This window comes from Vulpes lagopus, chromosome 24 (genome assembly GCF_018345385.1).
Source record: "Vulpes lagopus strain Blue_001 chromosome 24, ASM1834538v1, whole genome shotgun sequence".
NCBI lineage: Eukaryota > Metazoa > Chordata > Mammalia > Carnivora > Canidae > Vulpes > Vulpes lagopus.
This window is the reverse complement of record NC_054847.1, coordinates 10,859,028-10,929,545: the sequence shown is the minus strand read 5'-3', so window position 1 is coordinate 10,929,545 and position 70,518 is coordinate 10,859,028. Positions and strand designations below refer to the sequence as shown.

The following is a 70,518-nucleotide window of genomic DNA, read 5'->3' as shown; positions in this document are numbered from 1 at the left end:
GACGCTTTGCAAACATGATCTCATTCAATTCTTGCAATAGTTGCAAAAAATAAATAACAGCCACCCTGGCAGTGCCACCCCGTTCACTGGGCTCCTTCCAGCCACATATACCTTTGGAGGCCTCTCTGTCTATTGACTTACTGCCTGCCCTGTCCCCTTCCCCCAGGCAGCCCAACCCTTCTGTGTTCTGCTCCTACAGTCCCCGCCCACCTCATATGTCCCTCGGTGACAAGATCAGCAATAAAGGAGCCCCTCAAAAGAAACAACTAGAAAAGCAGCCATGGTGAGAGGCTTCTGTCCATCAGGGCACCTCCAGGCCCAGTGGGATATAGGCAACCATTGATAATTTTATGAACACAAAGACAACGTAGAAAGAAAAGGTTCTGATATCAATGTCAAAAGATATAAAAGGTTGTATCTACCCAATGTTTACAACTGTCAACATGATGTGAACAAATGGATAGGAGTTGGGAGGCACTAAAGAAAAGCAAAAAATTGCTGTTTGGAGGGGTGGAGTGGTAGAGCTACACTAGGAATGGTTGTTTTCTTTAAGTTTTATTCTTGCTTAAATGCTAGGCTTTAAAGGTAACTATTAGGAGGGAGAGAGAAAAGGAGAAAGGAGGGAGGGAGGGAAGAAGAGAGGATGCAGAAGAGTAAATCCCCTGCCAATTTTTCCTGGAATCTGACTGCTGTCCACTGAGTAGGAATGCCAGAGCAGCCCTTGCCACCACTGGGCAGAGAGGTCCCTGGTAGCCAAAGAGAGAGGCAGAGCCAAAGGCATAAGAAAGAGACAGGTGTCCAACCATGTCACCTGTCCCAGCAACCATGGTGGCATCACTCTCAACCTGACCCTCAGAGGGGCACAACCTTCCACTATCACCCCAAAATCAGCATCCCAGCTCTCCCCTCTCCTGAACACATGCTGCCCCCAGCTCAGCCCACACCCTACCCTTCCATCCCTACTCCCTGTTCCTTTTCTCCTTCAAGAACCAACTCAAAACTCTGTTCTAAAAAAAAAAAAAAAAAAAAACAGACTAGCCTGGCTCAGTCAGTTAAGCGTCTGCCTTCAGCTCAGATCATGATCTCATGGTTCTGAGATCAAGCCCCACATCGGGTTTTCTGTTCAGTGGCAAGTCTGCTTCTCCTTCTCCCTCTCCCTCTGTGATCTCTCTCAAATAAATAAGATCTTTAAAATAAAATTAATTTTAAATTAAAAAAAACAACAACAACAACAACAAAAACAGCTCTCCTCTTCCTGGAAGCATTTCTGGATTACCTTTCACTCTATGACTCTTCAGAAACTTGCTAAAGTCGATCTTCTTCATACTGTGGGATATTTCATCAGATCACAACAAATCTTTAATATTTGGAAAGAGCATGGGCTTTAAATCCCAGCTCTGCCACTGTCTAGCTGTGTAATCTTGAGCAAGTTGCTTAACCTCTCTGAGCATCACTGTCCGAAATTATCAAATAGAAGTACTGCTACACCCTATAGGGCTAGTCTAAAAAGTCAGGGAGATAATATACATGCAAATATCCTAGAGAGGGTTGGGCAAATACGAAGCAATTAATTGTAGTTCTTATTATAATGTGTGGCATAAAATTCTATGAAAGCAATCATGCAATTGTACTCTGAATTGCATCACCTCGACAAGAACTAGAAGTGAAACTCACTAAAGAAGAAAATTGTCCCTTTTAAGTCTTACGTCCCTCCCTAATCCCATCTCTACTCTCATCAGAGCATGCAACCCATAGTTAGCAAAGGGTCAGGCAGCTGGACTCATAGACTGTTGAGGTTCAGTCTCAAGACTCTGCCCACAAGGGCTGGGCTGCATGTTCACCCAGCAGTTGGGGCCAGAAGGAACCGGGAAATGGTGGGCTTTAGGTGAAAGACGGCTGGAGACTGTTCCCTGAGGTTCAGTGCCTTGGGATTGCCAAGCCCCACATGCCCATGCTACCCTCCTGCACCAGGAGCCTGCAGCCAGCAGAACTGGAGACCATATTATTTCCTGGAAGGGTTTGGAAGCCAGTCCTACCCACCCACCCCAGGCTCCCAACGGTCTCCCCATGATTGTCCCTGCTATGGTCTACATTTTAAAAGCTCTTGCCAACCAGCTAACCTAAAATAATATTAATAATGATGACTACCATTTATTAAGGGCCAACAACATGCCAGGCATAAGTGTCATTGATTTTTAAATATTTATTGAATAACAACACATTTATTTTCCCATTTTTATTTATCAAAGACACATGTAAGTGCCAGGCAGAGGTCCTGGTCAGCATGAAACAGCATCTGTGAGCACAAGGAACTGCCCTACCTCCAGCCCAAAGCAAGGAAATGTCAAGTGTGGTTGGTCAGGGCAGCCTTAGCAAATGGAGTACAGAATTTTTCCGGCAATTGCCTAAAAACACTGGGACTTACTAGAGGTCCCTCCTCCTCAGGATACTCCTGTCAAACACCTCAAGTAGGGAACTGCTGAGCTAATCCAATCATTTTATGTTGCAAATGCTAGGCTCACATCTAGAGATGACAAGAGACCTACTTACGATCATACAGCTGGTGGCAGAAGCTGGTATCCTGACCCCAGCACCATGATCTGTGTTGGAAAGCACAGCCTGGCCTCCCAGGGGTAGTGGTCAAGACTGCCAGGGAAGTTACTCCAGGCTCCACCCCTCCTGTGGGAGTCCTTAAAGCCCAAGCCCTCCTCAGCCTCTCTACACATGTGCTCAGGGCCCTCCACTCCTGGAGCTGACTCCGGACTCCTCCTGCCACGTACACTGAGCATTAGGGTCCATCATGCACTGGCTGGATTAGACTGCCCAAAAATGCAATTCAAAATAAAACAGCCTAGGGCAGCCTGGGTGGCTCAGGGATTTAGCGTCTGCCTTCAGCCCAGGGTGTGATCCTGGAGTCCCGGAATCGAGTCCCACATCAGGCTCCCTGCATGGATCCTGCTTCTCCCTCTGCCTGTGTCTCTGCCTCTCTCTGTCTCTGTCTCTGTCTCTGTCTCTCATGAGTAAGTACATAAAATCTTAAAAAAATAATAATAATAAATAAAACAGCCTAGCCAGGAAAATAGCCATAAGGAAATATCAACTATCAAATTCCCTCCAATTGTTTTAGGAACTCTTGCTTTACCAATACCACATGCTCAGATCTACCAAGGTAGATGCCATCCTAATTAGCCCTCTTCCAGTATCCTTGTTTCTAGTAGAAACCTTTAAAATACATACATAGTACATACAAAATATAGACACACATATGTAAGAAATGAATGGAAACAAAGAAACATACTTGCTAAAGATTAGGTCTTTCTCACCAACAATGTATTCTCAGAACATACTTCATGGCTAATGAGTTTTTATACATCATTGTTATCTGCACATCTATATTACCAGAGAAAAGTCTTAAGGATGCAAATGGAGTTTGCTAAAGACATACCTTACCAGGTTGTCCTACACCAAACATTTTACCATGTCTTTAAAACCAGGCCTCAGATTTGCATCTGAGGAACCTGCCTACCCTGCCTGAAATTCAAACAAATATTAACTAGTTCTCCAGCGCCCAGTGGAGTAAGGTCTAGGCTGGCTTGGTGGGGTGGGGTGGGATAGGGCGGAGTGGAGTATGACAGGTCTACTGGCTACATTGTTTTGAGAAGGGAATTGTCACCAACCCAAAACTTTCATATCCAAGATGTATTTTGTCCCCTTCCAAGAGACACTTGGGGACTTGTAAGTTTATTCCAATTACACCTGCCATGCTTAAAACCTCTAAGAATTCTTCTGGAAATGTGTCAGAGCATGTGGCCTACTCTTTTGAAAATCCCCAGTGGTAGAGAAGTTTCTTGCTTCAATGAAGATCTGAGTTTGGGAAAGAGTCGAAAGTCCTTTTGAGCCAAGTCTGATGAATAAGGTGAGTGATCAGGCTGGGAAAAGCCTTTTTGAGCAAGAGTGAGGTCTGGATATAAAATCACAAAGCCAAGCCTTTTTATTTGTCTGTGACAGGTCATGTGTGTGAATATGTGATTTGTAAACTAACTCATAAAGGTAATTCTGAAAAGACACTTTTCAAAGATTATGAGTAGTTACAGTATTGTGGGAAGAAGGGCATATCCAGTTCAAAGTCTTGCTTCAAAGAGGTCAACTGGTATTTAGAAATACACACAAACGTGTATAAACCCAGAGGTGAGATCATCACCTTGGAACCCACTTGGTAAAAGAAAGCAGAGACCCCACCAGAGCCTGGAGTGGAATCTACTCAGAGGCCAGGCCTTGGGCTGCACACGTTTCCATGTCACCTCAGGTGGCAAGGCTGGGAGGGGACCGAGTGCCCCCCCTGCCCAGCCTGCTGGCTTGTGGGCTCTGTTCTGAATGACACAGCTAATTGAGGTGACTACTACCGCAGCTCTAGGCTGGAACTGCCCGAGCGAGCTAGCCTTCCTGTGTCACAGCTTCCAGATGAATCCATATTTCAGGGGTTAACAGCTCATCTGTAAATAAAATAAAATGTCCTCTGGGCTGCAGCCAGGTAGCCCGGCCCTGCCTTTGGCCTGAATGTGATTAGCACGTTGGGGTGGAGGCAGGGAGAGGGTGAGGGGGTCAGCGGGAGGAGGGAGGCAATAGGATATTTTTTAAGACCTCTGAGGAGTGACTTTGGTGATTGATTTCCAAGAGGGGTTACACCACACACATACACACATACACTACCTCCCTAACCCCCAACTTTTTAAATTAAGGACGAAACCTAACATAATAAATTAACTACTTACTGCTTGAGGCCCCAGAGGAGAAATACTATGGCAAGGGCACCAGGCAGGCCTTGGACTTGAAAGGGAAGGGGTGGGGGAAGAGGGGAGCCGTCAAGGTTCTGCCCCAGTTTGGTCAGATCTCAAAGGTGACACAGAGAAAGACACAGCAAGCTAGCAGAGACCTTGCCTACAGACACAGACAGGCTGGAAGGGAGGCAGGTGAGACCACGGGCGCATCTACTTGAAAACAGCCCACACAAAGCTGTTCCTTTGACTAAACTCGGCTATTGTTTTAAGCAACCAACTCTTTGTATCCACTTCCCTGTCGCTTAATTTTCTGATTTTGTGTGTAAAGCCGGTGTGTCTTCTTCAAGGAAGACAGGAAGCCCTAACGAAGCCGCACAAACCGCATCAGATCTAACCTCAGAAAGAAGCCTTCCGGCTCTTGAGAAATGAGCTCAGTAAAAGGCAAACCTGTAGTTATTACAGTAACCATACAAATAGGCAATAGTCTCCACCACTTTCCTGTGAACCTAAAACTCTTCAAAGGTAAAAAGTTGCTCAAAAAAAAGCGACATCCGTCAGGTGTAACATATGCTCATGCCGCAAAGAACCAGCAATCGTACTGGCTTATGTTTTGTTTTAATTTCCCCAAATGCCCTCGGTATGTGAGCAGGTGATATTTTTATGTCTATCTTATATGTCTATCTATTTAGCCTCTTTAATAAGCTTGGAATGATGATGCATATGGGTTACATTAAGGGCTTGAAAAGTTTTCTCACATCCAGCAACACAAGAAATTGTCCCACTGTATCTAACTTGTCTGCTTCTCTGCTCCCTTGTGTGCATTCCAGCCACTTTTCCTTTCTTCGCCCCAATTTCAGCATGTGGTGAAGGCATTAGCCAGGGTCACAACACATTATTTGCCGGTTCCAGTTAGGTGAGGAGGAACAGTTGGCTGTACTTTTAAAAGTGCAGCGGGCTTTGGAAATTATGGTCTGTCATCTTTCCTTCTTTCTTTCTTTCTTTCTTTCTTTCTTTCTTTCTTTCTTTCTTTCTTTCTTTCTTTCTTTCTCTTTCTTTCTTCACAAACAGTCCAGCTGTCAGAAGCCTATCATTTCTTAGCCTGGCATAGTACTCTTAAAAGCCAACATCTTTAACAATTGTTTCCTTACACATTGGCCACAAAAAAAATAAAAAAAAAAAAGCACACACAGACATATAAACTCAACACTGATAATTCTGCAATCATCTTCAAAATATCTCTAACAAATTATTCCTCCATTGGGAGTGGCAAAGGAAAAGTTACATAGAGCAGGGGGCTCTTCTAAAATCAAAATCCGCACAGGAGTTTTCTGCATCCATGAAAAGGTCTCTAAGATGGGCACAGAAAATGAACTTCCAATAATGGTCTCCACAGCATTAATGTGTATCTTCTGTTGGGAGAAAAATCTGTAACCTCATCAAGGAATAGAATTCAAATAAATTTTCATTGTCCCACTGCACAAAGCTAAGCTTAGGCGAATCCTAATTTGTTATTCATTCTTCTTGTTTAATTCATAATTTGATGCTAAACATGGTGACACAGCAGTGTCCCACAAATTCGATTGCGTCCATCCTCAGATACATTTCCTGTAACCACAAAGGTTTGTGTTTTATACTAAAAATGTTTTTAAGCTTACAGATGGGCAGCATAAATGGAGAGTTGAGGATGTTCGTTTTCTAGGCCCAATGAGCCAATGCTAATTTCCCTCTCAACTCACTTTTTACATTTTCTGCTCTTTTTTCCACTTTTATTTTCCATTCGGGCTAACTATGCTTCTCAGTATTTTCCCTAATTTGAAGCTAAGAATTCATCCTGACAAATGCTTTTTGGTTTAAAACTAATGTTTGCCCCAACTGGGTAGGTGCCGTAGATATTTAAGAAGGCTTTTGCAAAATATTCCACAACCTGATTCTTAATTTCCTGCATCATCAGCTACTTTTATGATAATATTTAATCTACTGAAACAAAACCAGCCTTAGGGGGCAAAAAAGCAACAAACAACCACAACAACGAAGAGAAAGCGAGTTTATTTTTAGCCCCCGCTCTCAAGTAGGGTGGCTAGTGAGAACTGAAACAGCTTCACCTAAGGGTGCTGGTTCTCTCTCTCTCTCTCTCTTTTTCCTTTCTCATTTTCTTCCTTCTTTCCATTTATTTTTTCCTCTCTTTTTGTTCTCCCAGTAGCTGAGCCAAGCATGTTAAAGGTTATATTTCGCTGCCTACAACTAATGAGTCTCAAGAAGCAGAAGCCTCCAAGAAAGAAACTATCAACCCTACCAAAAAAAAAAAAAAAAAAAGGAATTTATAGAGTGATGAATTGTGTAAATATAAATAGCCAACCGTGGCCCAGATGTGGAAAACCCTGAAGTGAAAAAGACGTTCAGCGAATGCGTCACCTCGCAAGGTCAAGTTTGGAAAATTTGGCTCAGGTGCCCCAAGGGCCAGGCCACGGTGGTGATAATGTCATTATTCGTTAAGTCAGGAAAATCAGGAAGAGAGTTAATCAAATGCCTCAGAATTCAGTGGGCTCCTTTAACTCGGGTTCTTCTAACTTTTTTAATCCAGAACCCCTTGTTTTAGAGACAACTAGGACAAGAGAAACCTGCGGGCTTCGGGGTCTCTATTTCCTATGCCTGTTAAAACAGATTTCCTGGGAACTCAGTGCTCCAGTGAGAGACAGTTAAGCCTAGCCCAGTGCAGATGAAAACATTCCTGAAAAAACATGCCCTAAAGATGCCACGGAGCCAAGCCAACGGCCCCCTCCCTTAAGGGAACTGCTTCCAACCATAAGGCGAGCCCCCCTCACAAGCCTCCACGTTTGTAAGCGCTGGCCTGGATCGAGCAGCTCAAAGCCATCAGGAGGGGCCCTTCCTGAGTGGGGAGATATTTCTGGAAGTTTTGCCTGTGTCTTTGGTAGAAAAACGGTCCTTTCCAGGAGCACTGTGCTGGTGCCTCCTTGTTCAGCAAAGTAGGAAATGTCACTCGAGCATGAGCCGTGACAACAGCGTGTACATGCCCGCACATACCCTGTCCTCTGCCGAGCAGCTGCTGCAGCTGCAAATCGCAGGGCGAGTTCCAGAGGATGAAAGAAGCCAACAGACCCGTAGCCACAGCGGCCAACCCCAGCCGCAGTCATGGACTGCTGGGAGAGAAAGTTCAGGTTCTGGGAGGGATGTTTCCCTGGAAATGGAGGGGAAGTTTCCTTTAAGCCCCATAATTAGCTTGTTTGGAAGCTCTCTGATTCACCTCCCCATCCTAACTCTTACTATCATGAATTTTGCATCGTTCAATGAACAATAATGCACATAAAATTAAATAAACAATTTAATTAATTTAATTAAAATTAAATATTAAACATATTGTGTATAAGGAACCTGCGCCTTTGATTTAATTGGGCGGGAGTACCCAAAGCAGTTTGGGTAACAGCAGAAAATAATTAAAACCAACAAGTACGTTAGCCTCTGGGTACAAGAAATAGTTGGGAGCCTCCTCTTGAGAAAGGTTTATTTAATTAAAATTAAACTAATCTTTGGAAAACATTTGATAAGCATTTCATAATACAAATCATAATCCAAAAAATGAGTCTCTGCCTGCCTCTCCACAATACAAGAAAATCATGTTAAATAATTTAGCTCCAGCAGTAGCTACTTTTTTTGCACACGCACACACAAACACACACATGCAGTAATTCAATAGACAACATGTTTGCTAGGTTTGAATTCTAGGTAAGATTTGATTATTCCAGAATCTAGATAAACATTAGCAAAGCACACTAAGCATAATATGTCCATCGTGAGAACGGTGGAGACTTCGTGCTTGATTTTAGACTGAGTGTGAATTTTTCAGAGCCAACAAGCCCTAGCGAAAAAGATTTTCGTGAATTTATTTAAAATGGGAATGCAAATGTTTTGACAAGTCAATATCCTGGTCAGCGCTAACAGAGCCCCCAAATACAGAAGGAGCTGGGTCCCCCAGTCATCCTCAGATAGAATTAATCCATGAGGCAGCGAGGTTAGTGCTTCATACCAGGGGAGGAAGACCATTTACCCATTCCCACTGGTTTCCTCAAGTTGGTGTGGCTAGACCTGTTACTCAGTTGCAGAGCGTCAGATAAGATTAGACACAGACCACAAAAGAAAGACAGCAACAAGGCCCATGCACATGGCTTCCCAGGAACTATTCCCAGGCCCTGTCCTGCCAAAACCTGCAGACAGCCGTAGTCTTGACCAAACTAAGGCCCATTTTGACACCACTGGCCTGAGCAGGAGTATCATCAAAATCTGCTTTGTGGTCCAATTCCAAAGTTACTGAACACATGCATTTTGGCTGATAAGTGCTGATAGGCATACGCGGAGCCTACATCATATAAATTCCAATTGTCGAACCCTTAAAAATCCCATGCCCCTAAAGGAGGAAAATCCAAGTTAGACCATCCATTTCCTCAAATACTCTTCACTTCTATTTCAGTATATGTAATAACTTAGTCTTTCAGAGGAGCTAAAATATTTTCTTATATTCTAATAATCCAGAATACATAAAGCAATTATATTCACCTCAATGACCTGCCAGTAGATAATACTGTATTTTGTTCTGTCTTTATAGCAAAAGATTTTCTTTACATATCCTCACAACCAAATCATATTCCTCAATGGTCATATGTATCCTAAAAATCATTGCTATGGACTATACATACCCACAGGTGTCATGCACATAGAAAAATCTGAATCAAAGCTCAGCCTTGCCTATAGCAACGTTATTTTGTAGTGTCTTTTTCGCTCTGTGAAGAAGCTACAACAATGTACGACGTGCTATTTTATAAGCAGTAATTCATAATGGCAACTAATAATTATTCCTGCAATATCAAGCCTTCCTCAAAAAATTCAGCTAAGCTTTTAACCACCTCTCGGTCTGGTTGAACTTTCCTTTGATCAGAAGAACAAAGTACCTTTGGAGACTTCCAGTTGGGCCCAGAGACACAGCGATCCAAAGGGTGGCCTGACTACTGCCAGACTTAAATTTAAAAAACAAAAAACAAACAAACAAAAAAAAACAACCACAAACCTGGAGATTTGGCAAAGCTAAGAAGGATGCAAGCAAGCGATCTTAAAGCAATCTCCAGTTTAAATTAACTCTTTCACGTAATTATTAGAAAAGGGTGTTTAACCCTGTAGAAAACACCCAGCAGAGAGCCTGGTGTGGCCCTGGCTTCCTCCGGCCAGGACCACAGCTGCCGAAGGGCTTCTCCTCTGCCATCCAGGGCTTGTCAATGGTGCCCTTCATTTGCATGTCAATCCTTTTACATGATTAATATGTATTTATTGACCAGGAGGCCTTCCCAACGTAGGACAAAGGAAGACCAGCAGTTCCCTTTTACAGGGCAGCCATAACTTTCCTAGCAGGACAGACAATTGTGCACGGAAATAATTCTCTTCCAGATAGAAAGTTCCCACCATTCAGACACACGGAGAGATAGATAGAAAACAGTACGAATTGAGCGCCACAAACTCAAGGGCACCCCTCTGCTCCTTTCCCCATAAAGTCAACTGTCAGCATTTCCTACTACTTCAACTGGGAGTAAGGACAGGCACTTGGGAACAAATATGACCCCATGGACCCCAGGGTCTAGCCAGCTCCTCCCCCTCTTGAAGACCTAGGGGGCTGAGGCCTGCCCGGAGTTACCTGAGGGGAGAGACCTGCCTTCCTTCCGAAAGTGACTCTAGAAACCGAACGAAGCTGCATCCAACACATCCCATGATTTGACTCCTCATGAATCTTTTATCCAATCAAAAACACGTCACATTGCCCAGATTGACATGTGCAGTTTTATTTATTAAACAGCAAAACTCCATTTAAAAAAAAAGAAAAGAAAAGAAAAAAAAAAAAAGATCAGCCTTATGTCTACTGTTAAAGAGCCCCGGAAATCCTTTCCTCCTGTTATCTCTTCACTCCCTCCCACACGGGAAAATAAATAAACAACAGCCTAAGTGGCCAAACAGTGGCATAAACTTCCATTTTCACTCTGTCATCTGCCTGTCAGCATGGCAGAGATGAGACTCTGACTCTAGGTAAGTTTGGAAAAACTGCAAGGATTGTTATGATCCGTTCGTCTGGCCGCCAAAGATACGACTCTGATCATCCAAGGGGGTCTTTTTCCTCTTGATCCTGAGTGGTTCTGGAACTTACTCTGTTTGATTGTTGGTGCCCCACCTCTGTGTGTAGTAAATTCTTGGCCCCACAGAGGGGCTGAGAGCTGACTGTCTAGGGTTCCCAAAGAAAAGGACACAAGCTGTCTCTTTTATAAGGCCCTTAACTATAGAAATTAAAAAGGGAAAGAAAAGGGACTTTCTTTTAGATGGAACTAGTTCAAGTGCAACCTTGTATAGGTGCCATAACCTCTTGGAGGAAACACACATATCAAGGGCCTAGGATTTGAGTTTTGAACCTGAACAGCAAGAAAACCTTTTGGCTCAAAGGCCAGCTCTGAATTCCTCCCCACTGGTGTTCAACATCCTCCGATGTTATTAAAGGTATTCACTTGGGATAAATTCATTTGATTTCAAAAAGGAGTTCATTCTGGGGTGCCAGTTCCCCCCAATCTGCCCCCTACCTGCACACTATTAAACTCAGGTATTTGGGGGCCTGCTCTTCACCCACAGCCTTGTCCCGGCAGCGAGGAAAAGGGAAGCAGTTTAAAGAAGCAGAGTACTATCTGCTCCGTTTCGCCCAATTTCTATTTCACCTTCTGGGAAGAGAATCCCAGGAAGAGCCCTAGAATTCCAAGAATGTATACTTCAAGGGCTGAGCCTGCAACAGTGAACCCACAGCAAGCTATTAAACATAAAATGGCCCCAGTAGGATGTTTCAAATTTCTTCTGCCCCAGTTTTGCCCATTTGGAAATGTGACACTTACGATGAAGAAGGTCTTTCCTTAGCAAGAACTCTGAGGAACGTTACCCCAAAATAGACCCGGAGCCATTTCAGGGATGCCCCCTCCATCTTGGTCTACTTCATCTGACAACCAGAATGCAGAGGCACCCTGCATTCCAGCCCTAAATGCCCCATTCCACACCCAAAGCCACACTTCCGAAAGCTATTTGACACTGCTCCGTGCAAACACAATTCTCAGAAAAATCCATGCAAAATGCTGGCACATTTGGATTGATAGTACCTACAAACAAACACAAGGATAAGAAGGAAAAAGTGTCCAGGAAAAGCAAACATAACCTCAAAATTCTGTAGATCTGTGGTATAGTCTACTCACCTAAACAGATTTGACATGGGAGAAGTAGGGAAGCAATTTTTTTTCCCTGAAGCTACCTTAGTAGGCTCACCTAAACTTGACTTTGTTTTCTCTTTCACAGGTCATAAGTTCAGCTAAGTTAACCAACCAAAAAACGGTCCCCGAGGTATTGTCTCTGACATTCCTGAAGTTAAGAGATGGGCTCCGATTATGTTTACAATATTCCAAACACCCAGGCACAGCCTTCAGGAACACGTCTGTCTAATCTGAAAATCTGGGAAATCGCACACCAAAACAGACACCTGGAACAGGAGAAGGCCGTCCCGCTGTTGCCCACGTTCCTGCATCACGGGCACTCGGTTTAGGCCAGGCTGAGTGACTGAATACTCGATCAGGACACTTAAGGCTTTCCCTCTGATGTTCCTTGTCACTGGACTCCAGCCTCTGTTCACGAAGGAATATCTTTTGTTTTGTTTTGTTTTTTAAGTTTTCAATTCCCTGACCACCACCTCAGGCATTTTCTGGGGGGAGAAAAAAGCAAAACCACCCCAAAAGCCCTCTGGATTTGAAAAGAGGGTTGAATAGTACTGAACACCTCAACTCTCACTTTGGCCCCCTCCCCATCTAATTTTGCAGGCCATTAATCCAGAATGGGCACTAGAGCAGTTTGGTATTTGCTTTCACATTAAAGTGACTGAGTAATTAATGAAAGTTGGCAACTGTTCATGCAAGCAGCAAGTCCTCTTTTCTCCTTTCCCGACTCAGTGTTGTGTGCTCGCAAATACTTCACATCACACCCGGGCCCCAACCTAGGGGACCCTCGCCTTCCCTCACTGCATGGAACCTCCCCAGGCTCTGTGGGATGATCTTGCTCTCAAAACCCATTTAGACAGCCCCTCTTGGCCACTGAGGACCTCTGTGGTCTAAGAGTCATCATGCATTAAGGGGAGAAAAGGCACCTGCAATAGGCTTGACTCCCGTGCAAGCCATAGACAAGTCACCAGCTGTATATTAAAGAAAACTGCACTTTTTTTCAGCCTAGTCCATTGACACTGGAGGGCAAATCCCACTTTCACACTTCCATAGGCTATCTTCTTTAAACAAAATAAAACAAAAACAAGTCCCTCTAAAACAAAAGCAGCACTTTCACTTTCCTTGCAACCTGTGAGCTTCCTAAGGTGAGAGGAAGAAGGGCTGATGGCCCCTCCTGGCTATCCACACAACCCCCCAAACAATAGCTTTTGTGTCAGAGGTCCCAGTGTGGGATAGCCGGAATGTGGAACCGCCACCGTGTTCGAGTTAATAACACAGTGTCACAAAGGAATTTCAGCCTGAACTCGGGAAATTCTCCTTCCAGGAGCTTCTACTTTTCCCTCTCAAACTTTCCTGCTCTGTCTCAAAAGAATAAGAACCCTCTGTCACTTTCCTCCTGGAGGTCATTTTACTTCCTGCCACCTGCCTCTTGTGAAATGACCAAAGAATCCTCGATTATGGAGGAGACAACCACCAGGTCACTAGGTGAGTTTTGTATGCCTAAGATTGAGAGGTTCTGGATCCATTTCCAAAATGACCCACCCTTTCCGGCTGCCCTTGGGGCTGTGCATAGGTAACAAAGTAAAACCCTGGACTGAGAGCTGTCACTGTGGACACAACCACTTGGCCCAGCATGGAAGTCACAAAGGCTGGTGTAGGGTTGGCACAGGAATGTGCAATGAGGTCAGGAAGTGGCACATGGGTCTCCTGGTTCTCTCCTGCAATGCACCCCAAATCCCACTGTCCAAAGGAAATGGAAGCGAAATCCAGCCAGGCCAGTGGGGATAACCAGTATCTAACGCTCATGCATAAATTCAATTCCTCAGGGATCCTCAGTAACACTTGGGCCACCCCCACCACACACACACACACACACACACACACACACACACACACACACTTTCCTTGGTCCCAAATCCCTCAGTTCTCAAATCAGGGGTTTGTAGCTGGTTCCTTATCCCCTCCAGCAGGAGACTGCTGTCGCAGACCTACCAAAGGAGCTATTCCCTTCCCCAGGTAAGCCCACTGCAGGGGCTTTCCCTGACGCCCGTCTCACAGCCAAGTGAGCTTGTGAACACGGAGACGGCTGAGGATCCGAGACAAGGAGCTCGCTCGCTCGGTTTTTCCCGGGCCGTGTTTGCCATTTGCGGGAATAAATGAAGCATCGGTAATCTCCATAAAAGAGCTTTCACGCTTCATTCTCTGAAACTAAGTTGGGGCTTAGACGGAAAGGAAAAAAGGGACTTTTAATTTAAAGTAATGATCATCAACACTCTGGCTCTAGAGGATCTCTAGGGAAGAAGGGGGTCCACCACCCCACCAGGAAGCTGGAGGGAGGGCCCCACTGTGGAGCCTCCTCGCCAGGCAGGTCTTGAATTGCTTCGATTGGTGGGCCAGATCCAAAAGCAGGCAGCTCTCCTAGGAGGAGGGCAGTGGTACAAACAGCTGTCCCTGGGGTAACTGAGAAGGTGTGGGAGCCTAGGGAGGAAGAGATTGAGACTTGTCCCGGCCTCGGAGAAAGGCAAATGAACAGATTCAATGGAGACCTCTGCCTGGGACCTGGAGACTGGAAACAGCAGTGTCCTCTTCCCTCCACTGCACCCAAGAACGTCAGCCTTTTGCCCTGGTGGTGCCTTCTCTGCCCCCACCTTCCACATCTCTGCTCACTTTCACTTGCTGCCTGCTTCTGTTTGGGGCCAAAGTTTGCAACCGGGATGCACAAAACACAGTGCCTCCTTTCCCCACACCACACCCTCAGGTCCTGCCGGATCAGAAAGCCCCAAAACTTTGATTCCCCAAAGGGAACTTCGTTTACTTTAGCTGAATGAAAGTGGCCTCTGGGAGAGGTATCCTTCACATTCTCTCCTCCCCCAACATGCACCCAGCACCCTGGGGCCTGTCACTTCCCTGCCTTTGCCAAACCAGCACACACTACATATGCACCACCAATGAGCCCGGCCCTGTGAGGGCATTTTAGACAATTGATAAGAAACTGGAGACCTGATGCGGGTGGAACTGGGTCCAGCCCTCCTCTCTCGGGTGTCTACATCCTGATTACCCCTGGCTGCCGCCTGTGCCTAAGGAGGAGACGGCACTGGGCACTCTGTCGGAGCCGAAGGGAGGTGGCCCGCGGTGAAGGCCAGAGCTCAATCTGCAGGGGTGAGCGAGGCTGAGATATTGAGCAAAGGGCCGAAGGACGCGTCCCAGACTAGGCCAAGGCCTCTCTCGAGCCCTCCTTGCCCGACCGCGCCCTCTGGAAGCTCCGCAAGGCCTGGGCGGAGGGAGGCCCGCCCAGGGAAGACGCAGAGCAAGGGCAACTTGGCGCCGCTGGTTTTAAAGAAATTCCAAGTAAACAGTGAACCCGAGCGGGAAACCGCAGCTGTGCATAGGGAAGTGACTTGGCCAAATTATCTCAGAAGAGGAGAGGGAAGGTGGGCAAATGTCTGGGCCCCGAAAGGTGCTAGCTTTACTGAGGGAAGAGGCAGCCAGGAATTCGGCTGCTGCTGCTGCTGCTGCTGCTGCTGCTGCAACTTTTTCTTTGCCCTAAAGAGGATCCCGCCTGGGGGATTTCGGAGGGCGCTCACCTAACTCCGGGAAAATTCAGCTGGCCGCCCTTCTGGGGCCAGGTGAGCCCCGAGTGCGCGCGGAGGAGGCGGACGCCGAGCCCTGTGGCGCCGGGGCCTCGGCGGAGGCCAAGGGCGCGCGGGGCGCTGAGCCGGCAGGTCGGGCCGGCGAGCGGAGCCGGCGAGGGTTCGGACTCCCCGCGGTGCGTGTGAGCCGGCGGCCGGGTCTGACCGTGCAGGGCAAGTTGAAGCAACAAAAGTAAAGTCTGAGCTCCCGGCCTGCAGGTCCACCCCGCCTCCGCCCGGCGCTGACCCAGGCCGGGCCGCTCGGAGCCGCGGGTGCGCAGCCGAGACTGCAAGCCCCTGCGGGTTGCCGCCAGGGGAAGGCGCCGCCCCCACGCCCCTGCCACCAGTGGCCACGACCCGAGAGCCATCGAGTCGAGGAGAGGCAAGGGTGGCAGGAGAACACGGGGGGGGGGCAGCCTGGCCGCCTCAAGGTCAGCGCTGGTACCTCTCCCGGGGGGGGGGGTTGGCAGGAAGGTGGGAAGGCGCCCGCCCCCCTCGGAGCCCGGGGAGCGACCTTGGGAGCTGGGCCGGGCGAGGGGAGGCGGGAGGCGGGGAGGCCGGGGACGCCCGGGCACAGCGGCCGCGGGGGCCGAGGGCTCGCGGCCTGGAGAGGCTGGAAGCGGAAAGCTGGGAGCGGAGGACGTGGAGGGACCCACAGAAAAGGACAGAGAGGAGCGCGAGCCCGGCCTGGACACAAACCGAAACTGCACAGAGCGTCGCCGCCGGGAGAAGCCGGGGTGGGGCGCGGGGGCGCGGGGGCGCGGGGGCGCGGGGCGAGGTCCCGTCGCCTGCCCCGAGATGGGGCGCGGGGATGTGGCTGGAGGGGCCCTGCCCTCGCGGCTCCGACGGGCGGAGAGGGAGCCGGGCCCGGGCCGGGCGAGCACTGCGGGGGGTTCGCGGAGCCTGGAGGGAAGGCGAGCCCCGGAGGCGTGCGGGGCGCCAACACCCTGCTGGACCGAGGGGCTCCGGGGCTCGGGGCTGCCGCCTGGGCCGCGCTCCCCGAAATGCACCTTCGAGGCGCCTTCGGCCCGGGCTCTCCAGGCCGCTCAGCCGGGCTGGAGCCGGGCTGGAGCCGGGCCAAGGGCGGAGACACCTGGCTGGGGCGCGCGGCGTCCCCCACCCGCCTGCGCAGGTGGGAGAAGACGAGGGCGGCGGACACCGCTGACTGTGGCGGGCGGGGGTCCGCTCACCCCAGGAACCCAGTCTGGGACCCAGGTGGAGCGGGGTGCGATGGCAGGAGTTCGGCCCGACTTCGAGGTTGGGGGAGCCGGAGGGAGTGCAGGATGGGGACGTGGGGGCCGAGGACCACTCCTACTTGAGATGCCAAAAGACAGACGCTAGCCCTGAACCCCAGCCCCTGCCTGTCCCTACCAGGTGCCAAAGTCTCCGTAGGGAGGAGACTCGATACTGTGAGGTGCCAAGGCAAAGCAGCCTGGTAGTCTAACCATGCATTACTACAGTGTAAGCTTTAATTTGGTTTGGTGTGACCTTGGCAAGATGACCCTGGACCTCACTTTTCTTATCTGTAAAATGGGGATGATACATTCCAACTCAAAGAGATCTATGAGGTTGAATGAAGTAAATTATGCCGAATAGCGAGCAGTGTGAGCAGGCAATAAATAATGATTATGTTATTGTTAGATTTAAATTTAAATTTCTGCGAGTGTCCTTTTCTGAACTGCCTCCGTCCGGTCCGGTGGACAAGACCTGTTTCATGGAAGTGAAGGGGAGTGGATAGGGAAAGACCTGCTGAGGTGGTTTCTGGGATTTGCTTTGTTTTCTTCAGCATCTACATTACCTTCAGCTTGGAGACATTGATGGTTGCTTCTCCCCAGCCCGTGGAGGCTGCCAAGCAGCAGCAGAGCTTTATCCGTTGTTTCCCATTGTGCTGGCTTTATCAGATGGCAGAACTGGGAGTCTTTCTGCCTGGGTTGGTTGGTCTGTATCAAGACCTTGGCCCCCTCTGGCAGCCATTGTGGCCAAATTTTAAATACTTGTGGGTCCCTCTGTTCCCGAGCCTCCTTCCGTCTTGCCCGCAAGGGTCTCCCTCCCCTCTGAGCTGTAATTGTGTTCGTCTGGCACCTGCATTATAGTCCTCAGCCCTGGGGAGGATGAGCACCCCTGTTGGCGCTTCCAAATGCCCTCCAGTGCACTTGCGTGGTGGCAGGGGGCAGGGAGGAATCTGTTGGTGGCTGTTAGTCCCTAAAAGGATATGAGTTTTATCCTATGCCCCAGCAAAGTTGAAGAGGGGGGTTGCTTGTGCTCACCACCTCCTCTACACAACATTCCTATCCCCTCCTCCCATTCCACCCCCACCCCACCACTTTCCTAACACCAAGAGCCCGGCGAGTGATAGATACCACTTCTCTCTTCAGGGTAAGATGTGAGTGCCTGCACACCCACAGTAAATCCCTGCTTTGCTACAGACTCACCTCCACCCAGAGCCTTCCATTACTGTGGCTTGAAATCTTCCACAGTGTCCCCAAAGCAACCCACCCCCATATATCTGTGGTGAAAATTCCCAGAGTTCCACCTCCAGAGTGACACCTCAGCCTGGAAAGACTGCATTTAGAAGTAAACCCAAGGAGTAAATTGTAATGGTCCAGGACTTACCAAGCTCTCTGAGAAATCTGGCTTTAGGAACTTTGCCCCCTCCTGCCCAAAGCCCTGCTATTCCCCAGGGAGATGCATGTTGGAAGGACAGAGTACACTGTAAGGCTGGAGAGGGTTTGTCTTGTGTCTGAGCTTGGAGTCACCTGGACCCAGCTGCCTTCTGGGAGAGAGAAGGGGCTACCCCACCACTCCACTCCACTGGCTGTCCTGATTCTAGTCTTCCTGACCCCCACCCAATCAACCCACCCACTTTCACCCCAGTTCTCCCTGGTGGCCTCCATGGAAGGGAAGGGCAGATATGTGTTGGACACCAGTATGTGTACTCCTGGATCACGCATAAATGCGTGCCAGAAGCTTCGATGGAGGCAATGTCCCTGTACCTGCTGTGAACACACCTCAATACATCAGCCCATTTACATTTCTTTGTATACGTGCACATATTCTATATATGTGCGTGTGTATACACACAGATGAATGGATGCTTGTGTTCTCTGATGTGCAGAAGCACGTGTGCTGAGTGGCTGGATGTGCAATATCTCTACCCACTCATTGGGGCACTGGGAAGGACACTGGACTCAGGAAAGCTGGGGTGGGGGGGTGGGGGGTGAAGGGGTTGCCTCTCACTTGCTGTGTGCTTTTGAATGAGGAACTTACTCTCTCAGGACCCTCCCCACCCTCCCCCACACTCTCCCAACCCCCCCACCCCTGCCTGTGTGAAATGAAACCTTTTTATTCAAGAATCCCTGAGGACCCCCTCCAACAATGGGACTTCATTAAAAGACTGGCCTAAAGCATTGGGGGGAGGAGTGGGGGTTGGCAGAGTCCCCAGCCCTGGCCCTTTCTACAAGTCGCCACAGGAGAGTAGCCCTCTCACCTGAGTTCAAAGTGGGAGAAGTCTCTGGTGGGAGTGTGGAGGGATGGAGCAATACTCTGCTACCTCCCTCAGAGTGAAAGCTTCCGTTGTGAACTCCCCCCACCCCAGGTGAGGCAAAGCTGCCAGGCCTCCCTGCCCCTTCCCACCCCCTGTCCTGGTCTGTGCAGGGGAGGGCAGCCTCTACTTTCAGAGGAATGGGTTTCCTCCAACACAAAAAGGAAAATCTAGGCTGACTGTTGGAGGAGCTGATGACCACTCTAGGGAACCACAGTGGCCACCTTCATCCAGGATAAGGAGTCTGGCCAGGGCTTCTCTACCCTTCCTGACATTGGCCTCTGGTCTATAGGAGTCAGCCAAGGCTCACCCCTGCCCCTGCAAGTAGGCCTTTTACTGAGGGCATTGGATGGGGGTGTTGGAGAGCTGGGGTAGGGGGAGACTAGGACACAGTGACCTCTCTGGTGAGATCACTTCTGGAAGTCCTGCCATAGGTCACAGGGCTGTGGGAGCCAGGTAGGGGGCAGGCTAGCAGGCCACTCCCTCTCAGTGCCCTGGGGAAGCCCAGCCTAGGGGGCCTGAGAACTGACCACATATGCACACATTCACAGACACCAAACAGTCACTACTGGCACCCATACACCCCAAACACACATTTCCACTTCCCAAGCCTGAACAAATATACTTAATACCACCCTTATACAAATGCCCCCACAAACATGTAAACTTGCAGACATACCGGGTAGCCTCACACACCCCCAATATCCCCTCCTCCATCTGCAGCCTCCCCCTGACCCCATTGAAGGAACAAGAATTTTGAGTAAGAAAACAGAGACCTTTGCCCTCCGAAAGAGGCAGGGATCGATAGTGTTTAGACTCAATAGTGTGTATTTCCTTCTGGGCTGAGGAAGATTTAAGTTTATGGTTCAATCCGATTTCTTTTTTTTTTTTTTTAAGGTAGAAAATGAGGAAGTTGGTATAGCACACTCCACTATTTATTTCGATGCAACCTCAGACTTTTTAATACACAGGCGGCTCACTATGCCAGCCCCATAAATCAGAGAACTCAATGCCTATTTATGATTATTATTACTTTCTTTTTTTAGAGGGGGGAACAAGAAAGACGGCTGACCATAGTCTTCTTCTTCTCTTCTCAGCCCCAATTTCAAAACAGGGAAACTGGGGATGAGAAGGGCAAGAAGGTAGGAAAGTCAGGACCTGGGCCAGATTCCTGAGGTCGAGACGGGGACCGTTGTTAAGAGGAGAGATGACATAGAGAAAGACACAGCCACAGAGGAGGCATGGACCAAATATGTAAGTCTTCTGAGCTCCAGTTTCCTCCACTGAACAAAGAAGAAAATTGTCTCCGTCCACAGTGGTTGGAAGATAAGAGGAGATATGGGCAAGAAATCAAATTACGTAATAATGAAACATCTATAGGCTCTACTGATACAGTCCTGGGGAGGGTAACTGCCTCCTCCCTCCTCCCCAGGGTTGAGAGGAGGAACTCTTGGCTTTGACCTCCAGAATTAACCCTAAGGAACAGTATGATTCCTGGAGTTCACCTTAGCTCCTGTTCACCTTAGCTCCTGCCCCAGCCTCTAGATCTGTTGGTCTTGATGGGCGTAGGTACCCTAAAGGCCACAGTGGAGATGGGCAAAGAAAGGGCAGCCCCACTTCCAGGCACTCAAAGAAAGGATCAGGTTCTCTGTAGAGCAGGAAGCCCCCAAAACCACATCTGGATGTGGCCAGGACCCTTCCAGATGTTCTGAGTAAGCTAGGTGGATGAAGGGAGGAGGACCCTGGGTGCCAAGTCTCAGACCCTCTAACCTGAAGCCCCGGAGAGCTCGAAGATCCCAGGCCCCCTTCCCCACCCAGGAAGGCAAAGGATGTACTTCCAACCACCAGAAAACCATTCACTGGGGCCATCCAAGGGAAGGGCCCTGGCCTCTGCTTCCAGCTCTTCACTCAAGGAGCCCTTAAGCACCCATTTTGTGCAGATGTTAGTCGATAAGCCCTGAGAAGGCATGAAGGGGATGGAAGGAAAAGATTTGCTGCAATAAAGTTGGGAACCCATGGCAATATCAAATACGCTCTCCAACTCCAGACCACTGAACCTCAAGCCCCCAGACCTTTGAGCAGGGAATCCCGAGTCTACTAGCCCTGTCACTTCTCTGGGTATAGGCCTGAATCAGGAGCAAGGTTTTCAAGGAAACGGGAAGAATGATGGGCCAATTCTCACTTCTCACCAAATCAACCCTGCAAAGACAACAGGAAAGAAACCCAAGGCAAGACCACAGACAGAGTTCCCAAGCATGCACAAGCCCCACAAACACCCCTGCAAGCATTCTAGTGTGCAAACAAAAATGAACACATGCACTTCCACGAGTTCACAAACATCTAAGTATGCATCTAATTATAGAGGAGTGGACACCCAGTGAGCTCAATACTCACACATGCAGGGACACACAAAAACCAGGTAACTCCTCAGGTGAAGCTCTATTTGCACGTGAGCACATATGCACACAAGTTTGCAAGGACACCTACATCTGGCCACACATGTATGGGTACATACACACATATTTCAGAAGACAGGAAGAAAGGAGGAAAGGAGAATTTACCATGAAAAAAACAGAAACAAAAACAAATGCTGGACAAAAGGGAGATGCTACCTCGTGAGGAGGCACCTCCCTCTCTGTTCCTCCTCCTTCTAGTCCCTGAAAGTAGGGGGCCCAGTGCCGGCCCTGGAAGGACAGGCCCCAGGGTCAGGGGCAGGAGTGCAGACATTTCCCTCAGGGGAAGTCCATGTGTCCTGAGGGTCCTGGATGCTTGCGTCTGCGCCCCCCTCCGTCAGGAAGCAAGCCTTTGTTGGCTTTCTGAGAGTGACTCCGCTTAGGTTTGGTGTCTGGAGGAGGCAGGCCTGTGCCCAAGTGAGAATGCGGGTCCCCCAAGAGAAAGCGATCCCAGCAGCAGACTGAGCTGCTGCTTCGCATAGCTTCCCAGCATCCGGGGCCTCTTCTCCCTGGGCTCTGAAGGACCATGAGATCCGGGCCAGGACAGGCTCCATGTGCCTGCGGCCTCCACCTGCCGCTTCACCCACGGAATCACTTCTCTGCACTAGGAGCGGCAAGGTCCAGGTGGCGGAGAGGCCAGGCCCGGAGACCAGGTCCGAAGGGCCACCCCCGCAGCCTAGTGGGCAGCTGGGAATTAGGGGGTGGGGGGGGGCAGCCCCTCACCTCTGCCCCGCCTTGGGAGAGGCCTTGGGCTTCTGGAGGGGAACCCCTCAAGCACAACCTGCTTGTGAGGGGAGGAAAGAGAGAAAAGGGAAAGGTGCAAGCCGAAGGAGGAGCCGAGCAGGTTGGAGAGGAGGCCAGAGCCAGGCTGGGCCTGGCCCGCACAGGGAGCAGCCGGACAGCTCGGGCAGTGTTTCCGAAGTCAGGACTGGGCTTTTGCCTTCGGGCTCCTCCAGACGCAATCCGAGGCCGGGCGTGGGCCTCCGGACCTCCCGGGATCCGGGGCGCCCCCACGGCCGCGCGCTTGTCTCGCCCTCGGGATTCGTTGCGGAGGTCTCAAGGCCGGCCCGGGCCAGGGGTCGCGGCCCGCTGCGCGCGCGGGGCCCTCGGGTGCTGGCGCCCACGCCCGCCCCAGCCCGCAAGGAGGGGAGCCGCCAGCGGCTCGTGAGCACAGTGTACACTTTATTTCAGACTACAGGTTTCTGAACATAATAAAATCTTTGGCTTGTAGCGGCGGTTCAGTCTCGCAGTCTGTGGGGTCGTATTTCTCAGCAAGTCTCCGGAAAAACGAAAGGGGGGCAGGACAGACAGACGGACAGAAGGGGCCTGGGAGGTGGGGGCGGGGGAGGGGGAGACGGGGGGAGGCCAAGGGCAGACACGCGAGGGAACACACTCTCACGCACACAAAGAAAAGTCCCAGAGAAACGGGGGCCAGCGATGCGGGGCGGGAGGCACCGGAGGAGCAACGACATTCAGAACAGGCAACGAAAACGAAACTGGGCCGGGGGCAGCGAGGCGGGGGTGGGGGATAAAATAATTATAATAATTATAATAATTATAACAATAATAATAAAGGAGATTAATAAAAAGTCCAGCAAATAGAGATCGCTACACATATTTCTTTTCCTTACCTGAAATTAAATATATACAAGGTCGTAAGCGGTTTGGCTAGATAGAGCTTTAAGGAGTTCGCAGTTTCGCCCCTGACACCGTGAACAGGGAATAGATCTTATTTTCCGATAGCACCTGTCCGAGTCCTTCTCCCCCTTTAAACATGTTTCGTTCCAACGTGACTCTCCGTTCTGAGACGCTCGCCCGCTGGCCCGCGCTCCCGCTTCCCTGCTGCTCCCTCCCTCCTGGTGCGGATTCTCCCTCCCCCGGCGGGGCCGGCCGGGCGGGCGGCGGCGGCGGGGCCGGGAGGGGCGCGGGCGCGGCGGCCGGACCGCGCGGCCCCAGCCGGCGGCGGCTACTCGCTCTCGTCTTTGTCCTGGACCGTGGTGGTGGAGTGGTTGTACAGTCCCTGCGCCATGAGGTGCAGCGCCAGGCCGTTCTTGATGCCCGTGGCCTTCTTGATCTTGGCGCGCTTGTTCTGGAACCAGATCTTGATCTGGGACTCGTTGAGGCTGAGCTCCTGGGCCAGGGTCTGCCGCCGCTGCTCCGTGATGTAGCGGTTGGCCTGGAACTCCGCCTTGAGTCTCTGCAGCTGCTCGGCCGTGAACGCCGTCCGAGGCCGCTTGTCCTCCTTCTCGTTCTTCTTCTTCTTCAGCTTCCTGGTGCGCGGACCTGCAGCGGCGGAGAGGGCCGGGTGGGGGTGGGGGTGGGGACGGAGGGCAGAGGGGAGGGGGAGAGGGCAGAGGAAGCCGTGAGAATTGCAGGGGATCGCGCCCCGCGCTTCCGGGGCGCCAGCGGAGGCCCCGCTGCGCCCCCAGCTCCCTCCCGCCCCTAGCCCCGAGAGCAATCGCGGGGCCGCTGGGGTCGGCCGACTCCCCTTCTGGGGACCAGAGGCCGCGGAGGAAAACCGGCCACGGCTGTCTGTGCACCCCACACCCCAATTCAGAGAGCCGCGGGCCAGACTTAAATCCCACAATCCAAGATGGAGAGACCTTCGGAGCCCCGGCCGGTGCATCCCAGAGTTGGAGGTCAGGGGCCTGCTGTCTTCACAGCCCTGGAATAAAAAGAGGCTCAAGACCGGGCCAGTGAAGACACCGGGGCAGGACTGCCCTGAGGAAATTGCCAGCCTGCAAAGGAATCCTCCAGCTGCCTTCTCGAGATGTGCACCTCCACCCAGTACTTAAAATAAGACCCCATCTGCTTATAGCCATTGACCCCAGAAAACAAGGGGACGGTGAGGGGCTTGCCTAGATCTTTGGCCATATGTTCTCTGTGCCTCTCCTTTCTCTTTGGCCTAAAAGAAGCCCTTTCTAGGGTCCCAGAGAGACACTGAGGGTCTCAGGGAGACACCAAGCACCCCTTTCTCTGAAGGGAGGGGGAAAGGCTTTCACCCAGTTACACATCTTACCCACATGACCCTGGCCCCCAGGGTTCTCTGCTTGCTTTGCCCCTTGGATGGTGCCAGTAAGAAAGAGCCCACTGTCCCCATTCCTCTACCCGGCTGCGCAGGCACGGTCTCTCTTCTCTCTGTCTTTTGAACGCGTAAGCTACAGTTTTCAGGATTGAAAAGTCCTGTATAACAAAAACAGGCCAGATCCGCTTCCCCTGCCCATCTATGACATTTGCAAGGAGACTACATCCCTCCTCCCCACCCCCCATTCAGGAGCAAACTATGGGCAGAGGTCAAGAGACAGAGGGACAACAGGGACAGAAATCTGTGCTTTGCATCACAGATGGATATGGGAAGAGGCCCCAGCAAACCTCCCCAACAAGGTGAAGTCTCTCCCAAAACCTAGTCTGAGAAGAAAGCTGCTATGGAGTCCAGATCTGGAGAGAGGAGGGGGAAGGAGGAGGCAGCTTTTAAAGCCAGAACCTCTGTCCATCAGCCTCAGACCCAAGTCCTCCGGCATTTAGGCATTTACTTGGCGGGCCCTACCCTGGTTATGGGAGCTTCCTGAGCCAAGTTAAGTCCCTGTCGTGCCTTTTAATATCTGAAACTGTCTGGAAAGAAGGGTCTTCACCAGCATCTCCAAACCTAGCAACAGAAGGGCAAGCTGGGCTGCTGGCTCCAGGGGCCGACCAGAGCCTGGGGTTACTAGCTGTCCTGTGACAAAAGAGTCCAGGCCCGGCTGACTGCAGCGACTCAGGTCTGGGTTGAGGTTCATCTCCGTGAACTGCCCATGCAGGAGGAGCCAGTACCCTGCCTCCCCAGGCACCGAAGAGAGAAAGCAGCCAAGAACAAAGGCAAGGCCGGCTCCTAAGCTGGGTGCAGAGAGGACTGAGAGGTGGGGTGGGGAGGAAGGACGGCCTCGGTTTAGATTAGCAATTAGCTGAGCGGGCAAAGATGTGTACATCTCCAGAAAGGCCCCGCTGTGCGTTGTGCGTCCCGGACGTTTGTGAGAGGGTTGTGTATGTGTGTGCAGAGGCGCGGACACTTGTAATAAAATCGTAGCCTCCCGGCCGGCCTGAGCCTCACAGCCTGACAGCTCAATCACTCTATCCATCAGGCGAGTCAATCAAAGCAGCTTTTCGGAGGTTCAGGGAGCCCGACGTGTCAATAACGGGGCTCGAGATGGCGGGGGCTGATAGCGCGCATCGATCCGCGCCCGGCCGGCAGCCGTGGGGAGGCTAGACACCAGCCGGAGTGGAGCGGCGCGTGGCTACGCTGTGCCCGGCCTCCCACCGGACCCGGTGCCCGCAACGGCAGCTGTAGGCCGGACCCCTGCCGTCCTCCTCGATGCGCCCACCGGCCTCCCCCGTGCTGCCGCCCCGGAAGGTGGGCAGGCCCCAGCCTCCTCTCCCGGGGCCTAGGGCTGCCCCCGCGCCCGTCTCGGCCTCGGGGTCTCCAAGTGCGAGGGACAGGCGGAAAAGGGGCCTAAGGCAGTCGAGAAAAACAACCTATAGCTGGAGGAATCTGCTAACTGGCAGAGCCGAGGAAGAAAGGAGTGAAAGAAGTAAGGGGCAGGGCCCGGAGGATGTGCGAGCTGCAGGACGGAGCTGCCGGGGAGGCTGCCAGTCATGCCCCGAGCCCCCGCGATCCGGCGGCGGGAGCCTGACCCGTCTCCTCTCCGCTCCCACTGTCTGCGAGCGGCAGAGGACCAGGAGCGGGGGCTCCCGGCACCATCTTTCCCTGGGTTCTACCCACCCGGGTCAGACTCTCTGGCTTACCCGGCCTGGGGAGGAGGGACAGCGATCAAAGGCTTTTCTCTCTCTTTCTGTGTGTTCTCCAATCTATCTCTCTGCAAATGAACTTTCCTCAGAAAATACCGACATGGTATTTGTGTCTGTATGAACACAAGGTGAGGATTATTTCTCTGATGAGAGCCTTGCTCCACTTCGGCCTCCGCAGGACCTGGCTGGCGGGATTTCGGAGCCCGATCCCTAGGCCCACCTTCCCGCCGGCTCTCAACACCCCTCTCCCTGGAAGGAAAATCAATGACTGGTTGTGGGTTTGTTTGTTTGTTCGTTTTTTTCTTAAGGATAATAAAGGTAAAAACACAAAGAAGGCCCGAGGGGCTCGGAGTTCCAAACAGAAGGATCGAGCGAGACTCGGGCTTCCCGTGCCAGGAGCTGCAGCCTCTCGAGTGGCGGCCACAGAGGCCAGGAGCGCGGGACTGGGGGCACAGCCGACTGCGACCGGGACGGGGCGAGGAGGAGGAGGAGGAGGAGGAGGAGGAGGAGGCCGTGAGAGAGGAGAGCACCCGAGGCCGGGTCTGTTCTCCCCGGCCCCGCGGCGGGGAGCCCTGGGGGCGTCCGCGGGGCGCAGAGACGTGGCGCGGCCGCGGGCTGGGTACTCACCGGAGGACGGGCGGTCCGAGTAGCGCGTGCAGTACACCCAGGCGGGCCACACGAGGGGCTGCTGCGAGTCAGTCTTGACCACGGGCCCGCCGTTGGCGGAGCCCATGAGCAGGATGGCCGGGTTGCCGTGCTCCGGGTACTTGGCGCCCTGCGCACTGGGGCTCCCCACGCCGCCCGCGCTGCCGCCGCCGCTGTCCGAGGGCTTGGCCGCCGCCGCCGCCGCCGCCGCCGCCACGGCCGCCGCCGCCGCCGCCGCCGCCGCCGGGTTCCCGGCTTTGGACGCGCCCGCGCCGCCGCCGGCTGGCGGAGAGCCGTCGGGAGGGCCACAGTTCACGTCCGGGGCGCACAGCAGCGAGGCGGCGCCCGGCGCCCGCGTGCCCAGCGGGTGGACAGGGTCTCTACCTGCGCCGGTCTGGCCCCGCTCGCGCTCGACCCGGCCTCCTCCGGCGCCTCCTCCGGCCGCCGCCGCCACCAAGAGCTGCGGCGGCGGCGGCTCCTTTTTGCAGCCGAAGTCCGGCCTCAGGATGTTGTCGATGAAAAAGTTGGTGGTGCGGTGCAGCTGGGCCGCGGGCTGCGGCTGGTGAGCAGGCGCCGCGAGATGCTGCGGCGGCGGCGGGGGCGGGGGGTGCGGGGGGAGGTGCGGGTGGTGGGCCAGGGGCGGCAGGCAGGGCGCCGCGGGCGGCGAGGGGGGCGCGGGCTGCGGGGACACCGGCACGCTGTCTCCATCGCTGCCGCTGCTGCCGCTGGCGCCGGGGCTCAGGCTCAGGCTCAGGCTGCCCGGGGCCGCCGCCGCCGCCGCCGCGCCGAGGCCCGAGTCGCGCTGACTTTTAGGCTCCGGCTGCTGTTCTTCCATGCTCGGCCGCCCCGCCGCCCCGGCAGCCGCGCCGGCCCCCGCCCCCCCCGCCTCGCTCCCCACCCCACTTTGCCAGCGGCCCGTGGGGGTGCGCGGAGGAAGGAGGCCGGCGGAGCCCCGGCGAAGGCACGGGGCGGGCGCAGGAAAAAAAGCCCAGGCGCCTGGCCTGGACCGCCCGCTCTTATCGAGCAGATAGATCTCGCTGTCTCTCCCTCTCTAATTTGTAGACATCCAGATATGGAGACACTTGGCTATTTCTTTTTTTTTTTTTTCTTTCTGCCACCAGATTCAATGATTTGTTTTAAATGGGGAGTAAGCCACGGCCAAGAAGGAAAAAAAAAAAAAAAAAAAGGAAAAGAAAAGAAAAAAGAAAACAAGAAAAAAAAAAAAGAGGAAAAAAAAAAGCTCCGAGAAATTTTTTTCTTAAAGGGAAAAAATAGTCTTTAAAGTCTAGCCATCTTCCTAGGCAGTAGTGAGGGGTTTTACTTCCCCGAGTGTCACGCTCAGCTGTGCCCAGAGCGCGAGGCTGGCAGCGCCTTTAATCGCCTTTGCTTTTTTTGCAGGGAGAGCGCGTCTCCGCCAGCGCCGGGGCTGCCTTTTTTTTTTTTTTTTTTTTTCCTCTCCTTTTTTTTTTTTTTTTTTTTTTCAAATCTCTGACAGCTCGGATCTTTGCACAAACTCTCTCGCTTAAAAAAAAAATCACCCAGGCACACTTTTTGCCTTCAAACCGGAAGCACGTGAGTCAGGCCGCACGTGTGCGGGGCCAATGGCGAGCCAGGACTCGCGCTGACACCCGGGCCTCGACCCAATGGGCGCGCGCGGGACTTTGCGGATAAATAATCCGGGGGCGGCGGCCGCTGGCGGAGAGGGGGCGCCGCGGCCTGAGCCCCGCGCGTCCGGCCCGCCCTCCCCCACCCGAGCCCGAGCCCGAGCCCCTCCCCCTCTTTCAAGCCAGGACCGAGGAAGGGGCAAAGGAGCCCAGGGAGGGGTGGATTTCGGGGGGGGGGGGGGGTGTAGGCAAATAGAGAAGCAACTCCATAAACAACTTGTTGGAGAAATGCAGGATTATGGGTGCGTGCGCGCCGGGCACAGGGTCAGGAGGCAAGAGCCTCGGCTCTTTTACATCCCTATGCCTGAGAAACTCAGCCTTTTATTTTCTCTCTCTCTTTTTCTTGTTAGGACGGGTAAAATGTGTGTGTGTGTGTGTGTGTGTGTGTGTGTAGGGAAGGGGTGAGACGAAGAGGGTCAGAGATGTGAAATGGACCTAGAGTTGGTTACTTGCAGATAAGCAGTTTATTTTTTCATAAACAGCAAACCCGGAGGCGACTTGCTCCTAGCTAGCACCGTCTGTTTGTCGGTTTTGCAGTGCACGCCGGCCAGCTGCACCAGCTGCATTGCGTGTCCTTTCCGGAGTATCCCTACTCCTGTCCTACCCTATCCTACCCCGTCCGGACCATCGACAACCCCCCCGGGAGCTGTCCTGGCGCCATTAAGCCCAGAGGGCGCGAGAGAGCCGGAGAGCCGGTCGCACCAGGCGCCTGCTCTTTCCCTGGCCGCCTGAGTCGAAGCCATCCGGGCCTCGTAGAGTTGTCCAGGGCGGGCCCCTGGGCCAAGCAAGTTCGAGGGCAGATGCACGCGAGGCACGGCTTTTGGGTTCAGGGCCACCTCCAGTTAGATTTCCCTGCAAAGTGAAATCAAACCGATGAAAGCACTGCACCCCAAGTGTTTGTCCTAGCCAGCTGACGATGTGTACAACGAGTTTAACCCGGTTGCCCAGACGTCTCTGGACTTGCTCCCAACTCCCTGGAGGCCTCTGGCTCTAGCCCTGCCTGTTCTTCCCAAGCTTTGGGGGATCGCGGAGGCTCATGCCAATTCCACACTCACGGAGACTCGTCTCCAGTCCGCTGGGCTCTTTTTCGCTGTTTCCTGGTCGGTCGAGGCACCCTAAAAGTTTTCCCACGCCAAGGATGGAGAGTGGGGGGAGGTGAGGCGCTGGACACCAGCAGGGTTTGTCTGCCGAGCTATTTCAGAGGGCCAGGTGCACACTGTATCCTGCAGCCCGCGGTCCCGGAGAGTGGCCAGAGCGGCTCGGGCAACTTAGGCCTTCTCAGGGATGTTAGCGTGGGGCTCCGGGGGACCTGTTCTCTCTGGCCCCATCCCCGTCTGGGAGCGGAAAAGGGGTCTCTGGGGGGGATATTGTCTTAGAGGACGATACAAAACAATTCCCCCGTGACCAGAAAAGTCACAGAGGGTTGGAAGGAAAATAAAACGAAACCCGCGAAAGGCCGAACCGCCCCAGGACCCGAAGTTTAGAGGCTGGTGGAGAGTGGGAGTTGGTGCTGCTGGCTGCATCCTCGGGTCGGCCGGCCGGGGGGTCCTCCTCTACTGGGGTTCTCAGAGCTCCCGGTTAGACCTTCCCAGCCGCCTGGGGGCTGCCCGAACCACTTTGGGGAGCGCTGCGCTGCCGGCCGGGGTGATCTCCTCGGCCCTCCCAAGCCCGCCCCCCAGCCCCACCTGGGAGTCGGCCGGGTCCTCTTCAGTTCTACACCCAAGGGCTCCCCGAAAATCTCCCGGTGCCCCCACCTTTTCTCCCCGAAATGGGGGGTGGGGTTTTATTTATATTTAAGTTCGCAAAATTGAAATCTTTATCCCGCAAGCGAGCGTGGGTACTTAATTAAATTCTAATTAGGACACTATCAATATCCTATTTAGCCGCGTAGCTTTTGTGCGCCGCGGTCCCTTTCAGCGCCGTAAATAGGGTCTCGACGCCTTATCTCGCCTGCAGGAGACGCCTCGAGAAGGGCTGCGGAAGATAATTTATAGGTTTTAATTACTCTTCATTCCGCCTGATCAGCTTGGCGTTCATCACAGGCCTGTGAATAAAACCCTGGTCAAAAGCTCTGTCACATCGCGCTGGCAAGACGCTTAATCAAAGTGAGCGGCCCCGCGCGCCGCGCGGCCGGGCTCCTCCACGTAATTTCCAGCCAGCTGATAAAGCCAGCTGAATAATGCGGCGGCCCTTTGGAGACACCATTTACAGAAATGACTTTATTGACGGCTTAACGTCGGTAATTCATTTTACCTTTCATGTAGTAGAGCCCGGATTTGTTACAGTAATGGGATGATAAATGCACCCGCGGCCCACGAGCTCCGGCTGGATTAGGCGGCGCTCCGCGCGCTGCCTGGTCCCCCCCACCCACCCACCTCCCCGAGGCCGGCCTGCGCCCCGGATGCGCCGCACCCAGAACCCTCAGCTCTCCACGACCCCCACCCGGCCCCAAGCCCTCCTCTCCTTCCTGAAAATGAACACACTAGGCTAGCGGGGTGGTGTCCCAGCAAGCCAGCCGGGAAGTGAGGTGTGTGAGTGCTGAGAGGGAGCAAATGTTGGCCCGAGATGGGGGTGTGAGGGGGGTCCAGAGGACTCCGAGTGGGCTCGGGACTGGGCGAGTTGTGAGTATGTTGGGTGAAGGGATTGGGTGTGACTGGAGCGGTGTGTGTGCACACGTCTGAATACACTTGTGTGGCTATGCATTTGGGGGTACTCCTTTCTGCCTTTGAGAATTCAAGGATTTTCTTCCAACCTGATAGATATCCAGGTGGGGATGGCCAGGAGATTGACTGTCGGGAAGCAGGTAGGGAAATCTACAAGGAAGAGAATGGAGTCCCTTTCTTCAAAAGCCCTCTGCTTCTGAGCCAAAGGTATGGAAGTTTGGAGGCACCCAGTGCCCATTTCCGTTGCCTTGACGTTCTGAGTGGTGCAGTTTCCCAGGGTAAGAGGCTCCACAGAAGGCCACTGACCTAGCTACATCTTTGCAATAGATGGTCCCTAAGTTCCACTTCCATACCCAGCTCACATTAAAGCAGAGAATAGGGAAAAAGATATTTTGTTTTAAATGCGGAAGGGCAGAACCCCTATGGTTTATTTCCCCCACTTGAGGGATGGAGGGAGGGAGAGAGGGAAGGAGGGGGCCCAAAGAGGCTTTCACTGGTGGTGGTGTGGGGATGGGGGAAGCCGGATAGAGAGAGACCCCAATCCTACTGCCTCTCTCCCAGTCCCAGATTACTTTCTCTATGTTCTGCATTCTCTGCGGCTAACAGGGGCTTCCACTAAGCAAAAAGGCACCTGGCCAAACAGATAGGAAGTATGTTTATGTGTTTGGGGGGGTGCTACAGAAGTCTGAGGGTCATATAGCAGGAAGACTGATGAGTGCTTTTCAAGGTGAAGGCTGAGAAATTATACCTGTTTCTCCTCTTCCCATTCTTGCAAAAAACCACTTAACAATTTGCAGAGTTGCCCGTGGCTGTGGGGGCCAAAGCCTATATCTGTGTCTATTTGCTTGTGTATGTAAGAATCACAAAGAGAGTCTATTAAAAAAAAAAAAACCTTTTGTGTCTGTATTTGTGTGCATGGCAGGAGGCTCGTGTATGTACACTTTAGCGTGTCCACCCAAGTCTGCCCCACCAGCCAGTTGGGCTCGGAGAAATGTTTGCTGAGGGTCTGGGTGCGTGCAGTTCGGAAAAGAGATCTCCCGCCAACCTGCATTTCCGCAGACTTTTGGATTTCGTTTAGGCAGAGACAAATGTCATGGTTCTGCCTGCTTCCACCTCTCTTTTGGGGATGGGTGTGAGGAGAATTGTGAAGGAAAAGCTCTTGCAGCCTGGCCAGGCGTGTGCGCGATGGGCCGAGAGTGCGAGCGTGTTGCATGCACACGGTGGTAATCGCATTTCGAGTGTAGATCAGATGGCGGTGGGGCCTCGTGGCGCGGGACATGAATGAGTTGTCGCAACACAATAGCGTGCAGCCTTCCTACGGGGACTGGGTGACCAGCGGTTTTGTTGGGAGTGAATGCAAGGAGATTTCTGCTACAAGTGCCGCGGTATTATTATGAGCCAGAAGGTCAGACTATACATCGCAGGTCCCCAAAGCCTATAGACCTTGGGAAATGTGGGGCCTCGAGCCACGTCATTGTACCTGACAGTCCTTTCAATAGACTAATTCAATTAGCGCTCTTGGTTTTGGTCTTCATTTGGAAGCGATAATAATGTGGGGGGTGGGTGGGTGCAAGGGGATTCGTTGGGTATTGGTTAGGGATCCTAAGCAATTCTGCCCGAAGCTTGGAGTGGGACTGGGGGAGGCGGGGGAAGGGTAAACGCTGAGATGGGTGGGGGGTGCGTGGGAGGCAAACCATGGAAAATAAAATGCTCTGTTGACTCTAGAAATTGGGGCGGCAGCTTTGTTTGTAGATGGCCCAGAACACTGGGTGGGTGCGCGGGTGGGTGGGGGGAGCCAGGGAGAATTTCTTTTTTTTTTTCTGTGTGCGTGAAATACACTGGTAAATGTCCAGGTTCCTAGAAATTTCAAAGAAAGAGAGAAAGAAAGAGAGAAAGGAAGAAAGAAAGAGAGAAAAAGAGAAAGAGAAAGAGGAAGGAAGGAAGGAAGGAAGGAAGGAAGGAAGGAAGGAAGGAAGGAAGGAAGGAAGAAAAGAAGGAAGGAAGGTGTCTGCTGTTGGAGGTTGTCCTCTTTGGGGATTTCAATATTTGGATTCTTGTCCCCACCATTCTGCCTTTCACAGGGTTTTTTCCCTCTTATCCGAGGGAGCAGTTCACAGCACGCACCTTTTTGTTCTAGAAACGGTTTGGGTTTTTGTCTGAAGATTTTTTTTTCCTCTCAAGCCTGATCAAGCTGAGAAAATTAAGCCCTTTCTTCACTTGACTGTGTGGAAATGGGGGAAACATTTCAGTGATTTCTGTAAACTGCACCTGGTGGTCAGGATTTGGAAAGGGCTCCCGGGGCCCTGGTTTCCTTATTGAGCCCTGCGGACTGCCTGCGGGGCCGGCGCCGGGTGCCGGGGACGCCAGCTCGCAAACACCCGACTGGTTGCTGCTGGCGGGTAGACTAGCTGGGTTAGGGCTGCGCAGGGATGCTGGAAGGTGAGATGCAGGACCCCTCGGCTCCTATTACAAGGAAAGCCTTCCCCATCTCTGTATCCCCAAACCACTCTGGAGCTGTACCACCAAGCGAGCCAGGCCCCTGGAGCCGAGGATTTTAGAACTCATGGCTCCCAAAAGCAAAGCAACCACACACACTCTCTCTCCATATTTTTCTTCATTTTAATCAGACATCCTGCTTTTCTCCTTACACGGAATTCCACCCAAACACCAAAACTGAAACGCTAATGTTTTATCCTTCCCCACAAAAATAAGAAAACCCAGAGTAAATTCAGCGTCTACGCTTGAATTTTCTTCTCTTTTATTTTGCTGTTCGTCCTCTCTCACCCCTCCCCCTCCCTAGGAGGTTCCCTGAGCCCAGGCACCCTCAGGCCGAGGGGGCCCCTGGCCCACCTCAGTCCCCACCTGTCCAAGTGGCGGCTCCCACCTCGATCCTGCTCGGCGCGGGTCGGAGTCCACACCGACTGGCCTCGAGCGTGTGCACGCCGGTGGGTACCAGTGTGGGAGCGAGTGAGGAGGGGCCAGCGCGGCTTCTGGGTTCTGCTGCCCCCTCGGCTCAGTCCGTGCTCCCCGGGATGTCCGGACCCAACTTCAAAGTTGCGGACAAAAAAAAACAAAAAACAAAAACAAAAACTCAAGAAAAGAAGAAAAACCGCAGCATCCAAGTCCTTTGCATAGGAATGCCCCTGCAGCTCCAAACTGCGTTCTTACTGTTTGCCCCAGAGGAAACGGTCCTTCTCCTTCCCCCGACTCCCATAGGGGTGAGAGGTTGTCCCTGGGATCTTCTACCACTGACCCGGGAAAGGAAGCAGAAGTCCGCGCACCCAGCTCTCGCTGCTCTGGCTCCTGGCCCGCGCCTTCCCGCCTCCCTCCCGGCGGGCCCGGAGCGACAGCCAGGCCGCGCCCCCCTTTCGTCCTTGGGGACGCAGCCTGCGGACCCTCACCCCGGAGAGGATGCGGGACTTGCTCCGGGCTCCAGCCGAGGTCGGCGCTGCGGGAGGCTGGCGGGGAGGTAAGGGAGAGAAAAAGTTTAGTCCAGAAGGGAAGCGGACGGGAAGGGCAGTCTCCAGAGCCTGTAGTGGAGAGGCAAAGGGGCGAGACCCTTGTGTCTCCCCCCACGCCCACCCCACCTCCTTCTATCCTAGCCTGGATCGCTTGCGGGTGAGGAGGGAGGGGAGGGGTCACTGCAACGCCGAGGCCTTCCCGGGCCACCTTCCCCATCTGCTAGCTCCTGCAGAAACAGGGGAGAGGGGCGAGTGTGCGCCGCGCGTGCGTACTTGTTCGTGACTCTGTGTGTGAGGCTCCAGGTGAGTGAGTGGGCAAGTGTGTCTGGGTGTGCTCGGAAGGACTGTGTGGATTTTCGGTGTCCCGCTAATCCTCCTGTGCTTGCGCTATGTTCACGTGTGCAAGTGTTGTGTGTGGATGGGCTCTGCACGGTTGTACGTGCCTGTGCGTGTCCATGTGTATAGAGTCTCCTCGTGTGTGTTTTTGTGTGAGCTGGAATGAGAGAGCAACTCCCTTTATGGAGGCTTTGGAAAGTAAGGAGTGTTAAGTCGCAAGCCCCCTCGGGGGCTCTGACCCCAAACCAACTGTTCATCTCTCACCCCTGATAGGAACTATGCAAAGGCGGAGGAGGCAGTTGTTTAAACATAGATTAAAACAGCCACTGTTTTCCTCTTCCTCTGGAAGAAACACCTATGCAGCCCTGAAGTCCTAACCCTGATTGGGGGGAGGGGAGGTGGGCAACTTGTGGCAAAGGCAAGATCAAAGGGACTCAAAGTGCGTAGACACAAAGCCCACTCTGCAGATCACACAACGGAGACAGGGAGAAGGGAAGGGACTAGGTCAGGGTCCCACAGAGGCCGTCACTGGTCCCAGAGCTCACCAAACCCAGCTCGGAGCCATAGGAGTCTGAGTTTTGTCCAGTGGCCTAAGTCCCAGATGAGAGTGCCAGGAGGAGATGAGAGATAGTAATAGTCTCCATTCCCTGGCTGCCCACCCATTCCATTCCCCTCTAAGTGAGGTTTGCTGTCTCCCCAGTATGTGTGTGTGTGCCTGGGGGGAAGAGGGCCTGAGGCAGGGTCTCTTGGGGTTGGGAATGCAGTGGGACACGAGGGGGAGACACAATTCCTCCTTTGGCAGGGTCTAACTCCAGGCTCTTAGGGTTCCTCCCCAACCTCCTCCCCGAGGGGTTAGCAGCTTCCTCTCCAACCCCACTCACCTTCAGAACTTTCCAGGCTTGAATGGTACAGTTAGGGATGGGGGGCGGCTGGCCTCACTTCCTGCGGAGAGTGGGGCTATTGCCTGCACGTCCCTCCCCTCCCGCCCCAAGGACCCCCGCCCCAAAATTGTTATGCAAAGGAGCCAAGTACGTGATCAAAGCAACAAAGCCAAATATTAGAAGAAAAGTCAATAATGGGTGAGCAGATTAAGAAACCTGCTTTCGGATAATTATTGTCGCAATTGAAAAAAAGTGCCGTCTTCCCCTTATTCTTCCCTTATTCTCCCTCCACCCTTCAAATATAAAAGAAAAAATACGTGAAGGGTAGGTGGGCGGGTGGCTGAGAAAGGCGGCAGCCGAGTGCGCGTGAACGAGCGAGCTCACGGATGAGTCGGTTGAGGGATGCTGACGCCCCTAGGGGTGACCCCGAAGGGTCTCGGTGTGTTCTCTGACCCCCGGGCAGAGCCTAGCCCTCTGCACCCAGTGCTCATTGACCCCTTCCACGGAGCGTGAGGCCTCTCTGAGCCCAAGGCTGGAACCAGAGTTTCTAGGGATTGTCTTTTCAAAGCATTAGGCACCTAGCCTGAGCTCCCCCGCTACACCCCTTATTGTCCCCTTTCTCTGGAGAGGGACCCTAGGCCAGCGGCTGGGGCAGGGGCCGAGGGGAGGCGGCGCTGTCGAATTCCCGGCCCGTTTTGCTGTGAGGAACGCGCCACCTGTCGGTGCCTTTGGGGAACTGCAGCTGTGTGGTGCTCAAGACCGAGGTTTATGATCCAAGTCCCCCACCCGAGGGGGAGAATTTTGGCCTCTTTCCCTGTCAGCCAGCGCCTGACCGAGTATAGATTCCGGGAAAGGATCCTTCTTGGGATCCCCTCGCCTCGTGAGAGCCAAAGCCCGAGAGAAAAAACCCACGTGGGGCCCTTTGCTCTGTGATTCAGAAAAGTAGAAAATGCCTGAGACAGCGGGATGGGATGCGCTGCGTTGGGAGTAGGGGACTGGGTTCCTTAGCCCCCTCTCTCTGCAATGTGACCTTGAGCAGGCCCTGGTTCCCGCTGAGCCGGTTTCTTTATTCTAAACTGAGGGTATTAGATTAAACGGATCCCCTCTCCACTCTGACCTTGAATCTAGCATTGAATCTGAGCCATAAATATAGGCACTTTTTTATATCTTCTTTATATATACCATATCTTTTTTTTATTTTTATGGAGTTCGATTTGCCAACATATAGCATAACACCCAGTGCTCATCCCGTCAAGAGGCGCTTGTGTCTTATTTTCTTTCCATTTCTAACTCTTCATAGGTCCCGGACCTTTATATGCCATTTATAGCCTAATCTCTTATACATATTTAATGTATAGCTGCTTTGATTATACTATTGTTTTCTCAGTTGTCCAAGGATTTCATTTGATGAGAGTCAGATTGTTTCTCGGCCCGAATTACCTTGGTAAGTGCCCATTTACTAAAATCTTTTTAAAAAGAAAAAAAACAGGTGAACTTTCCTCACTTTGCAGTGTGAACACGTTGGGGAGGACTCATGTCACAGGGCCAGTGAGAACATAATGGATGCTACTGTGGAAGGCTTAGATGAGAAGACGCAGGCCCTGGATGTGGGTTAGTGTCAAAACAGGACTGAAGAAGTGCCACACCTGGAAAGAACGGTGGGGCTAGGAACACTGCAGGTCTATCCCCACTGCCAGGAGTGGACTGGCCCCCAACCAGAGGCCCCGTCACAGAGAACAGAAAACTCAAGCGTTAAGACCAGTGTAGGATAGCTTAAACCTCAAACCACTTCCCCTTGAACTCTCCACGAAATTAATAAAGCATGGAAACCCAGGCAGAGGGAGCAATATGTCGCTCAGGTTACCGGGAGATCGGGTATAACTTGCGCTTCGAGTTCCAGGTTTGCGCCCTCCAGGAAAGCCCGGTTCCATGGGATGGTGCTGTTCTGCCAGGCCTGGCGCCCAAACGTGGGGCCACCTGGCTGAGTTAGGCTGGTTGGGCAGCCGCAATCAGTCCATACCTGACGGAACAGCAGATGGGGCCCCTAACCTGGGTCTTCAGCTTTCCCCGAGTGGCTGTGCAAGGCCCTATCCCCTTATCCACAGCAGAGCAGAGGCCGCACATCCCTTCCCCTGGGACTAAGAAACTCCCCTGGGGACAATCAGAGCATTTGCCACTTTAAACCCTGGACCCTTTACTTTCCCAATGGAGGGGACATTTCTGTTCTTTCCGTCTGTGAGTCCAGGAATAGTTATGCGATGGCTGGCTCCTGGGGGTGGTGGAGAATTTCAGCCTCTCAACAACCCCCCACAACCCCCCACCCAAATGTGATTCAGGCTTGGGGTTAGTGGTCCTATTTAGAGATAGAAAAATCAAGATGGGGAGGTCTGATCATCTTTCCTGTGAACGGCAGTGTGAATACAAACTGAGGCCTGAAGTCTTAGTTGGTGTCCTGGCCCTGACTCCCGTCCCGGTGGTCTGTGTGGCTCAGGGTTTTTCACCGTCTCTCCGGAAGCACAGTACCACTGGTGGCCTTGGGTTTGCCGATTCTGGTTCTTGGTGCCTTAGGACTCATACAGCCTGTGACAGCACTTTCTTTCCCAGCCCCTCAGCCCTGACCCGTGGAATTCCGAACGTGGCGCCTGCCTTTTGGCCTCTGTATAGCAGTCCTGGGGTCAACTGCCTCCCCACTAAGCCAGGTCGGCCTGGGAAATTGGGAGCTCTAGGCCTGGGCCTAGCACAGTGGGTATCCTAGGACCTGTGGCCAGCCCGGGGCAGACGCTATGGGCTGAGCGGGGTGGGTGTGTGGACACCCTCCTTGCCGGCCAGATCGGGAAAGCAGGGATTCTGTTTCTATCCTGTTGGTCCGCTTGTCGGGACTCTCCCAGGCCGACCACGGAACCCGGACTTCAGGAATCAAGGTCAAGACACGGGGGCGAGTGTGTTGCCAGGAGCTGACCAAGAGGCAGACCAGAGCCAGCGAACCCCGCTCCAGCTTGCGCTGCTCTGACCAGCTTCCAACTTCGGTGGTAGGGCTGACATCGAAAACGAAGGGATTTATTTTAAACGTTTCTTACATTTCACTCTGACTTTGAGGGTTTACAAAGGGGAGATCGGTGGGGAAGAGAGGAAGAGACAAGGGGAGAGGGAGGAAGAGGGAGAAAGGTTAGAGATGGGGAGGGAAGGGGGCAGAGAGCCAGCAAACCAGCGGATCAGCCCTTCCTCCAAAAAGTGAGGGAAGGATGGCGGAGTAGATAACCAGTATTTATCGGGTTTTTGCTCGGAGCAGGCTCTCCCTCTCTCGGGCCGGGTTAGCTCCTTCAATCTTCCCTGCAACCCATCCTCGGTTTCCTCCTTTTAAGCTGGAGAGGGTGATACAGCCCTAAACTAGCCCAAGCCCGTTGAAAATGGAGAACCCACTGTCCCCAGCTCCCGAGGAGCCAGATGGGGACCGGTGGGCTCCGGGATCTCTTGAGGTCGCCCCGCAGGCCCCACGGAGGACGGAGATTAGTTTCCCTCGCACGGACAGACGCGAGGCCTCGGCGCTCCCAAGGCCTCCAGTCGGCCGCGTCCCGCCAGTCGTGCGCCTTTGGCTGCGGGGGTCGGTCCGGGAGCCCCCAGCCCGCCCTGCACGCCCGCCCCCGCCCGGGACCGAGAACGGGAATCCCAAAGCCTCGGCCCGCTGCGGGGAGACCCCGGCTTGCGTCGCACCGAGGGCCCCGCCCGAGAGCCGTGCGGAGGCCGCAGCATCCCCCGGCCCGCACGGTCCGCCTCGTCTCCAGGCGCGCGGTCCCGAGCGCAGGGATCCCGGGAAGCGCCAGCAGCGGCTCGGCCTCGGTGCCTGCCCTGGCGGACGCGGCAGAGATGCTGGTCTGGGCAGGCCCGCAGGCCCCAGCTCCTGGGGTGCCTCCGCCCGCTCCTGCGGTGCCCCCGCTCCTGGGGTGCGGCATCGTCTCCACCCCGCCCCCAGGCTCAGTGGCTGGGCTCAGCGTCTACTAGGGGGTCGCCAAAGCCCAGACTTTTCAGACTTGCCCCCTCCCCTCCCCTCCCCCCACCCCACAGCAGCCGGCGAGGACCCGACTGGGATGTACAAGGAACTCAGGTCCCGCAAAGACAAGCCTGCCTCCGAGCTTCCCCAGACTCGCGCTTCAACTGTCCCAGTGCGGATAAGGACGGTGGGTGGGTCCCGGGGGCGGGTGAGGCAGGTGGCAAAACCTCCAGGACCCAGCGTTTCCCAATCACGCCGGGGCGGTCACCCCTCAAGGTCGCTTCTGTCCCGGTCCTGGCAGTCCATTGGGGGGGTCGCCCACCGAGTCGCCAGAACAAGCACCCGGAGTGGGGATAGGGAGGGAAGGAAGCGAAGCCTGTGGGAGGGAAGGAGGGGACTCTGGACCGGCACTGCCAGGAGACACAGCTCTGCCGCCCGATCTTAACCCCAGGTCGCCCGCAGGCCAAAGGGAAACATAACCCCGTCCCTACCGCCGAACGTGCCTTGGCCCTATGCAAAAGGGGCATCGTTGGTTTCACCCCGGCCACGGAGAAGGACTTTCAGGGAGGCGGAGAGAATGGAGGTGCCTGGCTCGCTTTAGCAAAGCACAGGTGTGTGCGAGGTGGGGCTGGGGTTGCTCCCCCAGGGTGGTGGGAACCTACAGCGTTAGCCCAAGATTTCAGGCGTCCCTCCTCCGTTGCGCCTGGGCTGCATCCCTCCCCTTTCCCTCTTTCCCGAAGCTTTAGCAGGGAGGGAAATGAGAGGCCTTGTACCAAAAAAGGTATTATTGTCTCCGAAGTAGAACCTATGGCTTCTCATGACCCTTCTGGGGCTCTAAGGCCCCAGAGAGAAGCCTCCAGAGCCAGCGGGAGGCAGAGAGGCCTGCACCCACCACTCCTAGTTTTAACAGACGGAATTAGAATTAGGATTTGTCAAACACTAAAGCCATCCTATCAGAGCGGCCTTAGGTTTGGGAATCACCACCCTGGGATTTTTAAACTTACTTTAATGGAGAGGTTTGGAATGAGACTAAGGGTGTCAGCAGTTTTGAATAAAAGTGAACTTGAACTTGACTGACACAGGCCTTTTTTTTTTTTTTTTTTAAGGTGTCTGAACCTTCAATCACAATATACCAAGGAAGAGACTCCACCCCCACCACACTGCTGGAGGTTAATGGGTGCCTTGATAGACAGGACCTGGGGCTTGGGGATGCAGAATTTGCAGGGATTTGGGGAGCAGTGATCTTACCTGGGTCACTGGAGAGAATAAAAGCCAAGTGACTATTCAGCATCCCCTCTTCCCCACCAACCTTTAGCATTTCTCTCTTCCTCCTGTCAGTCTCCCAGCTATCAAGTGTGGACTCGACAGGAATGTTGCAAGGAAAAACTAATTAAACGGCAGTACAATGCTTTGAAAATATTAAGTGTCATGTAAATGCCTAATGCTAATAATAATCTTGATGGTGGTAATTATGTGCCAGGAAGCGCATCCCAGACAGCCCAGCACTGAGCCCAAATGTGCACGTCTGGAGGATCCTATGGACCGCCCATCGTTTCTGCTCCAGCTCAGAATGGCCTGGTGGAAGACGGGAGCTCCAGGTAACGCCCCCATCTCCAGAGAGGCAAAGTGGGGGGGTGGGGTGGGCAAGAGTCCTTAACTTACTGCGCTCTCTGCTACAGAAGCCCCATCAGGCCAGTAGAGTGGGGAATTGGAAATTCTGAGGGAGTGGCCACAATGGGGCGCACCCGACAGGCTCCATGGTACATTCGTGTCCAGGTCTGACCTTTGTGAGCTGGATGCCTTCTTGTTTCCAGAACTTGGTTAAGACATTGCCGCGGAGCCTCTAGGTGGATTGAAAGAGAAGAATGTTCTCTTAAGGACACATATCCCTCGCTTCTCTTTCCCCCAACTCTGAACTCTGGATGGGAGGGGCATTGGGGCTCTTGGATCTTCTCTTCAACATTTTTCTAGTTTGATGAAACACCAGGCCCTCCCAGAATTTACAGTTTCCTTATAAGGCAATTTGCCACCACCCATCCCTCACCCCCATTTTCTCCAAACGGAAGCTTCCAGATACCGCTGCCACTACCGCTGGCCTGGAGCTTTGGGGCACTGAGGTCTGCCAAAACCAGTGGGGACTCTGAGGCAGCAAATTATGGTGAGTCATGATGGAGGCTTTTGGGAATTTCCACCCCAGAAATCACTGGGTCTTGGAGGGGTTTTATACAATCACCTAGATACTTAAATGACACTCCTCACCCTTGAACCTGCCCTAATTTCATTTCTTAGTGACTAGGAGAGTAGTTACAAGTTTAGGCTCCTCTAACTGCCGTTCTTGGGTCTCCCTCAATTTGGTTTGAGGTTTAGCTTTTACTGCAACATGATGACATACCCCTTCCCATTTGGGAAGTGACTGATTTTTGATGGTGATAGTGCCCTGACTATTTATTTAAAGATTTTATTCATTTATTCATGAGAGACACACAGAGAGAGGCAAAAACACAGGCAGAGAGAGAAGCAGGGTCCCTGTAAGGAGCCCGATATGGGACTCGATCCCACATCCCAGGATCATGCCCTGAACTGAAGGCAGACATTGAACCACTGAGCCACCCAGGCATCCCTATAGCTGGCTTTTAAAATTTATTATTCAATAAAATAAATTTATTATTCAAATGAAGCAAATTCTTGTCTACATTTTTTTTTTTGTAGAGAGGAGGGTTAGGGGCAGAGGGAGATGGAGAGAGAGAATCCTGCCCAAGGTGTGAGCCCAACATAGGGCTCGATCTCATGCCCCTGAGATAAAATGACCTGAGCCAAAATCAAGAGTCAGACCCTAACTGACTGAGCCACCCAGGTGCCCCTCTTGTCTACATTGAAAAACAAATGCTTTGTTTTATTTAGGTTAAGGCTTCGGTAACTCAAAAATGCCCTACGTTTAAAAGTGTCATGTAGGGCAGCCCTGGTGGTGCAGCGGTTTAGTGCCGCCTGCAGCCCAGGGTGTGATCCTAGAGACCTGGGATCGAGTCCCACATTGGGCTCCCCGCATGGAGCCTGCTTCTCCCTCTGCCTGTGTCTCTGCCTCTCTCTCTCTATGAATAAATAAATCTTTTAAAAAAAATAAGTGTCATGTAAATGTACCTTTAAAAATAACCCTTTTTACATGTCATATAGAAACAGGTGGTTTCCCAGCTAATTCCTTTTTTAAAAGGCACTCGAATGGTTAACAACTGTGGCAGCTTTAGGGTTTGGGGTTTAGGGCATGTTAGATGCGTTAAACTTTGAGGAGGTTTATGAGGTCAGACACTGACCACACACAAACACAAACACACACACACACACACACACACACACACACACACAGAGTCCAAAGAAATTCTGTAGTTTGCATTTCACACTTCCCTGTCCGAATATAGGCTTTGCTTTTTATTTCATCTTCAGACCCCATGCCCAGCCTCCTCACATATGTTCTAGTTGAGAAATGGTGATGCTTGTGACACACAGGCTCGCAGGCCAGCAGGCTGACCTCAGGCCACCGCCCTGCCTGCCATGCCATCCTGCTTGCTGCTTCCTTGGATAAGGAGAATCTCTACCCGAAACCCCTCACATGCGAAACCCCTCACAGTTGCCAAATGCCAATGTCGTTTTGTTAGGAAACGACAATTCATGCAATTCAAAACTGTGATTGTTCCACTGACACCCCCAACCTCTCAAGCGACCTGGAAGGCAGGCAGGCACTTCCAGGCTGTAGATTGTATAGTCACACATCTGGGACAGTGGGTTAGTGAAGCGTGGTGGCCCTTCCCCAGCCCTGACTTGTTTTCTGGCTTGAGGGGGCACCGCCGCCTCCAGCCTGCTCCCAGTCATCACTGCACAGGAGTGCGAGCTGTGGTCTGAGAACTTTGGGGGAAAAAAGTGGAGTTAGTAGGCACAGCATCACTTTTGTAACTTTTTAACAAGTTTGTTTTGTTGTTGGTATACTTAGCTCCCTCCCGAGATTCCTGATGCATCATGAAGAATCTGCTTCCAAATCAGATAAGTCACCGAGTGAAACACATTTGATGGTGCAGATAAATTTTTACAACAGCTGTGGAGTCAGCCTGGGTGTTTTCATAAAGATACTGTTCACCAGAAAATATTCTCTCCCCCAGGAATTTCATAGCAAACATTTTGTTTCACATTTTGGCACTTTGGTTCTCCTTGGTTGGTGGTAGGGGAGCGTGGGGGTGGAGCTGAGGAGACGGAGGGGGCCTGGTTCTAGATTACAGGGAGGATGCAAGGAGAGGATGGGGTTCTGTAGTGAGACACCCCAGGCTCTGGCAAACCCCTTACCCATGCCACCCGAAGCATGGAAGCTTGGCCCACTCTACTGGGTGCTTTTACCACCACCACACACAGGACTCCCAATCTTTTTTTTTTTTTTTTAAGATTTTGTTTATTTATTCATGAGAGACACAGAGAGGGAGGCAGAGACATAGGCAGAGGGAGAAGCAGGTTCCCTGCAGGGAGCCTGATGTGGGTCATGATCCCAGGACCCTGGGACCTCGCCCTGAGCCGAAGGCAGGGGCTTAACCACTGAGACACCCAGGTGCCCCCAGGACTCCCAATCTTTATTTGACGTCTGTAATTCTATGCTGAGTGCTGTGCTGTCTGTGAGCTGTGGGAACTCACTCATCTTATTTAATAATTTGGGTTAACTTTAAAAACACTCTGGTTCAAGCAGGCTGTTCAGGAAATGGGGCTTCTATTCTGGGGTTACAAGCCCTTCTCCCCCACCTCCTCCATGGGCCGTCAACACAGTGCCAGACACTGAAAAACAATCCCTCCAGAAACTCAGATGTTTCCACACTGTAGGCTGTTTGGCTCTGAGATCTGAAATGTTCAGCATTTTCTTCAGATAATAGCAGGTTAGCAGGTCCCACAATAGCCTGGGAGATTAGGTTCCCCTTCCGCCTCTCCTCAGGAGTCCACAGAGTAGAGTGGGTCAAAGGTCTGTAGAAACCACCAAACTGAAATGCTCCCTAAGCCTGTAGGGCCTGGGGTGGGGGTTCTGGGGGGCAGCAATAGCTCCCTAAGACATTCCCATTTCTGTCCAGTGGACACTCCTCCAGCATGTCTAGATGAGATGCCCTGGCCCGGTGTGAGGTCTAGAGTGGCACAAGGGATGAGAGCACCAGGGCTTCCAGAGCGGGCAGGCTGGCCTTCCTCCAGCATGTGTCCCAGGGAAGCTGTTTTGATGGGAAGCCTGGCAAATTCAGCTAATCAGGGCAGCTAATGTGATTGGAAAGGTGGGAGAGAGTTACAGGTTTTGAACTCGCTTTGCTATGACACATCTCTGGTGAGCCAGAGTAACTTTTCCTGTGTTCTCTTAGTTTTTCCCATGGAGGGAAAACCTTGTGGCCCACATCCTTCTGTAAACCCATATCCCAGGTCTCCAGTCTGTGAGTGAAAAAGGAGAAGAGTGTGTCACAGTTATGAAGATTACAGGGAGCTGATGGTGAAATTTCAGGCATTATCTAGCAGGTGGCAAAGATTCTGGGGAATCCAAGCTGTCTCTGTGCTAGCTGATAAATCATCCTTGCACTTGGGATGAATTCTCCTTGGTCCCAATAGCCCTTCATTATATGTAAACTATTTCTCAGAGCCGGTGTGTGTGACTTTGTCTCAGCTCTGCCAGCAGAGTGGCCACTGGGCACTTGAAATGTGGCTGGTCTGAACTGAGATGTGCTGACAATGTAAAACGCACACCAGGTTCCAAAGACTTAGCACGACAAAAGGATTATGAAGTATCTCATCAATTTTTAAGATATTTATTGTATGTTGATACAATAATATTTTGAATATTGGGTTAAATAAAACATTATTACAGTTTATTTCATTTGTTTATTTTTAATTTCTTTTAACAGCTATAAAAACATTTAAACTGGCTAATGGGCGCTAAGGAGGGCGCTTGATGGGATGAGGACTGGGTGTTATTCTGTATGGTGGCAAATTGAATTCAAATAAAATTATTTTTAAAAATAGCTATTAAAACATTTAAGATTATATACTCAGTTCGCATACAGAGCTCACATTTTATTTCTTTTTTAAACAAAATATATTTTTTATTTGCGAGAGAGAGGGCAGGAGCAAGGGGAGGGTCAGAGGGAGAGGGAGAAGCAGACTCCCCAACCGGCAGGCAGCAGAAAGGTGGGGGGCTCCATCCCAGCACCTCGGGATCATGACCCAGCCACTCCTCAAATTTTATTTCTATCTGACAGTGCCGGCCTAGGTAATGCCCTCCCTTATGAAACTATTTTGAGGACTTGCTAATTAGTTCTTTGTTATCCACATGAATGGAGGCGCTCTGAGCCTCCTTTCTCCTGGATGGGAACCTAAGGGCTGACAAAATCCGAAGCCTTAGTGGGTTCATCTCCAAATACTGGCTTCTGGCGACATCGCGTGGCTACTTCTGGGTACTACACTAGCCACAGGCGCTGAACGCAAGTCCCCAGTCCCCTGCTGTAGGGACCCACATTCAAAGAGCCAATAAATCAGAAATCCTAAACTTGGAAATGGCTGTCATTCCCCTTCATCTGTCCTCTTTATCCTCTTCACCCCATTTCAGCAGTATTGCCATATCTGCAATATTGGGTCTCACCTACTAACTCACTGGGAGGTTTGCCTTTTTAGCAGAGAGACCAGCTCTACACTCTACCGGAAGATAGACATGCAGGCCTGGCCACTTCACTAAAGATTCAAGTAGTCTTAGGGAAGCCATTCAACCTCTCTGAGTCCCCTTTTCCTTCAAGTGCAAAGTAAAAGGTGATAGCAGATGACCTCTAAACTCACTTCTGGCTCCCCAAATCCATGAGTCTCGTGATAGATTTTGAGGCATAGATGGAGAGCCTCACTGCTAGTGACCTACAAGAAAGGCACAGGCTGGGGCAGCCCGGGTGACTCAGCGGTTTAGCGCTGCCTTCAGCCCAGGGCCTGATCCTGGAGACCTGGGATTGAGATCAAGTCCCCTGTCAGGCTCGACACATGGAGCCTGCTTCTCCCTCTGCCTCTCTCTCTATGTGTCTCTAATAAATAAATAAAATCAGAAAGAAAGAAGAAAGAAAGAAAGAAAGAAAGAAAGAAAGAAAGAAAGAAAGAAAGAAAGAAAGAAAGAAAGATAGGTATAGGCTTTGGATCAAGGAGGTGATTCCTTGGCGTGACTGACAATGATTCCTAAGAAGGTAATAGGGCTCATCACGAGCACAATGGCTATCATTTGTGAAATGAGTACTTTACAGACACTCTCTCTTTTAATCCTTATAGCATCCCACAAATTAGGTATTATCATATCAGTTTAAAAAAATGTTTACTGGAGATCCCTGGGTGGCTCAGTGGTTTAGCGCCTGCCTTTGGCCCAGGGCTCGATCCTGGAGACCTGGGATCCAGTCCCGCGTTGGGCTCCCGGCATGAAGCCTGCTTCTCCCTCTGCCTGTGTCTCTGCCTCTCTCTCTCTCTCTCTCTCTGTCCATCATAAATAAATAAATAAATAAATCTTTGAAAAAATGTTTACTAATACTATACTGATAAACTATATGTGTGTACACAAATGTGTAAATTTAAAATCATAGTACTACGATGCATACTTTGAACTACCCAGAGAACTAGAGCATCAGTGCCGACTTTCTTCTACGAGTTTACCCTCCTCCTCCATCTTATCCTCTGTCTCTGCTCTGAGTCATTATTAACCCAAATTGGTGTTTTTCATTTGTTTTTTTTTTTCAATTCATTATTGTTTAATTTTGCTTACATTTGGGGTTTATAAAAGAGTGGTCATGTGGTCTTATGGGACTTGTTTTTTCACATTATATTACTTTTCTAAGATTCATCCATGTTACCTGTAACAGGACTTGGGTCATGGTCATAGTTGTATCAGACTTCACTATTGGAATATACTTCAACTTATTTATCCATCCTCCTGTCCATGGACACTTGGGGTGCTTCTAGTTCTTTCTGTGAACATTCTTATTCATGTCTTTTCTATACATTTGTAATAATATCTCTAGAAGACAATAGAAAGATCGGTGGAGGGAGAGGTGAACTGATAAAGTAGAGAGGGTATTTTTTAGAGTGACAAAACTGTTCTTGAATAAACAGCAGAACTATTTAAAGACTTTCACCACCTAGAAGTGGGATACCATGATGATAGGTACACAGCATCGTGTATCTATCAAATCCACAGAACTTCACAGCACAAAGAGTAAACATATATATGTTTTTAAAAACCACTTAGAAGGATGGAAGCACTGGGGTGGCCCAGTCAGTTAATGGTCTGACTTGATTTTGGCTCAGGTCATGATCTTAACATTATGAGATCAAGTCCTGAGTCAGGCTCCATGCTGGGCAGGGAGCCTGCTAAAGATTCTCTCTCTCCCTCCCCCTCTGCGCTCTCTATCCTATAAAAAAAAAAAATTAGGATGTCAGGGGATCCAATGAAGAAATGCTGATAATAAGGAGAGAATTTAACTGTATTGCAAATGAATGAACAACCCACTGCAGAGCATGGGGGAAGGTGCTGACTCAAGGAGCAGCTTTGGAAATAAATAGGACTAAGGGTAAAGGGAAGTGCATGAAAACACTGCACTCTGCTTAGTAAAGTTGTTTCCCATGGGGCACGCAATAATTATTCTGATATTGCTAAACAGGTATGCTGGAATCGAACAATTGAATAAATGGATGGCAGTGGGTGGGAGACTGGTTTCTCATTGTTGGAATGGGAATTAGTAAATCAAGGGGAGGAAGCCAGAATGACCCATGGTGATAATGGGTCCAACTTGGAGACACTGGTAAAAGATCGCTTTTAGCTTAATATTAATTCAGATGGTTATATATAGAAAGCTACATAGGTATGTGTCTGTATACAGATTAGTACACACACAAACATATTTCTTGTTCTATCAACTGAGAGAGCCCAGAAGCAATGTCACCCCAGTAACAATAAGCACACTGGCACCCATATCGTGGATCCTAATACCATTCTCCTATAAGGAACCAGGGTTCCTTAAAAAAGGGGCTGATTCCGGAACCTGGCAGGACATATACAAGATGAGTCTGGAGCATCTTATAGTGTTAGAAACTAACAAAGTGTACAAAGAACCTTAAAAACATGCATTGATAGAGGCATATCAAAGGGACATAGAAGCCAACAGAAAGAATCCCCAACGGTAAAGCTGAAACAGTTTAAGTTACAAATTAAGATAGTATTGGATCCTAAACTCAAAGTATAAGATAAATACTGATGAGTACCTGCTGATATAAATGACTGAATAAATACATAAATAGGAGAAAAGAGGCAAATCTCCCTTGCAGAAAAATTCCAAATAATTTTTATCCATATTTCAACCTCAAGGAATAGAACCATACATCCCCACTCTGTAAGTGTAGGCTCTGCACAGTGACTCCTTCCCTCTGCACCCAGGGGTGGGGATAAGAGGAGAATCACTGGACAGTGCCAAAGCCTGACAAATCACTCCCAGGTGATCAAGGTCAGTATCAGCAGAGGTAAATCATGTTAGTATGCACCCTTGATAAAATGACGGAAATGGCACTTTACCTCCCTAGTCTTCTTCCCTAAAGCCCATATACTCAGTCTAGTCAGGAGAAATACATAAAATAAATTTCTGCTGAGGGACATCCTACAAAATATTTGACCAGTGCTCCTTAGAACTGTCAAGGTCATCAAAAACAAGGAAAGTCTGGGAAACTGCCACAGCCCAGAGGAGCCGAAGGAGATATGACACATGAACATAATGTGGCATCCTGAATAAGATCCTGAAATAGAAGATGATAACACATAAAATGTATGGAAACGTGAATAAACCACGAACATTCATTTGTAATAATATATGAATATGTAACAAGCGAATAAGACTAATGTCAGATGTTAATAATAGGGGAAACTAAGTAAAGAGGCTTGTGGAAACTCTTTGCACTTTTTTTTTTTTTTAATTTCCCTGTAAATTTAAAACCATTCTAGGAAATAAAGCCTATGAAAAATGTGGCTTTAAAAAAAAGTGATAGGCGGGATCCCTGGGTGGCGCAGCTGTTCGGCGCCTGCCTTTGGCCCAGGGCGCGATCCTGGAGACCCGGGATCGAATCCCACATCAGGCTCCCGGTGCATGGAGCCTGCTTCTCCCTCTGCCTGTGTCTCTGCCTCTCCCTCTCTCTCTCTCTCTCTGTGACTATCATAAATTAAAAAAAAAAAAAAGTGATAGGCAAGAACAAAATGAGGCTTTAAAAAATGTCTCTAGATCAGGATTGGCCATTTGGGAAATATTTAGGCTTTGTGGGCCTTATGGTCTCTGTCTCAGCTCCTCTGCTCTGCTGTCACAGAGCAAAAGCAGCTATAGGTGAGATGTAAACAGGTAAGTTGGTGGGGTTCCAACAAGATTTTATTTAGCAAAAACAAAACCAAGCCAAAATGGCCCATAAGCTCTGGTTTATTGACCCAATTCATATATACTTGGAAACAGAATGCTATACCACGTGTATCCAAAAGTCAATTGTTTCCTAAGAGACTGCATCAAAGAAACACCCATCAGAAATGTATTAACACAGAAGTTCCTCTTGAATGATACCTTGCCTGGAATTTAGTATTTTTTTTTTAAATTTTTATTTATTTATGATAGTCACAGAGAGAGAGAGAAAGGCAGAGACACAGGCGGAGGAAGAAGCAGGCTCCATGCATTGGGAGCCTGATGTGGGATTCTATCCCGGGTCTCCAGGATCGTGCCCTGGGCCAAAGGCAGGCGCCAAACCGCTGTGCCACGCAGGGATCCCCAGTATTTTTTTTTTTAAAGTGGAATCTCATTGCATTCTTGTTTTGTATTTCCCTAATTCTAATGGGCTTGTTTATTGTGTTCTCTCTTGAGAAATGCCTGTTCATGGCTTTTGCTCATTTTCTGTTGTGTTGTCTTTTTTTTTTTTTTTTTTTTGTGCATTAGCTCGAGCTTTTTATGTAGTCTGGATATGAATCTTTTACCAGTTACAAATGTTCCAAATACCTTCTCCTATTTTATGGCATGTCTTTTCACTTCTTTTCTGGTGTCTGTGGTGAAGAGAGTTCTTCAATGCAATATAGTCAGATTTCTTAGTCTTTCCTTTTGTAGTTAGTGCTTTTCTTTGGTCTTGGTGAAGAAATTCTCCTGTAGAGAGATACTCAGGCAGAAAGATACTTCCTGTATTTTCTTTGAAAAATTTTGAAGTTATGCTTTTCACCTCTAAGTGCTCAGTACATCTGGAATTTACACAAAGTCAAACATACATAAATGAGGAAATGATTTAATTTTATTGTTTTCTCTTTGGATAACCAGTAGTCCTGGCCCTAGTGCCCACACTCTGCTGTCTGCAACATTCCCATCTCATGTCACAGTTTTATATAGAGGTTAGTCTAATGATATGTTTCATTTGTTTTATTTGTCATGTAATCTATAACATTATGATAATTTTTTTTAATTTTCTTTATTTATTCATGAAAGACACAGAGAGAGGGGCAGAGACATAGGCAGAAGGAGAAGGAGGCTCCTCATAGGGAGCCTAATATGGGACTCTATCCCTGGACTCAGGATCAAGACCTGAGCCAAAGGCAGACACTCAACCACTGAGCCTCTCAGGTGCCCCACATTATGATAAATATTAATATCAAATTATTCCCAACCTATTCTTCTCAGGAAGTATTGACTACTTTTAATCCTTTGGACTTCCACATATTCTTTAAAATCATCTTATCAAGCTTCATTAAAAGTAGTCCTCCCTGGGAACTTATTGGGACTGCATAGAACGTATAGATTAGCTTAGGAAAAATTGGCATGTTCAGATTACTGAGTTTTCCTATCTGTGAACACATGATATGTCTCTTAATATCTTTGTTTTACAGAAGAGGAAACAAATGAAGTTCAAAGAGATTAGGTGACTTTCCCCAGGTCACACAGCTACTTTAGTGGAAGAGACACCATTTTTACCCAGGGCCATTTTTACTCCAGAAGTCCTTGCTCTGAACAGCCAGACTGCACTATTAATTTGTTTTTTGGGAGGCCTTTCTCCTGGACATTAATCCTTTATAAACAGGTTCTTTGATTGCCCTTTATGGCAGGGTGTCAGGCATGGGCCTGAGAGGACAGTCTCAAAACCCACTGACCAGATGCCAAAACAAACACATGAGCACTTCCCAGGAGAGGAGAGTGTATGATGAAGGGAGAGTCTCTATACCCTTGGTTGATCCATGGCACATGGATGAATGGCTCTAGTTTTTATCTCAGCACAAGATCTGCATGGGAGGAGCTGGGACTGTACACAAACAGAAGAAAGTGGAGGGAAGGGAATGATTTAGGATTTAGATTAATCAAACCCACGTGTCAGAAGGTTTGAGTTTGAGTCCCAACTCTGTCACTTTCTAGCTCTGCGACCTTGGGCAAGTCATTTAACTTTTCTGAGGCACCATTTTTTCAACTCTAAGGAGGAATATTTATTATTTCTCCCAGAAAAAGTCACTGTGAGGATCAAATTAAATGATGCATGTAACATCCTTGGCCCAGTACCCAGTGTTCATCCAGTGATACTGTGATTCGCTCATGAGCTCTGAGATTCCCCTCCCATCCAGGCTCCAGGGCAGCTGGGACTCAGCAGTCCACTCCCTTGCAATAAAGACTTTCATGGACAGGGGCACCTGGCTGGCTCAGCTTGTAGAGCCTGAGACTCTTCATCTCGGGGTTGAGTTTGAGCCCTACATTGGAGTAGAGATTACTTAAAAATAAAATATTTTTTTATTTATATATACTACATTTTCTTTATCCATCTATTCTATTGATGGATATTTAAGTTATTTACATGTCTTGGCTACTGCAATAAACATAGGATACAGATATCTTTTTGGGTTAGTGTTTTTACTTCCCTACCCAGAAGTGGAATTGTGATGGTTGTTAACTAGACTTATCTTGATGATCATTTTGGAATATGTCCATATATTGAATCATTATGCTGTACACCCGAAACTAATATAATATATGTCAATTATATCTCAATTAAAAAAAATGCTAAAAAGAACAACAAAAAATCTTAAAAAAAAAAAAAAAAGACTTTAATGGACAGAGGGCTCCTGACTACAACAAACTTGAAGATCTACCAGTGGACCCAGAGTGACATGACGACAGAAGAGGGGGCCCTGCTCCTCTGAAGTTCACACCATGCCTCCTGCAGCTCAAGTGTTTGCTTACAGCTCTTTTTAACAGGTTCTCATGGAGACGGCAATCAGGTCTTCACAAGGCTCCAGGGCCCCTTGAAGCAGTGGTTAGGAAATCTGATCTGATGAACAGATAAGAAATACTTATAATTAGAACATTCAATGTGAACACAGTGATTACACATACAGTAATCTTCTAGACTATCAAGATAATTCCCAAACAAGTCTTCACTCATAAGGAGGCTCAACATGTTCATTGTATATAATGCCAATCTCCTTGTTTTCATAGACAGCAGTTAAAAACCACAACCCAGCTTGTCTGTATGTCTGCCAAACCTAAAATCAAAGAATTGGAATGAACTGGCATTTAATATTTTTAAGGTATGTCTTTAAATTTTTTTATTGAGGTATGACTTAAATTCAGTAAGTTTACAAATCTGGAGTACCTAGCTTACTAAACTTTTATATCTGTATACACCTGTGCAACCACCACCCAGAACTCATTATTCAACATTTCCCACTCCTAGATGACTCCCTCATGCCCCTCGCAGTCACATTCTCCCACAGAGGGAACCTATTACTATTCTGACTTTAGTCACTATAAATGAGTTTTGCCTCATTCTGAAATTCCTATAAATTGAATTAGATGACATGTGCTTTTTTGTGTGTATGGATTCTTTGGTTCAACATTACCTCTATGGCAGTTGTCTAGGATGTTACATGCCGCTATAGTTTGCTTAATAACTGCTGTGTAAAAACACATCATATGATATGCTGCAAATCATTTTACTACTGGTGGGCATTTTGGTTGTTTCCAGTTTGGAGCTATTACAAATAAGACTGCTGTGAACATCACTGAGCATGCCTTTTAGTGCCCAACCTGAAACTGTGCACAACCTGAGATTGGTATGAAACTGGAAGTCAAATTTCTGCATTATGACAGGCATTATATTTTCTTTCTTTTCTTTTCTTTTTTCTTTTTTTATTCTTATTTTTTAAAAGATTTTATTTATTTATTCATGAGACACACACACAGAGAGAGGCAGAGACATAGGCAGAGGGAGAAGCAGGCTCCATGCAGGGAGCCCAATATGTGACTCGATCCTGGGACTCCAGGATCACACCCTGGGTCTGAGGCAGGCACTCAACCGCTGAGCCACTCAGCTGTCCCTCTTTCTTTTTTTTTTTAAATCAGCATTATAGAGGTACAATTTACATGCAGTCAAACCCACCAATTTTAACTGTACAACATGATGGGTTTTGACAAAAGTGTATGGTTATGTACTCACCACTGTCATCAAGATATAAAACAACAGTTCCTTCACTCTAAAAGATCCTCCATGCCCCTGCACTTTCCCATCCTCAGCCCCCAGCAACCACTCATCTGATTTCTGTCACTATAATTTTGCTTTGTCTAGAATTTCCTATAAATGGGACCAGACATTCTATAGTCTTCTGTGTCTCATTTCTCTCACTCAGCATAATCATTTTGAGGTTCATCTGTGAATAATTAAATTCTTTTTATTTGTAGGATGATCCATATTTCATTGTGATATACCACATTTTATTTTCCTATTTACCTCTTGATAGACATTTGGGAAATTTTTCCTTTTGGGGGGCTTTTGTTAATAAATCTGCATTAATATTTGTTATAGCTCTTTGCCTCTATGTTTTATTTTCTTTGGGATAAATACCTAAAAGTAGTGTTATTGGGTCACATGGTAAGTATAATATAACTTTATAAGAAATTGCCACACTGTTTTCCAAAGGCGTTGTAGCATTTTGCTTTCCCACCAGGAATGTATGAAAGTTCCAGTTCCTCCATGGCCTCACCTACACTTAGTATTGTCAATCTTAAATTTTAGCCAATTGTAGAAATATATAGTGGTATCTCATTTTGGTTTTAATGATCTTGTTTTATGCCTATAGACCATTGAATATCTTCTTTGCTCAAGTGCTGTTCACATCTTTTACTCTTTTAAAAGTCATCTTCTCATTAAGTTGTAAGAATTCTTCATGTATTCAGGATATAAGTCTTTTATCAGATATATACTTTAGGAATATTTTCTTCCAGGCTGTGGTTTGTCTTTTCCTTTTCTTAATAGTGTCTTTGAGGAGCACAGATTGATATTTTATTCTGGTCAAGTCCAATTTATTACTCTTTTTCTTTTATAGTTTATGTATTTTGTGTTTTATCTAAGAAATTCTTGCCTACTCCAAGACCACAGAGTTTATTCCCATATTTTCTTCTGTAATTGCCAGAGTTTTACCTATTACATTTAGGTCTATGATTATTACAAGTTAAAGCTTGTTTATTGCATCAGATAAGGGTTGAAAAATACTTTTTTGCATATGGAATTCCAGTTGGTCCAGCACATGTGTTGAAAAGTCTATCCTTTCTCCACTGAATTACCTTGGCATCTTTGTCCAAAAATTATATATGTATATATATGAGAGGGTTGTTGTGAAAATTGAATGAAAGTTTGAAAGCTCTAAGCATCTATAACTGGCACATAGTAGTTGCACAAGAAATATTTTCACATTTATAATCATCTGTCATTATTAATTTATAATTTATTGTTACTTTGGTTAGCCTTTCTGTAAAACAGATGCAATACTACACACCTTGCAGAATTTTGTGAGGATCTGGTGAGGAGTCACATGTAAATAGAATCCCTATCTGTGGAAAGTCCTCAATAGTGTCCTTCCTCTTCTCTGTATGACAGCACTTACAAGTAGACATTCTTTTTTTCCTTTAAGACTTATGTATTTGTTTGAGAGAGAGGGAGAGCACATGGAAGTGGGGGGAGGGGCACAGGGAGATAATCTCAAGCAAGCTCTGCCCTGAGTGTGGAGCCCCATGTAGGGCTCAGCCCCACAACCATTAAGATCATGACTTCAGCTGAAACCAAGAGTCGGATGCTTAACCAACTGAGCCACCCAGCCCCCCCCCAGTAGACACTCTTTAAACAGCTGTTATCATGTATAACACTGTAACCTGTCATATGAGGAACAATACATGAAAGAATGTTATAAAACTGTCAATGCTAATATTTCATATGAAACAACACGGAGTTATTTTCTACCTTTTAAATTGGCAAGATTTTTTTTTTAAGATGAAATCTAGTGTTGCTGAGGATGAGGGAACATGAGCACTCTTTTATATTGTTGGTAATACTGCAAATCAACCCAGATTTCCTGCAGGGCAGTCTGGCAACATAAAACAAAACGTGTTAAAACATGCATGAATTGTGACCTAGCAACCCACTTTTAAGAATTTCAGCCTAAGAAGTAATGAAGATTATGGGTTGAGAAAGGCGTGCAAAGATGCTCATTGTAATAATGTATATAATCTGGAAAATGTAGAACTATCTAAACGCCTGACATATAGTTAAGTAAATCTCTGTATCTTCGAAATGCAATAATAGGATCTTTTCTTTAAAATGATGTAGTAGAAGAATGTTTTACAAGATATTGAATGAAAATAATAGATTACGTACCAGAATTCCTTTTTTTTTCCTTCAGCAATATTTGTTGCCTGGCACTGGTTGGGCACTGGTGTTACAGTAGGGGAGTAGACAGGACAAAAGTGGTCATTTTTCTTTGTCTTTATGAGTCTTCCAGAGAGAAAAAAAAAAAGTGCAGTTACAGAGCAGGGTGTTGAGTGCTGGGACAAGTAAGGGAAAGATGCTAAAGAAATACAGACAGTGGTACCTGGATCATGTTTGACCTGCATTCCCTGTTTATGTGGAGTAGGGGGTCCCACAGCAAGTAAGACCTAGCAGAGCCCTGAAGGCTGGGTGGGGGCTAAGCAGAGGCAGATGTGGGGTTGGGGTGAGGGGATGGAAGAGGGTTCTAGGCAAAGGGAGCCATACTGCCACAAGTTCCAGGAGAAGGCTTTTAAGCTAAAGAGTGAACTGATCAGATTCACACTGGAAAAGGACTCCTCTCCTGCTATGGTGGGTGGGTTGGAGCGGATCATGCTGGAAAGCAACAAGAGTGTGTTAGAGACTGTTGGGTAATTAATTCAGGGACAATGATGGCCTCATGTAGGGGATATGTTGGAAAGAGTAGGAGGATTCAAGAGATATTTGTCGAGGATATTGGACAAGGCTCAATGTTTGATTGGATATGGTCAGTGGGAGGGGGCAGAGGGAGACACCAACCAGGCTTGCTCCCTGAATCAAGAGTGATCCAACCCAAGGAACACAAGGGAAAAAAACTTTGGTGGGAGGAAGGAAAAGGTATTGGTTTCCTCCTGGGCTACATCCACTTTGAGTTCTTCTGTCTATACTGGGTAGACAGTTGGGGAATAGTCTCTAGCTCAGGAGTGTGATAAAAACCGAAAGTAGGGATTCAGGAGTGGCTCATCTCACAGAGAAGTGATAATCAGACACGAGAGGGTGAGTGAGAATACCTAGGCCAATGTTTTTCAAACTGTAGATCTGAACCCATTAGTGGAGTATTACAACAATTTATATTATTAAAAACAAAGAAATAAGAGAGGAAAAACTTCAAAGTGCATTCATAAATAAGGGTAAGAATTGGTATGTGAAACTTTTGTTTTAGATTATGTATGAATAAAATTCCACCATAGGTGCTAAATGGATTGAACAAAATTTTTAAGATTGTACTTATTTATTTGAGAGCATGGGCACAAGTGAAGGGAGGGGCAGAGGGAGAAGGAGAAGTGGACTCCCCACTGGGCAGTGAGCTGATGTGAGGCTCCATCCCAGGACCTGAGCTGAAGGCAGACACTTAACTGACTGAGCCACCCAGGAGCCCCCGGATCAAAAATTTTTTTTAAATCAGGCAGCCTGGGGGGTTCAGTGGTTTAGCACCACCTTCAGCCCAGGGCGTGATCCTGGAGACCCAGGATCGAGTTCCATGTCGGGCTCTCTGCATGGAGCCTGCTTGTCCCTCCACCTGTGTCTGTCTCTCTCTCTGTTTCTCATGAATAAATAAATTTTTTAAACAGATTTTTTTAAATCAATGGCCTAACGTGAGATCACACTGGTGGGAGGTTTATAAAGCAAAGGAGATGAGCCAACAGAGTAGGCTGGACAGGAGTTCTGGGCCTCCAGCAGCAGGATGGAAGTGTACCTTATACCCAGCTTCAGCTTGCCTCCACGGGATGAGTGCAAACATGCACAGAAGCTACGCCATTGCATGTATTTAAATCAATATTTGTGCCCCGTAGTAGGTTAGAGTAGGGATCTTCAATTGAAAAAATAAAAGATAACAATGAGATCCCAAATGAACTCATCAACTAGTAAACAGGTATAACCTATGGGAAGGCACCTGCCTTCTGGATTTCATGTGAGCTCATTTTTCCCTGTTAGGATTTTCTTTTAAAGATAATGGAAGTGGGGCAGCCTGGGTGGCTCAGCGGTTTAGCGTCACCTTCAGCCCAGGGCATGATCCTGGAGACCCGGGATCGAGTCCCACGTCAGGCTCCCTGCATGGAGCCTGCTTCTCCCTCTGCCTGTGTCTCTGCCTCTCTCTCTCTCTCTCTCTCTGCCTCTCATGAATAAATAAATAAAATCTTTAAAAAAAAATAAAGATAGTGGAAGTGAAGTTGGTTTGTTGGATGCAGAATTCCCCAGTGGGTATTTCTTTGTCCCTGGAGTCAGGAAACATTACTCTTAGGCTAAGTAATCCTTTGATGTCAACTTTCTGAAATTAACTCTTAGAGTGCAATTATTTATGACATTATAAATCAATCATGGCAATATAAATCTTTAAGTTCCTGGAACCCAAAGCAGTAAACCTGCATGTACTGGGTAGAGGCTAACCATGTCAGGAAGCCTGGGAAGGATGTTTGAAGTAGAATGAGAGGGGCTGATGGGCGCCACACATATCATAAAGGAACCTAGTATTCTAGTCTCTTGCCATCTGCCTGCTAGCTGGGGAGGGTGCACATTTCTCAGTGAGCCTCATCAGATAGAAACATGCGACATGGACAAGGACTTTGTGAACTGTAAGTTATGTACAAATGCTTGGCAGTGTTACTTGCATTAACAGCCCTTGCATTGACTGTTTTAAAAACAGGAGGTAAAGTAAGTTCCCAGAATTCTTTGGTTATATCATAAACTCCCTTTTCACTCCGGTATAGGGAGAGAAGTGCAGTAGAGACTCTACATTGCTCCTGTGGTTACTATATTCCAGACAGCAACAGGACACCGACCCCAAGCCTTCAAATTCAGCAGACAGGAGTTCAAATCCCAACTCCACCACTGGTTCACTCCTTTCCAGATGCAAATATGAAATGAACCACAGCACCCTGTTCAGAGGATTGTTTGATGATACGATACAATAGTCGTGGGAGCATAGTGTCTGTTCATGAAATCATCATTCTCCCTAAGGATGCCCTTCCAAGATTGGCAATGGTGAAGACCTCCGTGGTAGGCTGACCTGCCATTCTCAGCTCCCTGAATCTCAGAGGTACCTCTTCTCTTTTGTCAGAACTTCCTAAACTATAGCACGAAATTGTCCTCTGGTGGGACACTTGGGTGTCTCAGTGGTTAAGCGTCTGTCTTAGACTCAGGGCATGATCCTGGAGACCCAAGATCAAGTCCCACATCAGGCTCCCTGCATGGAGCCTGCTTCTCCCTCTGCCTGTATCTCTGCCTCTTTCTCTCTGCGTCTCTCATGAATAAATAAAAAAAATATTTTTTAAAAAAAGAACATGTCCTCTAGTAATGAGGTTAAACATTAAGTTTCTGGATCAGCCCCCAGGCGATTGAGATGCATCTATAACACCCCCCCACACACACAGTGCCTCCCTGTGAGGTGGGGGGGCAGTGCTGGGGCCTATAGAGCACTGACTGCCCTTTGAGGCTCTTGTAGGAGCATGGAGTCTGTCTCTGCTCTGAGTGCCCTTGCTCAAGGTCAAGGATAAGGTCAGGGATAATGGAAAGGGCTTATGCAGACAGGAATATGCAGTTCGCCCATGTGGCCGGATGCTCTGTGAGGTGTTGTCCCAGGACCAAGAGGCCTGTTGCAGGCTCTCCATCCAACCCTGTGCCCATGTCTGCTCCAGGACACCATGTCCACACCTGCACTCACTTACACCTGGGATCACCTTAAGCTGGGGAGAAACAGCCCTTGCATATCTTCTTTCTCTGTTTCTGGCAGAAGCAGCAGGCTGGCCCTTAGAGTATCGCTGAGACTGCCAATGGTCCCCATTTGCCTCTGGGAGCGGGTGCTTGATACCTAAAGTCTTTCCAGGCATCTCCTCATACAGGCCTTCCCTTGGGCATTTCTGCAGGGGCAGGTCCAGAATTTCCATACTGGAGGTACTAAGTATAGCAGTGGCCTTTGGGGGGTGCGGGGTGCGGGGGCAGCAGCGCGTTGACCTAGCAAAATGCTCTTTATATTTAAAGCACATGTTTTAGATCAGTACAAATGTCATTTTCTAGAGGTGTTTTCCCTCCCACTTGGATAGGATCAAGAAAACAATTGCAGAGACAATATTATTGTCATTAATAACTGTTCCTGTAATTATGCTTTTCCACAATCCCTTCTTTGTGATCATGAATCCAAAAAGGGCTCAAAAAACCATGTTTTTGCATAATTTGTTTGGCAGTGAATCCTTCAAAATGAATGTGAAATCACTTATAGTCTTTATTACTCTGCCTTGTTTGGAATACTCATCCATTTAGTGTGTTTGATTATGGGGTGCTGCCCCAGACCCCTTGGGGACATCAGATAAGACATAGTATTTACACCATATATCTTCCTAAACCACTCCCCAAATGCTGAATTTCCAAATGCATCTGGCTCCCAGAATTTTGGATAAGGGATCATGGGCCTCATGACAAGAATGATTGTTAATGCTGTTATTATCTAGGAGTGTTGGGGTGTGCCCCCGCAGACCCCTACTGGCTCCCTCCCCCGCTAACTGCTGACCTGAGAATCGCTGGTTCTCAGACAACACTATTACCCAGCTGCTGGATGGACTGTGCTGGCTGCACTGGCTGCATCTCAGGACAGACCATTGCCAGTGCCCAAAGCCATAACCAGGACCAACTCCATAGGCAAGAGCCCCTAGAACTGTGCCAGCTTTCCCAGCCCGCGTGCTTGTGGTGGCTTTTTCCATTGGGTTGTAGAGTGTACTGTGGTTCCAGGCCCCAGGCAGAGCCGGGCAGACACCAAGGTGGCTGTCAACACCCAGCAGTGATGAATCACAAGGAATCAGATAACAAAGAGATTGCCTCTGGCACTTCATCAGAGGTGCCACCAGCCAGAACTCACAGGAACCTGCTGATGCTTGTAAGCAGTCCCCCACCCTATGGGCACCAGTGTGTCAGGCCAGCTGAGGAAGCAGAGCGTCAGAGTCTCTCCTGAGGAGTCCCTGGATGGAAGCAGAAGCTACTGTGACCCTGGCAGACTGCACTGGCTCCAGAGATGGGCCCCAGTGGCTTCTGGCTTCTGGCTCCTCTGGGCCCCTGGAGGATAGGGCCATGCCCACTGATTCTCCACCATGTTCCAGGGTCCTAGTACCACACCTGGCAGACAGTAGGGGCTCATGGCTTAAGAGCTGAATAAATGAATAAATCCAAATGGCATGCACCAAACTCATCAGATGGAAGGAAGTCGGACGCTCCCAGTGGGTTTGTAGTAGCTGTGGAAGCTTTAATGTGCCACCTACTGTGTACAGAGTCCTGCTAAGCACCAGGTCCTGTCCAGTTCAGACTTTATGACACCATATGAAGGAGAGTTGTTTTTTTTTTTTATCATAGATAATGAGTTGAGGCACACAGAAGTAAAGAGTGTTTCTTTTTTTTTTTTTTTTAAGGATTTTATTTATTTATTTATTCATGAGAGACACAGAGAGAGAGAGGCAGAGACACAGGTAGAGGGAGAAGCAGGCTCCATGGAGGGAGCCTGATGTGGGACTCGATCCCGGGTCTCCAGGATCAGGCCCTGGGCTGAAGAGGGCACTAAACCACTGAGCCATCTGGGCTGCCCCGTGAAAAGTGTTTCTAAGGTCACCCAGTGAATGTACAGTGGAGGCGCCCTCAAATCTCAGTCCTCCCACCTCCAGAGTCTGTCATTTCTGTCTTGCACAGTTGTTCAAGAACAATCATTTGTCCTTCCCCTCACAGTAGGGCTGCACCAAGCTCCACTTGCTGTCATTCTTCATTTCTGGAGTAGAAGCAACTGCTAGGGCCTTGAAGAGAGACTCCAACAGTTTCTCTTGGAGCAAGAAGCCTGGAGGCAAGGCTGGAGGAGATGTTGGGGGAGAATGGGAAGGTGGGGGAGGGAGGAGGAGCTGCCGGTTCTTGGGCTTGACTTTCCAACTCATAGTTCACCCAGCTTTTCAGGCGCCCTTCACTCCTTCCAGAAAGTCTGAATCACAGCTTCCCACAGCTTCCCTACATGCTGGAGGCTCTCTCTCACCTGCATTTCCCATGGCCCAGCCCTGCCCCATGCGCCCTCTGTCCCTGGTAGTTCAGTGGTCCACACAGATGAGGATCGTGGCCTTTATGAAGCTGGAAAAGCACAGTGCTTGGCCTTATTTCCAGAAGAACCCAAGGAAGCCATGTTTATTATTCCTTCCCCCTGGTTGGGAGGTACATCTGAGGGCCAGGTTCTGTGTACTCTACTTCTTTAGGGGAACTGGATCTAGTGACTCATTTCTAAGGAATTAGAAGGCTCAGTATTTGACCTTGTTGCTCATTTCTGAGGATCACCTCACCCTGGGGTCCTGGAGCAGTTATCTTAGGGGTCTCATGGAAAACCATGAACCTGCTCCCAAAACAAATGTGCATGGTGTTTAGGACACTTTTGAGAGGTTTGTGAGCCCCTTCCTAAAGTCCCATCTTGGAGACCTCCATTTATGGTCTCCAAGGAAAGGTAAGTTTCCTGAAAGATTAACATCTCTTTTAAATAGCATTGAGAGGGCGCCTGGGTGGCTCAGTTGGTGAAGTGTCTGCCTTTGGCTCAGGTCATGATCCCGGGATCCTGGGATCAAACCCTGCATTGGGCTCCCTGCTCTGTGGGGAGTCTGCTTCTCCTTCTCCCTCTGCCTGTCACTCCTCCTGCTTGCTCTCTCTCTCTCATTCTCTGTCAAATAAATAAATAAAATCTTTTGAAAAAATAGATAGCATTGAGAGTTCGCCACCCCATAAATGGGACTGAAGTCCCATTACTGGTAAGAGCTGGACCAGGTTTGAATGCAGCCCATCACCTGGCTCTAGACTGTCTCTCCATTTGTTTGCTTGTTTTTTTTTGTTGTTGTTGTTGTTGTTTCTTATGAAACTTTTCGAGGTTTTTGTTGCTTGTTCTGCTTTTTTTTTTTTAAATTTTTATTTATTTATGATAGTCACACAGAGAGAGAGAGAGAGAGAGAGGCAGAGACACAGGCAGAGGGAGAAGCAGGCTCCATGCACCGGGAGCCCGACGTGGGATTCGATCCCGGATCTCCAGGATCGCGCCCTGGGCCAAAGGCAGGCGCTAAGCCGCTGCGCCACCCAGGGATCCCTTGTTCTGCTTTTTTTAGGTATTTTCTACCTGAAGTGAAACATACAGGTCCTCAGTGTACAGTTTGATAAGTTTTGACAAATGCGTATACCATGTAATCCACACTCAATTCAAGGTATACAACATCTCTGTCATCCCAGAAAGTTCCTTCGTGCCCTCTTCATTCAGCCTTCTACCTACCACCCAACCCATCCCAGGGCAATCACTATTCTGACTGCTGTTGTCACAGATGAGTTTTGCTGCTTCTTTACCATCATGTAAGCTGATTCATCAATACAAATGCTTTTGTGTCTATCTCCTTTCACAAGCATAATTTCTGTGTGACTCGTCCATATAGTACCTATCTAAAATGTATTCCCTTCTATTACTGAATAGAAATGTATCATATGAATACATGTAGTTTGTTTATTCATTGTCCTCCGATAGATACATGGACATTTTTTTTGGCGATTATGAATAAAGATGTTACAAATATTCTCGTAAAGTCTTTCATGGACATGCATAGTGTTATTTTTCCTGGGTCAAGACCTAGGTATAAAATTGCTCAGTCGGAGGGTAGGTACATATTTACATTTGTTAAAAACTTCCATACAGTTTTCTCAAGTGGTCGTATCATGTTCTCTTTTGTTTCACCTTTGATATTACATATGTTTTAAATCATCTCAAGTATTTTTTGGGACTACGTCATTTGAAATGAATGGGTAGATGAATGAACCAACAAACTACTTACCTGCCAACCTAATATGAAGCCAAGTGGAAGCCCACAGCTCACCGGCCTCATCCCACTGCCTTTCTGCAATTAGTGGCTGCTCCATCACCAAGCACTCCTGGGCTCCCCACCTAAGCCCCACCTGGGTTTTCAACCACATTCCTATTGCAGACGTGTTGACAGAAAACCCAGCCAAGCTACCCCTAAAGGAAACAAAATTCCATTCACTAGGTGGGCAAGAGACAGATGCTCATGGGTGGTAGAATGAAATTAGAGAAGCTATGAGTGAAGAGGATCTTTGATCGCTAGAAAAAGAAGAGAAATAGGAGTAGATCTAGAGGCTTACCTTCAGAGGTTTCAAATTTATTCTGTTTTCTGTGTGAAAAGATCTAGAGGCAGCATATCCAGTGGGCTATGGGCCTGGGCACTCTGAAACCAGCAGGATCACACCATTGTTATCAGTACTTTGGGGCAAATGAGAAGAGATACCCTTTCTTTGTCAGGAGTGGAATGTGAGCTGGATCGCAGGCCTATGTGTCCTCTAGCAGGTGCTCTACCATGTGAAGGGCATCATTTACCAACTATAAGTGGTGGCCCTGGGCGAGGTGCCTGACTGACATGGATTCTTGGTGGGAATTCCAAGAGGGAGCCATGATTGTCTGGTGACATGGGTAGTCTGTGCAGACAGCCCCACCGAAGATATGGATTGTATCTGGGCTGTGTTTCTCCAACTGTGGTGTATGGTCTGGGTCCTGTCTCCTCCTGGCCAATGGAAACACCATAGTTCCCTTATGATTGATCCCAAACTACATAGAATTACTGGCAAGGGTTTAGGATGGGAAGCTTACTGGCCTTCTTGCTAACATAATGCATTCAAGAAGAGTTCAGAACTCTCATTTTTGCTTTTCATATATCTGTTTTACATTCAAAAACAGAGTAAAGTGGCCTCTAATGTCAAACATCAGATATTTGGAAAACTATTTCAAAATGCTTTTTACAACATAATAAGCACAGACTCTAGAGGTGGCCTGGTTGGTCCCACCATTTCACACTGGTGTGACTGGTGATTCTTTAACTTCTCTGAACCTTGACTCTCTTGTCTATATATATATATAGATATATATATAATATATATAATATATATAATATATATATATATATTAGTTTAAACTCAATTGGCCAACATATAGTACATAATTAGTTTCAGATGTAGTGTTCAATAACTCATCACTTGTGTATAATACCCAGGGTTCATCATATCAATTGTTCTCCTTAATGCCCATCACCCAGGGATCCTATCTCCCCCCCCCCCCCCACCTCCCCTCCAGCTACCCTTAGTTTATTTCCTGTAGTTAAGAGTATCTCTTAATTTATGGTTTTTCTCCCTCTCTGATGACTTCTCATTCTGTTTTCCCTCCTTTCCTTTATGGTCCTCTGTGCTGTTTCTCATATTCCACATATGAGGGAAATCATATGATAATTGTTCTTCTCTTATTTTGCTCAACATAATATCCTCCAGTTCCATCCACGTCAATGTAAATGGTAAGTATTCATCTTTTCTAATGGCTGAGTAACATTCTTTTGAATATATATCACATCTTTATCCATTCACCTGTCAGTAGACATCTGGGCTCTTTCCATAGTTTGGCTATTGTGGACATTGCTGCTATAAACATTGGGGTGCATGTGCCTCTTTGGATCATTACATTTGTATCTTTGGGGTAAATATCAATACCATTTACAATTGCACCAAAAACCATAAGATACTTAAGAATAAATCTCTTGTCTTGGGATCCCTGGGTGGCGCAGCGGTTTGGCGCCTGCCTTTGGCCCAGGGCGCGATCCTGGAGACCCGGGATCGAATCCCACATCGGGCTCCCGGTGCATGGAGCCTGCTTCTCCCTCTGCCTGTGTCTCTGCCTCTCTCTCTCTCTCTCTCTTTGACTATCATAAATAAATACAAATTTTTTAAAAATTAAAAAAAAATCTCTTGTCTTTAAATAAGGGCAATACCTATGTTCTGTGGTTGAGGTAAAGATTAAACAAAATATTGTATGCGAAACAGTAGGCCCATCATAAGTGAATTGTTAATGGACAGGACATCTGAATGGCTGCTTCTTCCTTTGATCTAGATGCTCTGATAGAATAGTCTTTAAAAATCACAAATGAAGAGAAAGCAAATGAGCCAATGGTGCTTCTAGAAGACTGTTGAAAGACAGTGGATAGACTAAGTGACCCCTTTCCTGGAAAAGGCTTCAGCCCAACATCCCTGGGAGCAGCACTGAGCTATTTGTCTCTTCAACAGGGTGACACTCAAATAATGATGTTGGCCAGGACTGCCCCTAATTGAGTTTTAATTATAGCACTTTCAGGAAGAATGAAGTTAAACCTCTGTTCTCCTTGCATAATTAAATTTAGGTTAGCATATCTGGAGAATTCTTATCCCACACATGTACCGCTTCTTCTTGTCTGAAGAGGGATTTCAAAATTGGACATTGTTGTTTAATGGATGAAGTTTAAGAATGACACATGGGCTTTGCTCCTCTTTAATTACGAATGGTTAATTGTAGAGAGAACCTAATTAGATTGCCACCGGCGGGAGATGTAGGTGGAGATGAGATGGATCTCTTCATTAGGTATGGTTCTAAGGAAAGAGGAGCCAATAGGAATGCTGTGGAACTCTGAGGGCTTCTAAGCAGGGCCTGCTCTGCATGGAAGGGAGCTGCCTTGGTGAGCCTATTGGGTGCTTTTGAGGATCTCTGTGCCAAACATTGTGCTGGCTCTGAGAGCACCCCAAGGAAAGCAACAGGCACAATCCCTTCCCTTGAGATGCCACTAGATGCTCAAGGAGACAAAGTAAGCATGCCCAAGGCAGAGGAAAAGGAGAACTTCACCAAAGCCTACACCACGATGTACTGATGACAAATTCCAAATGGCTTCTCAGAAATCAGATCACTGGGGATGGCAGGGACTTGTAGAAGGCTGTGTGGAACCCAAGTTCAAAATTCAGCTCTACAAGTACAAGTTCTATGATCTTGGCCCAGGGACTTAACTTATCTGTGGTCCAATTCTCACCTGTAAAATGGCACCCACCTCACAGAGTTATAGTGAGGAATGAAGGCAGGAAAATGCTGACATGGGACTTGGCATTTCTTTCGTGTTGGTCAAACAAAACAAAACAAAACAAAACAGTAGCTGTTCTTATGACTATAGACCCTCCTGATTCTGAGGATTATATGATGAACGCACCTAATCCTCATGTGGATAGATTTTGTTTTCCTTTGGGGTTTAGAGGAAAGACCTCCGATCTAAAATATTAGTACATGTGCTGCCGAAGCGAGCACCTTCAGATCTAAAATAGAAGCCAGGTTCACTATACCAGAGCACGCATATGAGGAACACCACGGGTAAAACTTTATGGAGGGATGCCCTAGAAAATGGGCTTGTTGCTGGTTTATCTCAGCATCCTGGACCTCAGCATCCTGAACCTGTGGGGATGGCTGTTGATCTATTTTAAGAGTCACCACTGCCCTCTGCCATGTTCTTGACATGTTCTTCCAATTCTTGACATGCCAAGAACTGGAATGTCTGTTAAATGAATAGCATTGGTTGCTATTCATTGGTTGCTCAGCCCAGTAGTTTGCAACCAGGAATGATTCCTCCCACTCCCCCAGAGGACCTGTGGCAACACTTGGGAACATTTTTGATTGACGTGACTGGGAACTGGGCTGGGTGCTATTGACTTGTAGTGGGCAAAGACCAAGGATGTTGCTAAACTTCCTACAGAGCACAGGACAGCTCCTCATGACAAAAAAAAATAGTCCAGTCCAAAATGTCAATAGAGTTGAAGTTAAGAAACCCTGGAGTAACCCTATCTTGAATCCAGGGCAGCAAGCCTGGCAGGACTGTCTCTAACTCCATGTCAAAGTGTGGCCTGAGAAATGTACCTCAGAGACACCTGCTCCCAAGCAGCCCCCATTAGCAGACATCACGAGGTGTCCCACATCAGGAGTCCCAGCCTGTGGTTCTTTTCTTACAAATGGCCTCAAGGTAGCTGCCAACTAGGTTGGTTATTCAAGTGGCCAGGATATGTGTTCTACAGTGAGGCCACCAGATGGCGATCTTGGGATGCTCTTTCCCAGGTACACTTGTACTTGAGTAGACAGGTCTCTCCAGACGGTGGCGTTGGCTCCTGGTCCATTGTTCCAAGCACCTGGCAAGCTTCAGAAGAGGGAATTTGCCCAGAAGGAGACCTAAACTGGAGACCTGGTTCAGTATCCCCTTCTTGCTTAGCTTGGGCACCTACAGCCCCCACCTCAGCCTCCCTGTTGGCAGGACTATTCTGAAGAGTTATTGTGTTCCACTGTTACAAAAATACATCCTGTCATCCTGGTGTGAAAGACAGATAGACGGAGGATGCGTGATAGGAAATGGGGAGGTGGGCAGGTGGGCAGGTGGAGGAACATGTGGTGGGAATGGCACATCCCTCAGGCCCTGACTCTCGTGCCTGACGCTCCCCACATTCTCTCCTTTGACCATACCAGCACCTGCCTTGTTGGGCCATTTTAAAGAGCTGCCAAGTAGCTGGCCAAAGTCACACCGTGGATCCAAGTCCAGTCCTCTCCATAACTCCAAGGAGCCTCTTATCAACAATGTGGGAGAGTTCCTCGTTCTATAAACCCAGGGGAGTGGACTGACTGCTGGCTTCACGGGGTGGGGTGGGGGAGCAGGGGAGAGCTATACAATTTTTTGCCTGAAGGAAGATACTTTGAAGGGTGGGGAGGAGCGCTCAATGACAGTAGCTAGGACAACAGGTGCAAACCCCACACACGCGCACCCCAGCTAAGAAGTTATCTTTCCTCTCTAATACCCCAGGCTTCTGAGACCTAAGCAAGACTTCCTCTAATCTTTTTTTTCAGCTTTCATGCATTTGGGAGATCATCCAATGCAGCCCTAATTGAAGATCTGGGGGAAGGAGAGTAAGAAAACTAGAAAGGCTGGACCTTGGAGTACTGCCCTGGACCAAGGGGGGCGCGGTGTGCCTTACCTGTGATTCCAGGCCGGTGGAGATTCTGTGCATCTGGGAAGACTGTGATCCAAAGAAGAGGAGTGCTTGTTTTAGTTTTTACCTGAACGGCCACGGCCACGTGTGTGTTGTGTTACTTTGGTGTGTGTGTGTGTGTGTGTGTGTGTGTGTGTGTAGTGTGTGCGTGCACCACCTCATTGATAGGGTTCCTGGCTGTGAATGTGCCCTTATCAGTGTATTGCCTCGCGCCTCTCAATGCTGTTTGCAGGCCTACCCACGACCCTGGAACTGAATCTTGCAAGCTTTCTCCTTTGCCCACTGGCACGAAGTTAGGTTCGCCAGCAGAGGGCAGAGGAGGTGCGCTGCAGGAGGAAGGGGCATCTCTTCCCCAGCTCCTGGCTCTCTCCTTCTCGCTCCTCGCCTGGACAGGACCTCCGTGGAGCCTTTTCCACCCCTGTGTGTGGCTTTCCAGAGAGTTCGGAAGGCACCTCATCTGACTTCCAGTGAGTTCAAGAACAACCCCCAAGAGGTAGATTCCCAGAAGTTTCCTGGTCAATCTCACCAATGCCCCAGCTAGCTTTCCAGAAAATTCAACAGCATTCCCTTCAGCAGCTTCCTGGAAAGTTTTGTTGTCACCCCAGGGTCAGTTTCCTGCTTGGCTGTCTCCACCTGTGTCAACCTCAGCAAACTGCACCATCCAGTGGTCCACAGCCCTATCCTCTCCAACAAGCTCTGAATCTCAGCCCTGTGTGTGTGTCTATGGTTGGAGGGGGTGGTCTCCCAGGTTTATTTTTACCTAGGATACTCTGAGCCCTCAGGTAGACCTGCTCCCTATATTGCCAATCTGGATTCTTCAGAGTTCTGACTATTAGCAGCCAATGCCCTATTACTACATTTTTCTGTTACTAATTAATAATTTTTTACTTGACTTTCTCTTTTTAAAATCCTGTGTAGTTTTGGTCTCTTGCCCTAATC

General features: G+C 49.2%; 2 protein-coding genes across 7 annotated transcripts; one reads left to right on the top strand and one right to left on the bottom strand.

Moving 5' to 3' along the window:
- Positions 1-22,854: 22,854 nt before the first annotated feature.
- Positions 22,855-28,605, bottom strand: EN1 (engrailed homeobox 1). The gene is made up of 2 exons (XM_041739975.1): positions 27,100-28,605; positions 22,855-23,973 (listed from the first exon to the last, which is right to left on the bottom strand). The coding sequence occupies exons 1-2, from the start codon at positions 27,950-27,952 to the stop codon at positions 23,657-23,659; spliced, it is 1,170 nt and encodes a 389-aa protein (XP_041595909.1). The 5' UTR covers positions 27,953-28,605; the 3' UTR covers positions 22,855-23,656.
- LOC121482128 (translation initiation factor IF-2-like) lies at positions 27,556-45,960 on the top strand. Of its 6 annotated transcripts, none has more exons than XM_041739969.1 (7): positions 27,556-27,679; positions 37,510-40,301; positions 40,562-40,721; positions 41,217-41,279; positions 41,591-41,708; positions 42,177-42,268; positions 44,093-45,960. In XM_041739969.1, the coding sequence occupies exons 2-6, from the start codon at positions 39,530-39,532 to the stop codon at positions 42,252-42,254; spliced, it is 1,191 nt and encodes a 396-aa protein (XP_041595903.1). In that variant the 5' UTR covers positions 27,556-27,679; positions 37,510-39,529; the 3' UTR covers positions 42,255-42,268; positions 44,093-45,960. The 6 variants fall into 6 exon arrangements, with proteins under 6 accessions (XP_041595903.1, XP_041595904.1, XP_041595905.1 ...); XM_041739970.1 differs by having other exon boundaries at positions 27,608-27,679; positions 37,634-40,301; XM_041739971.1 differs by lacking the exon at positions 27,556-27,679 and having other exon boundaries at positions 33,155-38,821; positions 39,011-40,301.
- The last annotated feature ends 24,558 nt before the right edge of the window (positions 45,961-70,518 follow it).

Bases quoted from the DNA above. Each gene is read 5' to 3' on its own strand.
- EN1 (XM_041739975.1), bottom strand. From the start codon at position 27,952: ATGGAAGAACAGCAGCCGGAGCCTAAAAGTCAGCGCGACTCGGGCCTC. The intron at 23,974-27,099 runs GTGAGTACCCAG...CCGCCGCTGCAG, and splicing joins CTCGGACCGCCCGTCCTCCG to GTCCGCGCACCAGGAAGCTG.
- LOC121482128 (XM_041739969.1), top strand. From the start codon at position 39,530: ATGGAGAACCCACTGTCCCCAGCTCCCGAGGAGCCAGATGGGGACCGG. The intron at 40,302-40,561 runs GTGGGTCCCGGG...TCTTAACCCCAG, and splicing joins AGTGCGGATAAGGACGGTGG to GTCGCCCGCAGGCCAAAGGG. The intron at 40,722-41,216 runs GTGTGTGCGAGG...TTTTTTTTTAAG, and splicing joins CTCGCTTTAGCAAAGCACAG to GTGTCTGAACCTTCAATCAC.